At 45.1% G+C, this 63,554-nt stretch overlaps 2 protein-coding genes across 11 annotated transcripts; both read right to left on the bottom strand.

Moving 5' to 3' along the window:
* Positions 1–7,027: 7,027 nt before the first annotated feature.
* Positions 7,028–41,489, bottom strand: METTL2A (methyltransferase 2A, tRNA N3-cytidine). 10 transcript variants are annotated; one of them, XR_013344606.1, is made up of 11 exons: positions 41,355–41,489; positions 39,345–39,436; positions 33,096–33,475; positions 30,928–30,977; positions 28,203–28,263; positions 26,451–26,590; positions 23,117–23,223; positions 22,835–22,900; positions 9,987–10,251; positions 8,619–9,190; positions 7,028–7,644 (listed from the first exon to the last, which is right to left on the bottom strand). XR_013344606.1 is itself a non-coding variant. In XM_077806051.1 (10 exons), exons 1-9 carry the CDS (start codon positions 41,471–41,473, stop codon positions 20,231–20,233), a joined length of 1,188 nt encoding a protein of 395 aa, XP_077662177.1. In that variant the 5' UTR covers positions 41,474–41,489; the 3' UTR covers positions 7,028–7,644; positions 20,227–20,230. The 10 variants fall into 10 exon arrangements, 7 of the variants coding, with proteins under 7 accessions (XP_077662177.1, XP_077662179.1, XP_077662181.1 ...); XR_013344604.1 differs by lacking the exons at positions 8,619–9,190; positions 9,987–10,251 and adding exons at positions 16,943–17,005; positions 20,227–20,403 and having other exon boundaries at positions 7,602–7,644; XR_013344605.1 differs by having other exon boundaries at positions 8,619–10,251.
* Positions 41,490–42,736: 1,247 nt separating this feature from the next.
* Positions 42,737–57,846, bottom strand: EFCAB3 (EF-hand calcium binding domain 3). Its single transcript, XM_077806286.1, has 9 exons — positions 57,832–57,846; positions 56,078–56,151; positions 52,870–53,013; positions 50,923–50,994; positions 50,058–50,184; positions 48,443–48,654; positions 46,213–46,397; positions 44,707–44,829; positions 42,737–43,225 (listed from the first exon to the last, which is right to left on the bottom strand). Exons 2-9 carry the CDS (start codon positions 56,091–56,093, stop codon positions 42,932–42,934), a joined length of 1,173 nt encoding a protein of 390 aa, XP_077662412.1. The 5' UTR covers positions 56,094–56,151; positions 57,832–57,846; the 3' UTR covers positions 42,737–42,931.
* Between the last annotated feature and the right edge of the window lie 5,708 nt (positions 57,847–63,554).

Raw genomic sequence — 63,554 nt, 5'->3', positions numbered from 1 at the left:
TTTAAGGCTGAATCAGCTTTCTGAAAAGCAAACAAATGGGGGGGGGGGGGAGGTTTCAGAAAGGAAGTGGCCATGCCTGTCCAAGTGGAGGCAGGCGTGGATTAAGGACGGGAAAGGAAGTTGCTGGGGCTTTGGATAAAAGATTTGCCTTCCAAAATCATAATGTAATGGAAAAGGTATTCTAGTCAGTATGTCTGCATGTCAAAGGAGAATCAGTCACTGAAATCAGACTTGTTTTACTGCAAATAGAGTAAAGAGAAATGTACAGTCAAACAGGAATCTCTGCCAGTTTGGCAAATCTGACGATATAGAGTAGGACTAAGGGCATGATAGATCCCATTTGAATGCACAAGAAAAGGCAGGGACCTGCAGCACTGTAAAGAAATTTCTAATATTTTATTTAAAAATGGTTAATTTAACAGAGGTTAAAATCGGTAAGTTGAGGAAGGGAGGGGGGAAACTTGCTCTGCAAATCACTTTGAAAATGTCTGGCTTTTCTCGTAAACTGCATTTCCTGTGCTTTAACCTATTTTGCAGCAGGAGATCCAATCTGAGGAAGTAGCAGCAAAATTTCACCTCCCACCAAGAGATGCACCATGGGGACATAAACAGTGACAGGGATCTCTAAAAACTATTTTGAAAGTTCTTTTCTACAAAGAGACTTCTGTAGTACTTATGTTTCTCAAGCCATCCACATTATTGGAACTAATGACCACAGTTCAGTGACACTTGGAGTTAACGTTTAGTTATATAAATAAACTTCATTTGAAAAGTTAAAATCAGCAAGAGAGAATTGTATCAATAAGCAGGCCAACTCCAGCAGGATCCAATAACCTCTCTATAAAGCTATTTAGTTATACCAGCAGCCTTGAGTCATGTAGTGGGATGGATGTGGTCACTTCAGTATGGTTTTGCTCGTTCCTTTGATGAGATTTAGGATATTGCTCTTCTTCCACGTGCTGCTTTTCCTCAGTTGTGGCGCCTCTTACGGTTCAGTGTCTTCATATTGCTTGTTCAACATGTGGAGCCCCTGGGGGAATCATAGAATATCAGGGTTGGAAGGGACCCCAGAAGGTCATCTAGTCCAACCCCCTGCTTGAAGCAGGACCAATTCCCAGTTAAATCATCCCAGCCAGGGCTTTGTCAAGCCTGACCTTAAAAACTTCCAAGGAAGGAGATTCCACCACCTCCCTAGGCAACGCATTCCAGTGTTTCACCACCCTCTTAGTGAAAAAGTTTTTCCTAATATCCAATCTAAACCTCCCCCACTGCAACTTGAGACCATTACTCCTCGTTCTGTCATCTGCTACCATTGAGAACAGTCTAGAGCCATCCTCTTTGGAACCCCCTTTCAGGTAGTTGAAAGCAGCTATCAAATCCCCCCTCATTCTTCTCTTCTGCAGGCTAAACAATCCCAGCTCCCTCAGCCTCTCCTCATAAGTCATGTATTCTAGACCCCTAATCATTTTTGTTGCCCTTCGCTGGACTCTCTCCAATTTATCCACATCCTTCTTGTAGTGTGGGGCCCAAAACTGGACACAGTACTCCAGGTGAGGCCTCACCAATGTCGAATAGAGGGGAACGATCACGTCCCTCGATCTGCTCGCTATGCCCCTACTTATACATCCCAAAATGCCATTGGCCTTCTTGGCAACAAGGGCACACTGCTGACTCATATCCAGCTTCTCATCCACTGTCACCCCTAGGTCCTTTTCCGCAGAACTGCTGCCTAGCCATTCGGTCCCTAGTCTGTAGCGGTGCATTGGATTCTTCCATCCTAAGTGCAGGATCCTGCACTTATCCTTATTGAACCTCATCAGATTTCTTTTAGCCCAATCCTCCAATTTGTCTAGGTCCTTCTGTATCCTATCCCTCCCCTCCAGCGTATCTACCACTCCTCCCAGTTTAGTATCATCCGCAAATTTGCTGAGAGTGCAATCCACACCATCCTCCAGATCATTTATGAAGATATTGAACAAAACCGGCCCCAGGACCGACCCTTGGGGCACTCCACTTGATACCGGCTGCCAACTAGACATGGAGCCATTGATCACTACCTGTTGAGCCCGACAATCTAGCCAGCTTTCTACCCACCTTATAGTGCATTCATCCAGCCCATACTTCCTTAACTTGCTGACAAGAATACTGTGGGAGACCGTGTCAAAAGCTTTGCTAAAGTCAAGAAACAATACATCCACTGCTTTTCCTTCATCCACAGAACCAGTAATCTCATCATAAAAGGCGATTAGATTAGTCAGGCATGACCTTCCCTTGGTGAATCCATGCTGGCTGTTCCTGATCACTTTCCTCTCATGCAAGTGCTTCAGGATTGATTCTTTGAGGACCTGTTCCATGATTTTTCCAGGGACTGAGGTGAGGCTGACTGGCCTGTAGTTCCCAGGATCCTCCTTCTTCCCTTTTTTAAAGATTGGCACTACATTAGCCTTTTTCCAGTCATCCGGGACTTCCCCGGTTCGCCACGAGTTTTCAAAGATAATGGCCAATGGCTCTGCAATCACAGCCGCCAATTCCTTCAGCACTCCCGGATGCAACTCGTCCGGCCCCATGGACTTGTGCACGTCCAGCTTTTCTAAATAGTCCCTAACCACCTCTATCTCCACAGAGGGCTGGCCATCTCTTCCCCATTTTGTGATGCCCAGCGCAGCAGTCTGGGAGCTGACCTTGTTAGTGAAAACAGAGGCAAAAAAAGCATTGAGTACATTAGCTTTTTCTACATCCTCTGTCACTAGGTTGCCTCCCTCATTCAGTAAGGGGCCCACACTTTCCTTGGCTTTCTTCTTGTTGCCAACATACCTGAAGAAACCCTTCTTGTTACTCTTAACATCTCTTGCTAGCTGCAGCTCCAGGTGCGATTTGGCCCTCCTGATATCATTCCTACATGCCCGAGCAATATTTTTATACTCTTCCCTGGTCATATGTCCAACCTTCCACTTCTTGTAAGCTTCTTTTTTATGTTTAAGATCCGCTAGGATTTCACCATTAAGCCAAGCTGGTCGCCTGCCATATTTACTATTCTTTCGACTCATTGGGATGGTTTGTCCCTGTAACCTCAACAGGGATTCCTTGAAATACAGCCAGCTCTCCTGGACTCCTTTCCCCTTCAAGTTAGTCCCCCAGGGGATCCTGGCCATCCGTTCCCTGAGGGAGTCGAAGTCTGCTTTCCTGAAGTCCAGGGTCCGTATCCTGCTGCTTACCTTTCTTCCCTGCGTCAGGATCCTGAACTCAACCAACTCATGGTCACTGCCTCCCAGATTCCCATCCACTTTTGCTTCCCCCACTAATTCTACCCGGTTTGTGAGCAGCAGGTCAAGAAAAGCGCCCCCCCCAGTTGGCTCCTCTAGCACTTGCGCCAGGAAATTGTCCCCTACGCTTTCCAAAAACTTCCTGGATTGTCTATGCACCGCTGTACTGCTCTCCCAGCAGATATCAGGAAAATTAAAGTCACCCATGAGAATTAGGGCATGCGATCTAGTAGCTTCCGTGAGCTGCCGGAAGAAAGCCTCATCTACCTCATCCCCCTGGTCCGGTGGTCTATAGCAGACTCCCACCACTACATCACTCTTGTTGCACACACTTCTAAACTTAATCCAGAGACACTCAGGTTTTTCTACAGTTTCATACCGGAGCTCTGAGCAGTCATACTGCTCCCTTACATACAGTGCTACTCCCCCACCTTTTCTGCCCTGCCTGTCCTTCCTGAACAGTTTATAACCATCCATGACAGTACTCCAGTCATGTGAGTTATCCCACCAAGTCTCTGTTATTCCGATCACGTCATAGTTCCTTGACATCACCAGGACCTCCACCACCAGGAAGAGTGAGGGATGCGACAAGCTGCACTTTCATTCTATACTAAAAAGAAAAAGAGTACTTGTGGCACCTTAGAGACTAACCAATTTATTTGAGCATGAGCTTTCGTGAGCTACAGCTCACTTCATCGGATGCATACCGTGGAATTCGTGAGCTAAAGCTCATGCTCAAATAAATTGGTTAGTCTCTAAGGTGCCACAAGTACTCCTTTTCTTTTTGCGAATACAGACTAACACGGCTGTTACTCTGAAACCTGTTCTATACTAAGAGTACTTAGCTCTATGGGTGTGATCCACAAAGGTACTTAGTTCCATTAGGCACCACTATGATCCACAAAACTCCTGCTTGGCTGTTGTCCTGAACCTGTAGGCGCCTCAACTCACTCAGCCCCTAAGTTTTTGCAGTAAAAGGAACCTAGGCGCTCATGTTTCTGGCTCTGGGCATGTGCACTCCTGCTTCACGCTAGTTGCCCAGACGGCTATCTCCTGCTTAAGCCCCAGTGCAATTCACAAAGCAGGGAAGATAGGCATTTTGCCATCTAAGTCATATGCAGGGACCCAATGTGGTAGGTGTGCCCAGAAGCTACCTCAGGTGAGCTCACACAAAACAAGAGGAAGGAGCTCCTTTCTAACCTTTAGCCTAGTGTACTCACCTTGTAGGTGGGAGACCCCTCGTTCAAGTCCTCGCTCTTCCTGAGAGGGAGAAGGAATCTGAACAGTCTGCAGACCCTCTCAGGTGAGTGCTCCAACTGCTACACTGTAGAGTCATTCTAACTATTTCTCAGCCACAATTAATATTTAATTATTCAATTTTTCATTAAACGGGAACAATTTCAATAGGAGGAGGGATTGAGGAAGCCTCACATCAGAATATCCCATTGCCTGGCAGTTAGGGCATTCATCTGAGAAGTGGCAAAGCCCTGTTCAAATTCCTTCTCCCCCTCAAAAGAAAGGGGGGTACCCTAGCCACAGGCTAAGGGTTATAAGGCAAGGACTCCCTCCTAGTTTTGTATCTACCTCTGAGAGGGGGCATGGCTTAGCACATCCCCTTCTGGTCAGCATCTCCCGTTGGCTAGCTTAGGTATCTCCCTGTATAACATGCTGGCTTGTGGCTCACAGTCTAAGGGTATGTCTACACTACAAAATTAGGTCAATCTTACAGAAGTCAATTTTTAGAAATCGATTTTATACAGTCAATTGCATATGTCCACGCTAAGTGCATTAAGTCGGCACAGTGTGTCCATAGTACTGTGGCTACCGTCGACTTTTGGAGCGTTGCACTGTGGGTAGCTATCCCACAGTTACACTGCAGTCTCCGCTGCCCATTTGAATTCTGGGTAGAAATCCCAATGCCTGATGGGGCAAAAACATTGTCGCGGGTGGTTTTGGGTACATGTTGTCAGTTGCCCCTCCCTCCGTGAAAGCAACGGCAAACAATCGTTTTGCACCTTTTTTCTATGCAGATGCCATACTGCTGTCAGCAGAGAGTGCAGTAGGACTGCTAACCGTCATCGTCATCATTCACCGCTTCCGCTGCAACTCTGCTCTGCTGCTCTTGTCTCAATAGCGAATTTCTCCATGTTTTCTGTCATGTGCTCCCGGGTACTTGTGTTCTTCCTCAGGAAATGTGCGCGGTGCTAACCGTTGTCCTCCACCGCTTCTGCTGCAACTCTGCTCTCCTGGTGCCATGAATCCACCTCACAGGTCCTCTCGTTGTTCTATATAAATATCTATTCTCGTGGCATCCATCGTCATCTACCGCTTCCGCTGCAACTCTGCTCTCCTGCAAATGCCATACCACGGCAAGCATGTAGCCCGCTCAGCTCACTGCTGCTGTTGTGAGCACTGCAAACACCTCACACATTATCTTGCAGTATGTGCAGAACCTGCAAAAGCAGGCAAGGAGGCGACGACAGTGCGATCACGATAGTGATGAGGACATGGACACAGACTTCTCTCAAAGCATGGACCCTGGCAATTTGGACATCATAGTGGTAATTGGGCAGGTTCATGCCGTGGAACGCCGATTCTGGGCCTGGGAAACAAGCACAGACTGGTGGGACCACATAGTGTTGCAGGTCTGGGATGATTCCCAGTGGCTGCAAAACTTTCACATGTGTAAGGGCACTTTCATGGAACTTTGTGACTTGCTTTCCCCTGCCCTGAAGCACAAGAATACCAAGATGACAGCAGCCCTCACAGTTGATAAGCGAGTGGCGATAGCCCTCTGGAAGCTTGCAACGCCAGACAGCTACCAGTCAGTCGGGAATCAATTTGGAATGGGCAAATCTACTGTGGGGGCTGCTGTGATCTAAGTAGCCAATGCAATCACTGAGCTGCTGCTATCAAGGGTAGTGACTCTGGGAAATGTGCAGGTCATAGTGGATGGCTTTGCTTCAATGGGGTTCCCTAACTGTGGTGGGGCAATAGACGGAATGCATATTCCTCTCCTGGGACCAGACCACCTTGGCAGCCAGTACGTAAAGTGCAAGGGGTACTTTTCAATGGTGCTGCAAGCACTGGTGGATCACAAGGGACATTTCACCGACATCAACATGGGATGGCCGGGAAAGGTGCATGACGCTCACATCTTCAGGAACTCTGGTCTGTTTGAACAGCTGCAGGGAGGGACTTACTTCCCAGACCAGAAAATTACCATTGGGGATGTTGAAAAGCCTATAGTTATCCTTGGGGACCAGCCTACCCCTTCATGCCATGGCTCATGAAGCTATACACAGGTACCCTGGACAGTAGTAAGGAGAAGTTCAACTATAGGCTGAGCAAGTGCAGAATGGTGGTAGAATGTGCATTTGGACGTTTAAAAGCTTGCTTGCGCAGTTTACTGACCAGGTTAGACCTCAGTGAAACCAATATTCCCATTGTTATTGCTGCTTGCTGTGCACTCCACAATATCTGTGAGAGTAAGGGGGAGATGTTTATGGTGGGGTGGGAGGTTGAGGCAAATTGTCTGGCGGCCGATTACGCACAGCCAGACACCAGGGCGATTAGAAGAGCACAGCTGGGTGCCCTCCGCATCAGAGAACCTTTGAAAACCAGTTTCATGACTGGCCAGGCTACGGTATGACAGTTCTCTTTGTTTCTCCTTGATGAAAACCCGCCCCCTTGGTTGACTCTACTTCCCTGTAAGCCAACCGACCTCCCCCCTTTGATCACCAATTTCAGAGGCAATAATGTCATTATTGTTTCAAAATCATGCATTCTTTATTAATTCATCACACAAATAGGGGGAAAACTCGCAAGGTAAACCGGGAGAGATGGGAGAGGAGGGAAGCACCGGGTGGGGTGGTGGATGAGGGGAGGAGGGAAGGACAAGGCCACACTACAGTTCAAAACTTATTGAATGCCAGCCTTCTGCTGCTTGGGCAATCCTCTGGGGGTGGAGTGGCGGGGTGGCCCTAGCCTCCCCGCCCCGCGTTGTCGGTCGTCTGGGTGAGGAGGACATGGAACTTAGGGAGGAGGGCAGGCAGTTATACAGGGGCTGCAGCGGCGGTCTGTGCTCCTGCTGCCTTTTCTGCAGCTCCACCAGACGACTGAGCATGTCAGTTTGCTCCCCCATTAGACTCAGCATTGCATCCGCTCTCCTTTCATCACGCTCCTCCCTCCTCTCATCGCGTTCATTTAACGCTTTCCTGGTCTCTGCCATTGTTTGCTTCCATGCATTCTGCTGAGCTCTTTCAGTGCGGGAGGACTGCATGAGCTCTGAGAACATTTCATCACGAGTGCGTTTTTTCGCCTTCTAATCTGCGCTAGCCTCTGGGACGGAGATGATGGGGGAGCGTAGAAACATTTGGAGCTGCAGGAAGGAAAAAAAGGGAGAGTAGTATTTTAAAAGATACATTTTAGAGAACAAAGGGAAGAGTATTTCACACTGAATCAAGCAATTCACATTACACAGCACATGTGCTTTTGGTACAAGGTCGCATTTTCCTTCTTTTTTGAGTGCCTGCCGGTTTGGTGTGAGACATCACACGTGCTTGGCTGGGCAACAGAATTCGGCTTGCAGGCAACCATGGTAAGGCAAAGGGTTTCAGCTTCTTCAGCCTTCGTAACACAGGGGAACAGTTTCAAACAGCAGCGCCCTCCTTTCCCATACCAAGCAAAGCCCATTGGGTTGGCCATTTAAAAGGAGGGACTGTGCCTTTAGGGTGAATGTGCAGCACAACCCCTCCCCCCCAATTCTCTGGGATGATTGCTTCACCACCACCCCCCCCACACACCGCGTGGCTAGTATCAGGGAAGATCACTGTCAGCCAAACGCGAACAGCTCAGCATGAACGGGTCTCCCCTCACCGTGTGGCTAACAGTGGGGATGATTTCTTTTCAGCCAAAGGCAAACAGTCCAGCAGGAACGGGCACCTCTGAATGTCCCCTTAAACAAATTTCCCATATTTGAACCAGGTGACCATGAATGATATTACTCTCCTGAGGCTAACACAAAGAGATAAAGAACAGATGTTGCTTGAATGCCACCAAAGCCTGGGCCCTTCGCTGCAATCCTTTGTTCTGCAATGATTCCAGACTACTTGCTACTGGCTTGGCATGGTAAAAGTGTCCTACCGTGGAGGACGGAATAAAGCTGACCTCCCCAGAAACCTTCTGCAAAGGCTTTTAGAGTCTCTGTAGGATTTCCGCTCCATCCTCAGACACGTTAACAGACTTTTCCAGTAGCTATACTGGCCACAAATGCATCCCAAGTCTTCAGAGAAAATTAATTATTAAACACGCTTGCTTTTAAACCCTGTATTATATTTACAAAGGTACACTCACCAGAGGTCCCTTCTCTGGCTTCATGGTCCGGGAGCCTGCCTTGGGAGGGTTAGGAGGGTATTGGCTTCAGGGTGATGAACAGTTCCTGGCTGCCGGGTAGAAGGGATTCTCGGCTTGTCTGCTGTGTGCTATCCTCAACCTCCTCCTCCTCATCCACAAAATCCTCATCCCTGTTGCGTGAGACTCCCCCTTGCAGGTGTCCATGGACAGTGGTGGGGTAGTGGTAGGGGCGCTCATCATAGAAGCGGCATGTATGAGGCTCTGACCTGGAGCAACCGTCTGCATCCTTTATTTTTTGGTAGGCTTGCCTCAGCTCCTTAAGTTTCATGCGGCACTGCTGTGTGTCCCTGTTGTAGCCTGTGTCCATCATGTCCTTGGAGATTTTGGCAAATATATTGGCATTTTCTCTTTTGGAACAGAGTTCTGCCTGCACAGATTCTGCTCCCCATACAGCGATCAGATCCAGTATCTCCCTTTCGGTCCATGCTGGACCTCTTTTGTGATTCTGGGACTCCATGGTCACCTGTGCTGATGAGCTCTGCATGATCACCTGTGCTGATCAGCTCGCCACGCTGGCCAAACAGGAAATGAAATTCAAAAGTTCCCGGGGCTTTTCCTGTCTACCTGGCCAGTGCATCTGAGTTGAGAGTGCTGTCCAGAGTGGTCATAATGGAGCACTCTGGGATAGCTCCCGGAGGCCAATACCGTCAAATTGCATCCACACTACCCCAAATTCGACCCAGCGAGGTCGATTTTAGCTCAACTCCCCTCACCGGGGAGGAGTACAGAAATTGATTTTACAAAACAGGCTTGGTCGTGTGGACGGGTGCAGGGTTAAATCGACCTAACGGTGCTAAATTCGACCTAAACTCATAGTGTAGACCAGGGCTAAGATGCCTCTCTCTCCCCTTTCACTGTATAGGAGTCTGGGCACCTAACTCAGGCTCTGTGGATTGCAGGGCTGTTCCTGTGATTTTCTAGGTGCCTGAAAGTTAGGCATGGCAATGCTCAGCATCACACTGTCTCAGTCCCTTTGCAGATCTGGGCCCAACTCTGTTTCATGGAGGCCAGCAACTGCCCTGCTCTTCTAGCAGGGTTCAGAACCAGCTTACCAAGGAACGTGGTCCATACTCCATCGGTTGGATTCTTTAAACCCAGTCTGGATGTTTTTCTAAAAGATTATGTTGTAGATCAACCACAAGTTACTGGGCTCAGAGCAGGCACCGAGTGAAATTCTGTGGCCTGTGTTATGCACAAGGCCAGACAAGATGAATAGGTGGTGAGCTGTGATTACCACCCAATTGACTAAGAATTGCACACATCCTATTCTTGTGACTGTATGTCCCCACACTCCCTATCCCCACTTACCTGTTCATCTCATCTGCTAATGTCTTGTCTGTTAGACTGGAGCAAGATGAAACTCTTTGGGGAAAGGGATTGTCCTTTTCTGTGTGTTTGTACAGCACCTGGCACAATTGGGCCACAACCATCCTTTCCTGGCCACAAGATTTCATCTTTTCCTTCTCTGATGCAGATGAAACCATGGCTATCCATGTCTTCGCCAACTCCAGACTAGTCCATAGCAGCACACTCTAGTTGGGGGCTTCTCTTGCAGGACACACGGAAGCTTTAGCTAGTGCAGAATGAAAAGGAGTACTTGTGGCACCTTTTCTTTTTGCGAATACAGACTAACACAGCTGCTACTCTGAAACTAGTGCAGAATAAGGCATGACACATTTTAGATAGGGTGGATGGATAAATGCATACGACACCCATGGTTCTTGCTCTGCACTGACTCCGAAACACTTACAAGTGTAATTCAGGCTGTTGATTACTATCTGTAAAACCCTCAGTGCTCTGACACTAAGGAATTTTACATCAGAATTCCCACCCATACAGCTGAAGTAGGTAGCTCAGATGGGAATTTTTTGAATACAATTATCTAATGTGGATACAGCCTACATCTCAGTTATATCAGACACCCTCTCTCTACACTTTATCACAGCACTTGCCTTCAGTATAATGCTTCATCAGTGCTACTCATCCCAGTGGTCATTTGCTTGTATGTGATAACCTCACCCTCCATCCTTGCTCTGTTTAGGTGTTAGAGTTTCTGCCTTAGAAAGCTTACAACTTCACTCTGTATCTTAGTACATCACTCTGCCCACCCATCCTGTTTGGGCCTTTCAGGTGCTACTGTAAAATAAACGTTTAATAAGACTGTGGGTCCTAGGGTAAGACCTTGTGGTAGCAGGTGCCTGAACATTCTCACTGATGGGCAATCCGCAATGGCATTTGCTGCTGCTGGAAAACTGCCAGCTCTGGACTGAGCGTAGAGCTGGTGGGGAATTTTTCAACAAAACTTTTTTTTTTTTTTTAAATCAGAAATCCAATTAATCAACACCAAACTTTTTTAGGGGAAAGGGCTGGTTTCAACAGATTTCTTAAACTAAAAATTTTATTTTGGAAAAATCTGTCAAAATTGTTGCCTTTTGACTTTTTTAAATGAATATTTTCAGTTTTCTGGTTCTAAAGGACTTTTTGTTTAGAATTAAGCTAAAATTAGTAGAAAGTAAAAAAAATGGTAAAAACGGTTGAAATCGAAATGAAATGTTTCAAAATGATCAAAACAAAAATATTCTGATGGACCCAAACTGATTTTTTTTTCCCAGATTTTCAGCTGGCAACAAGTTTTGAGATTTCAGCTTTTCATCTGGATTTGGGATGGGAAAATGTTTTGAGATCTCAAACGGTTTTACAGGACAGGAAAACCGTTTCCCATCCAGCTCCTAACTGCATGTGAGGCAAAACTCAACTTTTTGTTTTTAACGAACTGTAGAGGTTGGCTAGTCCCCCAGTTCTGGTCTTTATAAAGAAGCTGGTTTTGATGGTTTGGGGGAAGGTGGACAAAAACTGAGTGGTGAGAGAGAGACAGAATATATACTCCTTAATTTGGATAAATGTATTTTCTTGATGATGTAAAGGCTGGATAGTATAGCAATAGGAAATTTATCAATGTGTGTAATAACTACATGTCCTCACTCAAGAGGATAAGTAAGCCCTTCTACACCATCTTTTTCTCTGCCAGAATCCTCTCTTTTGCAGCATCCATCTCTCAAGATGATCTCTTCCAAATATTGCTCTTGCCTCCTTTTGATCTTCCCCAATGGCAATCACTGTATTCTTCGATGAGCCTTCTGTGACATCAGTACTATTCTTTATATATGGCACTTGTTACATGTTTCAGAAGAACCGTCCATCTGTCTGCTCGCTTTGATGGTCCATCCTTCAGAGCCATATCCCTCTCCTTGAGTTTGGCTTAGTAGGCACTCATGGAGTCCTCCCCAAATACTTTTCCATTCATGCATTTTGAACATGAAGCAATAGGATTAGCCATAGGGTAGATTTCAGAGTAGCAGCCGTGTTAGTCTGTGTCTGCAAAAAGAACAGGAGTACTTGTGGCACCTTAGAGACTAACAAATTTATTTGAGCATAAGCTTTCATGGGCTACAGCCCACTTCATCCGATGCATGCAGTGGAAAATACAGTAGGATGATTTTATATACACAGGGAACATGAAACAATGGGTGTTACCATACACACTGTAACGAGAGTGATCAGGTAAGGTGAGCTATTACCAAAAAGGAGAGAAAAAAAACCTTTTGTAGTGATAATCAAGGTGGGCCATTTCCAGCAGTTGACAAGAACGTGTGAGGAACAGTAGGGGGGAAAAATAAACATGGGGAAATAGTTTTACTTTGTGTAATGACACATCCACTCCCAGTCTTTATTCAAGCCTAATTTAATGACGTCCGGTTTGCAAATTAATTCCAATTCAGCAGTCTCTCGTTGGAGACTTTTTACCTCAAGGTCACAGCTTTGAATCCAACCTAGGTTAATGGCAACCAAAATTTGTTAAAACGTGATGGCTGTGCGGAGGTCCATGTGAAATGCGTTTGTTGGCTCACATCATACTGCCAACTGAAAGTGGTCAAAAATCATGAGTCAGGCTGTCAGAAATCATGAGATTAAATAATAAAATAATAATAATAATACATTTTGAATTCTTTTTCTTCTGTTTATGAGCTTTTCAGAGGCACTCACTTCATTTTTTTCAATCCTTTCTCCACAACCATGAGGTCTAGAAACTTACTTTTTTAACAAAAAACACAGATTTTTCCAGTAATAATATGATTCCAGCAGCTGGGCTTTTGAGTATTGCAAAACTCATGATTAAATTGTGAGATTTGGCAACGCTGCTCTCAGTGTAGAGCCTAGTGGGAAAATGGCCAAATCACAAAAAAAACAAAGAAAAAATCCCAGTACCACAATTGGCACTAAGTAGCACTCTTTCAGGGTGTCTCAGGAGACTAGATAGGTTACAGAAACTAAATTCACCTGACTCCCCTATGAGGGATTCCCCAGTTCAGAACCAAGGCCCATCAGTGGGACAGTGTAGGAGACATTTTTATGCTGCTACCCATATTATGCCTGTCCTGTGGATAAAGAGAAGACTTCTGCCTCTGGACTATGAGTCCAGCACATGATTCACAAAAAAATAATATGCCACCACCTGACTTCCTCCAGAGGCCACTGAGAGAGCGTCTACCCTCATACACAATGGAGATTCTTAATTATGTTGTTCCCTCCCCTTCACCTGTTTACACAGACACGGACATACAGCTCCAGTTACCCAATGTACAGTCACTAAACTTTTCTCTGATCCAAGCAAGCACTTGTTCTACCAGGATGGCAGAGACAAGAGATATGAACATAACATGGTGACTGCATCTTCTTTCCATTTACTCATCTGCACAGACATTTAAAGTGATCTAATTGCCCTTTATGTGAAAGAAAGCCTCTCATTCAATATTAGGTTCCCAGACCACCCAACAGGATATTATTCTCTCCAGAGCCAGTGTGTGACCTTGGGCAAATCACTTAACATCTCTGTGCCTAAATTCCCTCATCTGTGAAACGGGTATAATAATACCCTACTACGTTACAGGGTGTGGGAAGGCTAAAATAAACAAATTGCGTTTTACGTTCTTAGACCTTTGGGCAGAAGCTACTGTGTATGTGGGAAGTTAAATCATCATATTGTAAAGCTGGGGTTCCTGCATGTATGGGTGGATGTGTTTATAAAGACTTATTTAGGTAGCAAAGAAGTCAAGTACTCAAAAGCTAGGAATTACCAGATCTACAGTTGCCCATGCAACCTTAATCTACCCCTTTATGCATCCATCCTATGCACTGAATGAGGCAGGGGTTCTGTGGAAAAATAGCAAGTGATCATGTAATTAAAGACTGTATCATGATGCACACACCCATGTGCTGCCCCTCGAGAGAGAGAGAGAGAGAGAGAGACACACAGAGAGAGGGGGGCCTGGCTGCTGTTGTCTTGTGCTGGATCCATGGGCTGTTGGGAGAATCTGGCCCAGTTCTTTCTCCCTCTGTCCAAGAATTGGGGGAGTTCCAGCCCCATATGATGCCCCTGGGGGCAGGTTAAAGGGCCAATGGGGCCTTGTGGTGGATCTGGACATTTACTGGGGGAAGCCTGCCTCCTCCCCCTTTTCCACTACAGCTGCTCCAACAGCTCCCTGGTGTTCCCCATGCAGCCTGTGCTGCTGCTTCAGCGGAGGCATGAGCCCAGACTCGGAATGCTCCATGATTTTGGTAGGCTGCCAGAGTTTTCCAAAGGCCCACAAGTGAGAGACTGGAAATGATGGTTTTGAACATTTTAGGTCTTGGCCAAAGCTGAGGTGGAATTTCATGGGCCAAAGAAAAGGCATGCCCATGGCTTAAGAGCACCTCCTACTGAATATCAAAGACCTGCTGTGGGATCCCTTCTCAAAGAAAAGGTTGCAAGAATCCGTTGTAGTGGAAAGTTAAGCAGCCTAAATATAGGGAAGTCACTACCAGCTCCCCTCTCCCCCGGTACTGGATGAAATCAGAACTGCTCAGTTGTATGGCACATGCCCTATATTGATATTAGTTAGCGGAGATTCTCCTTTAGGTTATGTAGTAGTGGAACTCTGGGTTTGGAGGAGGCGGATGAGAGTTTTTTCTCTCCTTTTCACCAGGGTGGGTGTAATATGCACCATAGTGAGTCTTGCTGTTCCAAGGGCAGCAGATGTGTTGGAATAGGCCTTCATTTCCAGGCAATGGTAGCACTCTCTGCAATCAGGACGTCTTTTCAACCACACCCACTTTGAGTTGGTCCATTTGTTGTCAAGGACCAGTAAGTGTCACCTATTAGTTTTGCAGACTATAAAACGTCATTGAAATGATACATTCAATTTTACAATGTAGCTTCTGGGGTGGAGGTAAAAGGGGAAGACAGGCATGGGCTACATGGCCCAGTACACTGAGTTTCTCTCCATCTCTCCAACCAAGGGGCTTCAGAACCAACATGTTTAGAATGTTTTTAAGCTAACATGATGCTGCTAACCACCTACCCAACCTAGCTTTTAATTCCCTAAGACAGTGGTTCTCAACCAGGGGCCTAGGGCCCCCTGGGGGGCCACGAGCAGGTTTCAGGTGGTCCGCCAAGCAGGGCCAGTGTTAGACTCACTGGGGCTCAGGGCAGAAAGCTGAAGCCCCACCACATGGGGCTGAAGCCCGGGTCCCTGGGCCCTGCCACCCGCGGCTCAAGCCGAAGCCTGAGCAATTTAGCTTTATGGGGGCCCCTGTGCTGTGGGGCCCCAGGCAACTGCCCTGCTTGCTACCCCTTAACACCAGCCCTGGCTTTTATATGCAGAAAACCAGTTGTTGTGGCACAGATGGGCCGAGGAATTTTTATAGCATGGGGGGGGGGGGGGGGGGGCTCAGAAAGAGAAAGGTTGAGAACCCCTGCTCTAAGACATTAGTGACAGTAAGTTTAATGATCTTATCTCCATACATCATAAAACCATCATGGAATTCAGTCTGATCAGCGTTCTCTGCTCTGTAGGGCCTGGACTGGAACAGCCTAAGAACTACACACAATAACCTAGTGATCCTCCCACAACTCCTTTTTGGGTCAGGACCCCTACGATTACAACACTGTGAAATCTCAGATTTAAATAGCTGAAATCATGAAATTTACTATTCTAAAAATCCTATGACCATGAAATTGACCAAAACAGACTGTGAATTTGGTAGGGCCCTATCCATTGGTCTGTAGTAGACCTGGTTCAAATAAAGGCCATTAAGCCTGTTGCTTTCAAGAACATAACAGCCGCCATACTGGGTCAGACCAAAGATCCATCTAGCCCAATATCCTGTCTTCTGACAGCGGCCAATTGCCAAGTGCCCCAGAGGGAACGAACGGAACAGGTAATCATCAAGTGATCCATCCCATCACTCATTCCCAGCTTCTGGCAAACAGAGGCTAGGGACACCATCCCTGCCCATCCTGGCTAATAGCCATTGATGGACCAGTAACATCTAAAACAAAATCATGTTTAACCAGTACTTTTTTATTCCAAGTTCCTGTTTAAACGCTAAAACAGAACAAACAAGATTAAAAAAAATACAGCTACATTCATGGCTGCATGCTTACATGGTTGCAAGTTTTTGCATGAAGCTTGAGTTAAAACCAGACAGATGTGGTAAGAGCCTTTTAGCTAGTAGAATAATCATAAGAAACTTCATTTTATATCTTTTAAAAGAGTGTGAACTGTTTTTATGGGATCCATCAGCTTTAAATGAATAATTTATAACGAAAGAAATAGCCTTCCTTATGTTACAACAAACCCTTGGGTGATTAATAAGGAATTTTTCTAATTACTTTAATTTCCCCCAATTATACTGTTTGTTTACTTCAGTAAATAACTCTCCTTCAAGGGAGATAAAACTATCCCTAGACGAACAGCTCCCTCTGGGGATTGGGGGGAAGGGACTGCAGGAAACTGGCTCAGGTGCCAGTAGGCTCTGGAAAGGTGACATTTAAGCAAAGGCAGGGTTGGTTAGACGAGAGGCAGAGGGATGTCATGCTGGAGAATTACAGGATTCTTCTTTCCTAAACCTGACTTGATCTCCTGGATGAGATGAGGGAAAGAGACAAGCATCACCAGGACTCAGAGGAAAAGGAGCTCCTGTGAGCAATGATGCAATCGTTACCTTAAAAGCAGACATTTATACTTCCAGTCTCAGTTGCAAGCAGACACTTTTGTCTAGGTATTGTCCATTCCCCTGTAAGCTCCTCAGGGCAGAGACCTGTCTTATTCAATGACTGTAAAGCACTAACTGTATAAATATTAAAACCTCTTCCAAGTCCAGTAGCCAATTTTTTTTAAAGGCTAATACTGAGGAAATACTGAGAGATTGAAGTGTTCTCCTACCTATATGCCATCATGTGTCAGCAATGCCCCTCTGCCATGTACATTGGCCAAACCGGAGCGTCTCTACATAAAAGAATAAAAGGGACACAAATCTGACATCAGAAATCATAACATTCAAAAACTGGTAAGAGAACACTTCAACCTCTCTGGCCACTCAGTAAAAGATTTAAGGGTGGCAATTTTGCAACAGAAAAGCTTCAAAAACAGACTCCAAGGAGAAACTTCTGAGCTTGAATTAATATGCAAACTAAATACCATTAACTTGGGTTTGAAGAGAGACTGGGAGTGGCTGGGTCATTACACATATTGAATCTATTTCCTTAAGTATCCTCATACCTTCTTGTCAACTGTCTAAATGGGCCACCTTGATTATCACTGCAAAAGTTTTTTTCTCCTGCTGATAATAGCTCATCTTAACTAATCAGCCTCTCACAGTTTGTATGGTAACTTCCAACTTATCTGTATGTGTATATATATCTTACTATATGTTCCATTCTATGCATCCGATGAAGTGGGCTGTAGCCTACGAAAGCTTATGCTTTAATAAATTTGTTAGTCTCTAAGGTGCCACAAGTACTCCTGTTCTTTTTGCTGATACAGACTAACATGGCTTCTACTCTGAAACACTGAGGAGTTCTCTCGGGGCTATAGCTTAGCAATGCGGCCATCCCATGGCAAGGGGCAATCCCTCCGCTTTAAAGGAGATCTGTAAAGGAAAGGGACAATTGGATTTGTGTTTTTTTCTGCTACTTAGAACATCTGTAGGCTTGGAAGGATTAGATCTTTATCAGTAAACACTAGCAAATGATTTCACTGTACACACACAGACAAAAAAATATTTCCATCAATAATAACTGAAATTTAGAGATAGACAAAGAAAAATGCTGCTTGAGAACTTAAGAGTTTGACTTAAGGGTTTTTACTTTGTATATTTTGATATGCGAGGTGGACAATTTGTGTTTTAACAGTTATAAAGCTTTAACTTTTTGAATCTCAACACCTGTGGTCATTAAATTGCTATAGTCTTACCCCCTATAGTTTCCCACAACTGTGAAAACTGATAAAAATGCATAAAATTCAATATCAATATCCATCTAAATCATAAACATTCAAAATTGAATTCTGCCAAGCCTAAATATCTGTGAAGGAAAGATGCCTTCTCCATAGGTTTTTTGCCTTAGAAATAGGCATTTTTAGTCTGGTCTTCTCCTCCTCCATCCATGTGGTTTGAAAGTTCTCTCAACCCTGAACAGAAGGAGCAGGATTGTAGCACCTTTAACAAGAGATTTTCTTCCAGCTGTTCTCTCAAGCATTAACCAGGTATTTCCAAAGAACTGTTTTGGAGTCTGACTTTAAAACACAAAAATAGCATCAGCTTGCACAGCAGTCAAAGGGAGGCTCCAAGGGACTTGTTGGGTCACCTTTGCACCTGTATTCAGCCCTGGAACACATCACCCGACGGAGTTAGGAATGACAATTGCAGAGGGACAGGCTGGCTGTGTGGTGGCAGTGTCACGAATCAACAGGGCCGGCTCCTAAACATGACGATGGTGGCAGGAGATGTCATCACGATGCCTGTAGGCTCTCCCAGCACCAGTCAAGCCAATGGACCCAGTCCTGTCTCAATGACAAAGCTCCCATTGACTTCTAAGGGACCAGGAGCAAATTCTTCTCTTTCTACTTCCTCTTTCACCCTTCCAGGCATAGGTTCTTGTTATGTCTTTGTCAGTGAGATGAAACAGCCCCTAACGAGCTGACATCTCCTTCCTGTGTAGGTACTCTTAGCCCATGATCATCTCACCATCAAAATATATGCACTGTGAGCGGAATGGTGTGTGAGGTGCACCAGATTGCATAGGCACAGCCCTGGCTCCTCTCCCCGCAGCAATGTCAGCCAAAACTAGTCATTAGGAAGGTGTCAGGCTGGATTCTCTCCAACAGAGATCCTGAGAGGGGTAGGCACTAGGGGAAGGTAGATGGAGAGGAGGAGGGTCACAAGCCAGCAGCTACTTGGAAGCATCCCAAATCCCCTCTAGTCCCTCCCCTCGCCAATGCCATTTCCCCCCCTCAAACCTGGTCATCTTCGTCCGATTCTGATAATTAAACATAGGCTTGATGGAATTTCCCCCACCTTCTCCACTCTATACACGTGAAAATCCACAATCAGAAATGATTGTCTGTTCTGGTCTATACTTTGACACCTATCTCAGCATGCTATTTTTGCCCCGTGCTTGACTGAATTGAACCTGGATATCTTCATAGAATAAAATATCAGGGTTGGAAAGGCCCCTCAGGATGTCATCTAGTCCACCCCCCTGCTCAAAGCAGGATCAATCCCAAATTTTGTCCTAGATCCCTAAATGGCCCCCTCAAGGATTGAACTCACAACCCTGGGGTTAGCAAGCCAATGCTCAAACCACTGAGCTATCCCTCCCCCCGCAGATCAGCTGCAGTACAGCACACGAGCTTGCTTGGAAAGGCTTAAGTAGTGGTGTAAACCGTGGCTGGAAAAGTTTACTGTAAATCAGTTCTTTATAACTGTAACATAGGCTGTAACCTCGCACTCTATTTAAATCAGATTCCACAGAGTAAAAATAAACTAGCTCCCAAAGGCGTGGAACACCAGGACAGCTTTTGAACCCTGTGATAGGCTTCCACTAAGTTAACTACTAGACACCGTCCACCACATCGAGTCAGTTGATTACCTTACGTAGGATGGAAGGTGATCCTCTCTATGTGAGCCTGCATGAGTAGCACAGGGCTGGAATGGATCTGCACTCACTAGCCAGTCTGACTTTTAAAACTGTTAGGGCAACCCATGTGACTTTGATTTTCAACATCTAGAGCAGCGAGTGACAAAAAGGTGATGGGGCAAGAGGATCTGGGTGGATAGAGTAGATGGTTGAAATGAACCCCACTGTGCTGCAAACTGCAAAACCTGAAGATAAGGTCCAAACTCCTGTTCCTTTTCATGTAGACACTCGGAAGACAGAGAACTCGTTACTCATTTTGCTCGGGCTCAACAAGAGATAGTGAGTGTCCATTTCTTAGGTAAATTGTTAGTCACCATTAATTTAAAAAACAAAGACTAGTAACTAGATATTGTTGTGGAGTTGTCCTGAGCCTAGCTCCACCTTGCACACAAAGCATGTGAACTTACGACTAGTCTGGTCGTTTCAGAAGGCGCCAGAATTCAGCATGATATGGCAGGTCTGCTCAGTGCCACATGCTTCCCAGGAGGAGAGTCCCAGCAAGTCCAAATACAGCACATGTGATAGACACACCTTGCTAATGAACGCGCCCATTCTCCTTGTGTCCTGCAGGGAAGGGCTTGCGGTATTTACACTGGATCCACACTCGATGCATCGTCACTTGCTTCCCTCGATTCACCTGTAGGCGCCGATCGACCATATTCTGGACTTTTTCCAACCCAGCCGTGGTGAAAAGAGCATCCAGTTCATCTAGGAGGAGTGGGGAGGAGGCGGTTAAGACAGCAGAAGCATTAATTTGATCAACGCTTGCTTGTAGGTTAAACTGCTCTAAGTGGGAGCCAAAAGATTCCTTTGAATGTTCAAGGAAGTTCTGGAAAAATCCAGTGCTTTTGATTCCACAGTCAAATGGAAGGACCATATGATAGCCGGCTTTGAATGTGTCGTGACCTCTACCTTGTCTGCCAACCCTTGTGGTCATCTCATGGCAAGAGTTAACAGCGATCTTGGGGTACATGTTCTGCTCTGCTCTACTGAGGGGGAAGAGAAGTGCTTGGATGATCGGCATCACAGAGAGCAAAGGGGAGGAGGAAGGGAAGACAGCAGCAACCCTAGAATGAAGAGGTGGGCATTGTCCATGCATGAATGCCTGAGGGGACGAACTTTCCAAGATTAGGGATAGTTGAGACAGGAATGTGTTTTTCAAGGGGCTTGATCAAGATGCTAAGCACCCTCAAATCCTGAAGTCTCTGGGAATGGAGGACACGCAGTACCCTACAGGATCAGGCCTACGCTGTAAAGCTCTAGGGTTAAGCTTACAGTCCTGTATGTCTGATATATAGGACCCTACCAAATTCACGGTCCATTTTGGTCAATTTCATGGTCATAAGATTTTTTACATAGTAAATGTCATGATTTCAGCTATTTAAATCTGAAATTTCATAGTGTTGTAATTGTAGGGGTCCTGACCCAAAAAGGAGTTGTGGGAGGGTCGGAAGGTTAGTGTGTGTGTGTGTGGGGGGGGGGGGGGGGGGGGGGCGTGGCGGCGGCGTGTTGGTTCTTCTACCCTTACTTCTGTGCTGCGGCTGGTCACAGCTGCCCTCAGAGCTGGCCAGCTGGAGAGCGCGGCTGCTGGCCGGGAGCCCAGCTCTGAAGGCAGAGTCGCCGCCAGCAGCAGCGCACAAGTCAGGATGGGGTGTGGTGTTGCCACCCTTACTTCTGCGCTGCTGCCTGCAGAGCTGGGCCCGCAGTCAGCAGACACCACCACTCCCAAGCTCTGAAGGCAGCAGCGCAGACCGCAAGGTTGGCATGGTCTGGCATTGCCAACCTTACTTCTACTCTGCTGTGGGCAGGGCACTGCCTTCAGAGCTGCCACCGCTCTCCGGCCACCCAGTTCTGAAGGCAGTGCAGAAGTAAGGGTGGCAATACCGTGACCTCCCCACAAAATAACCTTGCGACTCCCCTATAACTCCCTTTTGGGTCAGGACCCCTGTCTGCCCTATGAAATCAGTACAGTACAGTACGGTACAGGGTAAAAGCACCCAAAAGACCAGATTTCACAGGGAGAGACCAAATTTCATGGCCCGTGACATGTATTTCATGGCTGTGAATTTGGTAGGGCCCTACTGATATGGGTTGTGGTCATTAATCCAAAAACATCCCAGAAAAGCCACATCAAGAGTGGATGATCAAGACACCACATGCCCTCCAGGCCAGAACAATGCTATAGCCAAGTAGTCCAAACACAAGCGATAGGCTGCATGATGCATTTTGTACCAGGGTGCCCCGACGCACTGGCTGCATGTAAAGCCAGAGACCTAGTCGTGCTGGGGAGAGATCCAGTGTAACTGCAGCTCTGGGAGCATGTGATTTTACAGTGTTTCTGTAGCAAAGGGCTAACAAGTCCCAGCTTGTGCTCTTTTATCCCATACCTGCCATGCTGCAACCTTTGCCAGACAGCCATTTTCTTCCTTTTGAAACATCCATTTTAGAATTATTTAGCTGTAACCGATATGTCCTGTGCAGTGAACTGAACAGCTCGTTGCAGTAGTATCACTGTCCTACATCCACTGATCATTTTAGACCTGACTAAGGATTACCAGCAGTAGGATAGAGGTGCCCGATATCACTAACTTGACTGGGGGTTTGGAGGGCAGGGGTGACTGGTGGAGAAGAGTACAAGCCCCATGATGCAGCAACGAGTTGTTCTGCTGAGGCTACCCCAGCCCAGCAGCCAGAGTAGTCTTTAGTGCCCCCACATTGGGGGAGGCAGAAGGCAAGATCTTCAGAGTGCTGGCCCCTCTGGCTCCACCCCTATGTAACCTCTCCCGTGCAACAGTATCCAGGGAACGCCCCTCCCCACACCTCCTCAAATTCTGCTCCCTGCCCCTCTTCCCCCCCACCTCTCAGTGCAGCAAGCACACTAGTTCCATTGCAAGAGGGCCCCCTGCATGTGAGGCAGCTAGGGAAGGATTCTCTGCTACATGAAGGAATGCACTAAGCCATATTTCACAATGATCTACAGGCCCAGTTCTCCATGCTACTGATAAACCTCTATCGTTTCAGCCCGGTCCAGGGAGGGTACATCTGAGTCAGCTGTTCGCCTCTGGGGGTTTGCAGAAATTCCCCGCACAAAGGAATGAGGAAGGTGAGAAGGTCAGGAATACAATATCTAATCTTCTACCTTGCGTAAAGAAGTAAACTCTGGTCCCATCGCCTCTCACGTAGAAGTTATCGGACAGACATCGACCTGGGGGCAAGAGTTGTTCGGACAGTATTATCCACTTAACTTATTTTAAATCAGCCAATCAGCTGCACAAGAAGGCAAATGGCAATCCCCACCCCCTACTGCACACTGTGCTGAAGGGGAAGTTATCAGCCTGTCTCCTAGACATGGCAGCCTCCCCTGCAGACACTCTCACATACCTGATGTGTCAAGGGTTTGAGCACGGGAAGGAGGAAATACCTTTCTTAAATCGAAGCTGCGCCAGGTCATAACGACCATAATCTCGTAACAGAATCATTCCTCCTGGTTTCAGAAGCCGGCTCAGTCCGTTAATGACGCACTGCATCCTGGGAAAAGGGCAAATTAGGAAAATTCAACAGCTGTCAAAATTATGCTTGCTTCCTTCATCCCTCAGAACATTAGAATGAGTTGAGCTTACCAAAGAGACAGAGTTCCTTTATGTTTAGGCTTTTATTTACAAAATATGACTTGAGTGAAAAATTCTCATTCTAAACAGCTCAGTTGATTTAAGGTTTTTAAAAGGGCGGGTTTATAGTGGAGAATATGAAGATTGCTGTGGTTTTGTCAGGAGTTGTGCTGATAAACTGGATTGTGTCTATACACGTGGACTTGTAGGCTATAACTTTGTTTATCTGAAAAGGTTTTTGTAAGATGGCATCACATGAGAAGAAGTGGTCACGTGGTTTAGCACAGAATCCTCAAGTGCTATCCATGGCTCTGCATGGATTCCCTGTGAGAGTTTGGGCGGGAATCCTAGACGCTAGACAAAATCAGACTAGAACGTTTCTAACAGTGAGGGCAGTTAACCACTGGAACAATGGACATAGAGATGTAGTGGATCCTCCATCACTTGAAGTCTTAAAGGTCAAGGCTGGATGACTTTCTAAAGGATATGCTAAACAGCTCAACCACATGTCATGGGCTTGATACAGCAATTATTGGGCGAGGTGCTCTGGCCGGTGTTTTACAGGAAGTCAGATAATAATGCCCCTTCTGGCCTTAGAATCTATGAATGTACCCACGAAATTTCTGTGAGTGTCTAACCTGTGGCACCTTGGGCCGAATTTTCAGAAGTGCTAGCACCTGCAGCCACCATGGACTTCAGCTGACACTGTTGGTACTTAGCAGCTTTGAAACATGGGCCTAAGCGATCCCAAAACATAAGATACCCTGGTTCAGCTTTCCCAGGAACCCATTCCCAGGCTTGGCTGATCATATCTCCATATGCTCTGGCATGGGCTCAGCTCTATAAGATCTGGCCCAACAACCTCTCCAAGAGAGCCTGAACCATTCAAAGCGGCTTTGCCATGCTAGGTGTCAGCCATCCCCGAAGAATGTTATCCCATGGGTGCCCAATTATGAATGCACTCATTTTTGTTTGTTGTATTATCATGGTGTCTCGGAGCCCCTGTCACGGACCAGGACTCTGTTGTAGAAACACAGAACTCAAAGACAGTCCATGAGTGCCACAGAGCAGTGCCCACTAATCATAATGTGTTTATTAACCACAAGCAGCTTCTCTGTTACATATAGACAATGTAGCCACACAGTTGTCCTCATCTTCTTCTGTATGGCGATAGTGAAACAGTGAAAGCAAAGGGATGACTACAGTTGGATCTTTGGGTCTCTTATTCAGCCCAGAGCAGAGGGAGGGGGGTGGCCCTGGGAATGGCTGCAACACCTCCAGGATAAACTTGGATTGGCCAGTCATCCATGATGTTTCCGACAGTTTGCACCATACCACAGTTGCATTTCAGCAATTCCTTACTTTCCATCTATGGAATAATTATGGCACATCTTCCACGTCAGGTGTGGATATGGTTTATAGCTGTCCATATGCACCGTAGGGAGGAGAAAACTGGCACTTGCACAGTTGGTTTGTCCATTAGATTTTTGTTTGGTACATCTGCAGCCACCCCGGCTTCAGACCATCGTCTGCCACGAGGTTATGGCATGAGACTAGAAGGATTTTCTTAATTTTAGTCGGTGGCAAGGCAGGTGTTCTAGGTCAGGGTAGAGTGGTAGTGGGGTATTTGCCATGATCTTTATGTACTCTATAACTGTCGCAGCGCCTCATTGGATATTTGCTCGCTCAATGTTAGCTAGTCCCGATAGCCATGGATGTGGTGTTGATGTGAGGGTGCCACTAATTATGCGAAGAACGGCGTTAATTTCAGTGTCCACTAAAATGGTGTGTGGGATTCCGCTCCAAACTGGGGCATAGTATTCCACTGCAGAATGGACCAGGGCTAGTGTCAACATTTGGAGCATGCAGGCGTCGCTTTCCCCAGATGGTCCTGCAAGCTTCTGTATGATGTGGACTCTGGCCTTCGTTTTCCTTTTGGTTTGTTCAAGGTGGCAATGGAAGCTGGGCGCGCAGTCCAGGGTTATCCCCAAGTACCGTGGATGATGATTGTGCATCATGGTAATCCACAGAAATTGATGTTTAATGTCTTCTTGGCCTGGACATGGTTCAGATGGGAAGAAGAGACCACTGTTTTTGAGGCATTTGGCATTATGACATCGCGTTGGCTACTCAGGCGTCCAGATTTGTCACCTCAGACAAGGTTCTTGAACACTAACCACACAATGAACAGTAGGTAATTATTTAAGTACATACTGGTTTGTAAATTGCATTTACCTTCACACCATGTTACTATCTGGTAAGTATTCCCATTTTAAAAAGCATTACTATAATCTGTACTATGTCGTGGAGTCAGCAGTCCCTTCCATGATTGTACTTTCCAGGCCAAACTATGGGAAGCCCTGCATGGGGACATTCAGCAGCACATGCTGTGCTAGTCACACCCATAGAAAGAAAGCCAAAAGAGTCACAGGGTTGGTATGTGACCAGAGATCAGAATAAGAAATCCTCTTTGTGCTCCTACTGTTACCAGGAGTCTCTCTGTCCTGCCATGAGATGCACTACATACAACTGATGTATTCTGAATATAGGTAAGATATCTTGCTCTCCACCTCCTGTGAGGTAGGTAAATATTATACTACACCTATTTTTATAGATGAGCAAAGTGAGCACAGAGTTAATGGGGACACTGCCCATAAATTCTGTGCTCACTTTGCTCATCTGTAAAAATGACACTGCCCGGTGAGTTTAGGACCAAAATGCAGGCATGTAAATAAAATGAAGTTTCATGTAGCCTACTATTAATAGAAGCCATTTCAGGAGCAAAAAAAAGAAGCCCATGGGAATAGTTTACTTGGATTCAGACATTCCCTGGTAGCATTTGCAGCTCAGACTTTGGGGCACTGCTCTAAGGTGGCAAATCCATAAAGTGAAATTGACCCTACTGCTTGTTCATTGTCCAAGTGGAATGAAATGCACAAAGTATATAAAGAGCACAGGGTGATGAGTACATTAGGTTAAATTTAGAGTTTCAGTAACACAGGTAAGGATTATTTCACTACAGAAGTTTTAACCTGACAATATCACTTTAATATCCCCCATGAAGGACCTTTGACTGCATTTGTCATGTGCAGCCTTTTCTCCTTTCATTACAGTGAATTGCTGGTGCTTTAGTAGAGGCTGACTTACTTCTCTGGGAGAATAGCTGATAGGACAAAGATGAGAATAATGATGTCAAGACTCTTCTCTGGCATTGGGTATGGGCTTTGGTCCTTGCACAGGTCATGAACGAAGGCAAAACAGCGGGAAGAGTCATACTCTGAATTGGTCTGCAATTAAAAGAGGAGCAACACAAGAAGATACAGACACTGTCAGACACAAATACCAATGCTACCTGGCTGCACAATCTCCATTTCACTTTCACATGGAAAAGCTGGAAGAGCCAGGGTATGTCTACACTGCAGTTGGATTAGTGCCTCCTAGCCCAGGATAGACTCACACTAGCTCTGCTCAAGGTAGAGTGCTAAAAATAACTGTGTGGACACTGCGGCACGGGCGATGGCTCGGGGTAGCCATCCATAGTCCAAGCCTGCCTGACTGGCTGGCCTGAATCATCGCCCACACCACAATGTCCACATGTTATTTTTAAGCGCACGAGTTAGAGCGGAGTCTGTGTATCCAGGCTGGGAGGTATGCCCTTTGCTGCAGTGTCGACATATCCCCAGAGACCTTGAGTCCATTTCAGAATAACCCCTGTGTGTACAGCTATTATAATTAGAATATTCGAGGGATGTCAGAAAGGGAAGTGGAGGGGAACTATGGAAAATTATTAAGTAGATACGGCAGAGTTATAAGAGAGTTCTGGACTCACTCTATTCAGTCCTTCACTACTACCAAAAAAAGCAGTGCCAGACTGTGGGACCAGCAACAGCTTTAAGGTCAAACCTCTCACAAACGATCAAGGCCAGAAATGGGTGATTTATACCATCAAGCTGGAATTCTCCCCTTTACAGCTGCACAGAGGGTCAAGGCCTAAATCTGCTCCACTGAAATCAATGGTAAAACTTGTACTGATTTCAGTAGGATAGCACTGGGCCCTTAGGTTAAACATTTCAAACCAGGATATCTAATGCCAGGCTCTCAAAACCATATTTAGATTCCTAAGCAGAAGGGGACTGTTCTACAGAGATGTGGAGCAACCCCACTCCCAGTGACATGCAGACTCTGGTCAGTTTCACTCTGTGGCTACTTGGGAAGGTGGGGAGCACCAACAGTCAGGCTGGAGCAGCTGCCCCTTGCTGCCTTCCTTCGCCCCCTCACAATCTCTCCTATCAAACTGGCTGGTCAATTTAACACTCTAGCGAAGTTTCCCAAACTCCATTCTAAACCGATTTGTTTGTTAATACCCGCTATTCCATAGCCAAAGTCAACCCTTGCCCCAAACAACAAAGTCAACATCCACCATGACATCAAGCCAGCTGCCTGTGCAGCAGCAATTAAATGCTGCTTCCAGACCTGTGGTTACATCAATGATACAAGTGAATCAAGAATAACATTAATTGATTGAGGCTGTAAGAAATAGTTTGAAAGACGTCAAAACTTCAGCAGTTACCCCATTAAACAGCATCTGGTCTGGAAAAACGATGCTGGTAACAGGAGAAGGGAAAGCAGACTTATTCTTCCAGCACCATTGTTAAACTGCCTCCCCCCCCTTTTTTTAAATTTAATCCTGTTCCCTTCCTTCCTGCAGCCTCCAATGGCCAGATCCCCTAATCTGCTTGCACTGAGAGGCAGCATCCAGTTCTAGCTAAATATCAAGCTACCAGCAGAACTGAACTAACAAAGGCAGTGCTAATTGTAGTTCTTTGCAAATGCTGCACAGGATCAGCTGCTTCCACCTAGCTGTGACTTCATCTAGAACTTATGCAATATTTAGTTTACCTGGACAAGATCCACAGCTGTGTTGGAAAAATCACAGCAATAAACAAAGAGCCCTGGATCACTGAAATGAATGCAAAAGAAACAAGAAACAGTCACGTGCCTCATATGGTTCTCAGGGTGGATAAAAACTGAACATAAAAAAACCTGGATTGTTAATTTAAATATGTTTTTATTTTTAAAAATAAGCCTATTTAAAATTAAATTTGAAATTATGACAACCTATATTAATACCTACACTTGCTATAATCTATTAAAATCATTTAAGTAAAAAATATTCAAGCAGTATATGTTTGCTGCCAAAGTTTTAAAGAAAATCAAAGCACTGAAGTGGTGGTAGTCACTGGCTAAGCACCTATAACTAAATTTTGTCGAAGTGCTAAACTATCTTTTGACAACAGCAGTTTCTTATGCAGGTGCAGAGTGAATATTTTCTTCATTTAAATTTATTCAACTATTTCAATTCAATGACTAGTTCATTCAAAGTTGAGAAATTGATTGGAAAAATAAAAAACAAAATTTTCCTGCTTTTTCAACTCCCAATCTATGAATAAAAACAAGGCGTAAGAGGATGAAAACTACTAGTTTTAAATTCCTGAAAGAAATGGTGACCAGAAACAATCAGTTCAATTCTCTACCTACACGCAATACTTCATTTGTTTAATAAATCAGTTAGTTTTAAATACTAAACATGTGTTAAGAATCTTAAGAACATGAGAATGGCCATACTGGGTCAGACCAAAAGTCCATCCAGCCCAGTATCCTGTCTATCGACAGTGGCCAATGCCAGGTGCCCCAGGGGGAGTGAACCTAGCAGGTAATCTCTCTCCTGCCATCCATCTCCACCCTCTGGCAAACAAAGGCTAGGGACACCATTCCTTACCCATCCTGGCTAATAGCCATTAATGGACTTAACCTCCATGAATTTATCTAGTTCTCTTTTAAACCCTGTTATAATCCTAGCCTTCACAACCTCCTCAGGCAAGGAGTTCCACGGGTTGACTGTGCGCTGTGTGAAGAAGAACTTCCTTTTATTTGTTTTAAACCTGCTGCCCATTAATTTAATTTGGTGGCCTCTAGTTCTTATATTATGGGAACAAGTAAATAACTTTTCCTTATTCACTTTCTCCACACCACTCGTGATTTTATATTCCACTATCATATCCCCCCCTTAGTCTCCTCTTTTCCAAGCTGAAAAGTCCTAGCCTCTTTAATCTCTCCTCATATGGGACCCGTTCCAAACCCCTAATCATTTTAGTTGCTCTTCTCTGAACCTTTTCTAATGCCAGTATATCTTTTTTGAGATGAGGAGACCACATCTGTATGCAGTATTCAAGATGTGGGCGTACCACGGATTTATATAAGGGCAATAAGATATTCTCCGTCTTATTCTCTATCCCTTTTTTAATGATTCCTAACATCCTGTTTGCTTTTTTTGACTGCTGCTGCACACTGCGTGGATGTCTTCAGGGAACTATCCACGATGACTCCAAGATCTTTTTCCTGATTATTCGTAGCTAAATTAGCCCCCATCATATTGTATATATAATTGGGGTTATTTTTTCCAATGTGCATTACTTTATATTTATCCACATTAAATTTCATTTGCCATTTTGTTGCCCAGTCACTGAGTTTTGTGAGATCTTTTTGAAGTTCTTCACAGTCTGTTTTGGTCTTAACTATCTTGAGTAGTTTAGAATCATCTGCAAACTTTGCCAACTCGCTGTTAACCCCTTTCTTTTTTCTTATGTATCTTATGTAATTTTGCCACCTCACTATTTACCTCTTTCTTTTTTCTTTTGTATCCACCATATATAAGGTAGTTGTATTTAAGCAATAAAAAAAATTTTTAAATGCTGGATTTGTGCATTTTAATTGAATTCCAATTTCCATCTAAATTAATCTTCATCTAGTCAAAAAGAAATTCACCATTTTCCAACACAATAAAAAAAATGAAAAATTACAAATCTGAATAATGTAAATTAAGCTATATAATTTCTTAAATAAATGTGTATTGAGATAGTGTATCCTCCTGGTTAGCAACAAGCAGTACCAAATTTAGTGTAAAGGCTATATTTAGTTTAGTAAATCAACGTTTTAATGGTTACCAGCCAATGAGAAGCAATCTTTCTTTAGGAAAAGAACTAAGTAGTACAAATGCAAAACAAGATTAAAATTGTTGACTTAAATCAAGGTTTCCTGCTTGCTGATTTAAATTAGGATTAAAACTGTTGATTTAAAATCAATTCAACTTGCAGAGTAAGTTTTAGGGAAGAAGTGGGTCTAATGGTTAGAGCATGCAGCTGGGAGTTAGGAGCACTGGGCTTTATCCGCATCTCTACCAATGACTTCCTGTGTGGTCTTGGTTGAGTTACTTAGCGCCTCTGTGCTTCCGTTATCCCCATCTGTACATTGATGCTTAAAGTCTTGGGGGATAGGAGGGAAAACAGAGATTGGGAAGCTTGTCTGTAGAGTGCTTTGAAAGCCACAGATGAGTGGATGTGCAGAATTTCATGACCACCAAACGCATCCTAAGGAGTCTCAGCAACCTTTTAACCTCAATTCAATCATTCAAACGTGTGTGGACAGAATTGACAAGTGGGTGTGTTTGTGTTTAGCCTCTTTTATATGCAATGGGTCTATGCATTTAAAAAAAAAAGGAGTGGAACACAACATTTCCAGTTACTAATTTTTTCTCTACAAGTAATAAATAATCAAAGCTGCTTACTTGTTGGTTTGCAAAATTGGGAAGACCGTATTTCCAGCACCACAGCCAACCTGCAGAAAAAGAGCAGCCAGTTACACACCTGTACTGTTTTCCTCACTGACTCCTGCTTTCTAGTCTGAACTTAGCAGCTGTTACAAAGCATCACCCTCGAGCCACAAAATGATGTTCCAGCAACCTACTGGGGACCAATCCCAAACAGCAACGAACACCTGCAACTCCCATTAATAAGAGATGAAGATGCTCAGCACCTTTCAGGATCAGGCCCTGCAGCCAAGCATCCACAGGAAGCCACCAAGCTAGCTACCTAATTCTACCAACAGTCTGGCAGATTGTGTGGATCACTGATATTCTTGAAAGTTGTTATAGCTGGAATTGCAAGCATAACAACCAGTATGAGTCACTCAGGCAGTCTCAAAGGCCAGGAGTTAGTCAGTTTCATTTCCATACAGAGACAATGAGGAAGGGTGGGGGAGGAGAAGGAAATTTGCTTTGCTCTCTTTTTCTTTCTGTTATAGTTGCACCCTATTATTTCAGTCTCCCTTTCTAGATGGCTCTCCTACTATCCCTAGTTATAACTGGGCCTGCGGTGCTACTGCCCCTTGCCCCTCACCTTCATTTGAAGAGAAGAGAAGCCATACAATTTAGTTCAGCGGCTTTTGTTCCTGAATGTTTAGGGACTTCTGTGGAAGGACTGAAGTAAGCAGAATGGAATGTACTATTGGATGTTTGAAATGACGGCGGGTGCAGAAAGCATACCGGTGGGATATGAGAGCAGAGATGGTATAATAGCATGGAAAGTTGCCTCTAACACGGTTTTAGGTGCTAGGATCCTGCAGAGAGCTGCAAAGCTATTTATGCTGACTCACCTCTGGGAGAACAGGGCTCCAACAGAACAGGTGGCGGGCCACTGCTGTTAAGGCAACTCTTAAACTGAACCAGCCACAGATATATGATGACTGATCATCCACAGTGACAGGTTGTGTGGGCAAACTCAGCACAAATATTTCAGCTTTAATAGTTTATTAGCCCAATGAGTTCTACAATCTGTTATAGGAATGCTGTTGATACCCCTTATGCATCACCATTTTGAGACCTCACAACTACCTGAGAATTCCTTAGCTGTACTGCAAAGATTTGTTTTGTCTGCAATATAGTTTTCAGAGTTTTATGTCACTCAAGTCAGACAGACTCAGGAGCAGAACCCAGAAGTCAGGGACAGAGGAAAGCTTCCTGAACACGGTTAACAAACCAGCTCTTTACACAACGAGAATTCATGCTGAGACCTCAGCCGTTACTTTAACATCAGATAGTAATAACTTGCATTTTGAATCTCAGAAGGCCTCAGTGTGGGACAGAGTCAGATACGGATCCCTTTGGGAACTAGTTGGTCACAAAGACCAATCTGAACCAAAACCCAACAGGTTTAATTCAGTGCAAAGTTTTCCTCTTTGTTTTTAACACCCTCCACTGAGCTGCTCCAGTCCATCTCACATCTGTGGTCCTCTCTCTATCCTCCCACACCCCACTTGTTATGGGGGTTTTTTGCTTTCCTCTGCAGCATGTGGGTGCAAATCACTTGTCAGGATTATCTGGGCATATCTCATTTAATCATTTCTCTGCCATTACAGGGGTCTTGGACAATCCTATTCTCTGCCTGTGGCACATAACAGTTTAGTCTCCTGTGGGCTGTAATACTTTGGTCTAATTTTGGTTGTTGGGTTTATTGTACAGGTGCTGAGTAATGCTAGTGGTCTGTGGAATATGGGGACGGGGGTCAAATGAGATGATCTGGTGGTCCCTACTGGCCTCAAACTCTGTGACTATGTGTATTCCTTTGCTTAGTCTCATTACTGCTGGTACAAGAGCCTTCTCCTCTGCAGCAACCTTCCTGAATCTTTCCCTCATATCAAATTTCAGCTGAAAATTAAGCTCTCTCCTTGCCTATGTTACAGCTTCTCTCCTATTATTCATTTCTGTAAAGAGCTTTGGGATAGATTTGTAAGAAAGACTGTTGGTTCTGTATGTAAAGTTGTGTTGGCTGCAGGATTTGGTGAGGCTGTACACGACAACATGTTAGTTTGAAGTCTGTCACCTTCGTGAACAAAGATTCTGACGGCAAGTTTGATTCACTTGGGAAAGATGCTGTTTCTCTCACTCACTGACGTTACCTCTAGTATACGGTAAGTGGCAGAGGATCCTGGGAAGTCACCATCACTTAGTTTCAGGTCACCCAACTTCAGTATTCCTTCTCCATCTGTGTCGAGTCTGTTGATGATATTACTACTGTCTTTCATCAAGTCCAATTGATGATGCTCTTGTGTTCTGGTTTCCAATGAACAAAGACCATTTTCACAGCTCCCCTGCCCGGTGTTTCTGGGTTTTCTGGTGCAACCATCTTTGTATGCAGAAGCCTCAGGTTGACTTAGGTTCTGGTTTGGTGCCAGTTCAGGAAATTCAGTGAATAGCCAGTGTCTGTCCTTGAAGAAGCCATTTTCATGGATTTTATAGAAATCATTCCAGTATTCATTAGCATTGAGCTCATATTCAACTGTAAACAAAGACACAGAAGAAAGGTCAACAGAAGACAAGTCAAAGTTCTTAGCTTGGAATCAGTTTAATCAAACAGGGGTCACAAGCTCCATGCTGTATTTAGCAACTTATTTAAGAATTAGGCTTATTCATCAAGGAGCATCCTGATTTGAGTCTAATTGCCTTGCATGAGGAGCGATCAGCCCTCTCCCCAGCTATGACATCACACTACCTCATTAGGAATAAAAAAGGAAGGTGTTTGTGAAAGAAGTTGTCTGTCTTTCTAGCTGGATTTTCTCTGCACTGAAATAGAAAAGGCCTATTTGTCGAGAACTGATAAAGAACCTCTGGGTCCTATTCCCTGTCACTTCCACGGACTCTCTCTGGGACCTGAGGAAAGTCATTTAGGGCCTCACCCCTGAGAAGTACTGAGCACCTACTACTGCCAGTGAAATCAATGAGAGATGAAGGTGCTTAGTATATTCTGGGATCAGGCCTTTTAGCTTCCCATCTGAAAAATGGGGTAGTACTCAGCTACCTCATAGAGGTTGTGCAAGGCTTGGGTAGTATTTGTAGCATGCTTTGAAATTGTGTGAAATTACAAACATTATTATAACTTAGTCTTACGGCCAGCACAGGACTGCTCCCAGTATTTTATTTTCCAGTGTTTTGTGCAATTTAGAGCATCAGACATTTCTGAGATTACAGACAGGAAAAGAAGACTAAGGGAAATGTCTGCTCCCCCATGCAGCCAAGAAACCTTAGTGGGGAGTGTTATCACTTGCAGATTCTAATCTCTCAGACCTCCTGGATCAATTTAATAAAATGAGTAACACAATACTGAGCAAGAGCAGGAAGAACTCCTCTCTATTGCGGATGTGGAGTGGAGGTGATTGAGTTAGTTTCTAATGGGATCAGAAATGGCCTGAAAATTTCCATGACATGACTGCACAGATTTCAGATACCTAATACCGTTCTTGGAGCTGCTTCCTCTCTTGGGAAATGGACTCAGCATGAGGAACTGATTAGCATCTTCCAAATGTGGTGAGCCTCTCTCTCAAGTGAGGTTTTGGCATGAGAAGTCCTGGCCTACTGTGCTGGGAAGAGATAACTAATTTCAGTGCCCTTATGCTGCTGATCAACTTGTAAGTGTTATGGCTGAGGGCCACAGACTCCAACTGCATTTCAACAACATGCAAGCCCTTAAACAACTTTGGACAGTGACTTGTTATTTACTGAACTCAGAAAATTCACCTACGATTATGATTACTCACCCTCTTCTACAGTTCTCACTCTATTTCTCTACCACCCACCAAGGACAGAAGGCTTAAGCAGGGGCATCCATTAAAATTGGAGTTACTCTTGAGCCAGCCTGCGACACAGAAAATTAAGCTGGAATCTCCCTAACTGTATAAGAGGGGTCTGAAGGAGGATAAAGAAAAGAAGGCTGGAAATGTCTGGGGAGAAATGCAGTCTCAGTCTAAAAGAAGGCTTCGGCAATGGAAAAAAAAATTGTTTTGGCAAAGAATTGAAAAGTCAGTTCTGGGTGTATTTTTAGCAGGATTTATCTTGAAGCACAAACTACTAAATATAAAAATAATCCCTCTAACTTTATCTTAGTTATAAGGGCCTCAAAGAGCCATGTCCTCAGATCCAAGTCAAGAGAGATTTTAACATTTGACAGGTTTAACCAAAACCTCATGCTGTGATCCAATCAGATCTCAAACTAAGCAGAGTCAAGCCTATTCAGTGTTAACACGGGAGACAAAGACCACTAAAGTTCCAGAGGAAGTGGTATTGTTGATTCAGTAGCTGGTGGCTTTCCTGAGCTCCATGGAACCAATGCCTTAATGTGGAGGCAAGGAAGTACAGTGCTAGTGGTGCCATCTTTCAGATGAGAAAACATGAGGTACTGATAAAATTCCACATGTTCATACACGTAGGGGAAGATAACCTTGGTATCTTGGCAAGGTTTCAACTTGGCGATCTACATTCTAATTACCTACATCAGTGGCTCTCAACCTTTCCACACTACTGTACCCCTTTCAGGAGTCTGATTTGTCCTGCGTATCCCCAAGCTCCACCTCACTTAAAAACTACTTGCTTACAAAATCAGCCATAAAAATACAAAAGTGTCACAGCATGCTATCACTAAAAAATTGCTGACTTTCTCATTTTTACCATATAATTATAAAATCAATTGGAATATAAATATTGTACTTACATTTCAGTATATAGTGCCATATAAATAAGTCATTGTCTGTATGAAATTTTAGTCTGTACTGACTTCGCTGGTGCTTTTTGTGTAGCCTGTTGTAAAACTCGGCAAATATATAGATGAGTTGGTGTAACCCCTGGAAGACGTCTGAATACCCCAAGGGGTACTTGTACGCCTGGTTGAGAACCTCTCACCTAAATGCCTCCCGTGATAGCCACTGCATGAGATACTATGCATTTCCTGTCCTGAAGAATAACGCAGTAGTGCTGTGCATTACTGGACAGAGGTTATTTTCTATCCCAGAGGTGTGGTGGTCCTTCTAGCAGTCCTGTATAAAGCCTTACCTACCTCAGAGGTGTTGTGGCACTTACTGTTTGTAAAACAACAAAGACCTCATATCAGTGCAGACTATTAGTAGAAGCGTAAGAACAAGAATTCAAGGACCAGCTGATAAGTATCACTCACAAAATAGATTTTACGTCCAGAAAGATCCATTATAATCATCTAATTTGACGTTTTCCCGGCATGGCCCAATGAACTTCACCCATAATTCCTGCTTCAAGATCAGGAATATTAAAAATATTCCCTTTAGTCAGAACTCTAGTATGAGACGACGTCCATGTGTGAGCTGGATTCCTGCAGATCTCTCTGCTCTTCCTTGTGAGGACAACCCCCAAAGTCCAGCCCATACTCACCCTTTCACACGAGAGGAATCTCCTGGATGAAATATGTCCCCAAACAAAAATTAATGGCCACAGAAGATGAGGAGGGAATCAGAGACTCCATGGACACAATGAATTATTGTCTCCAAAGGGAAAGAGTGGAAGCCACACTGCTTTTTCCATGCCCCAGCTAGTTAATACCCTTTCCCAGACACCCTCCCCTCTCCTTCAAAATAAATTCTGAAGGCCCACCTTTGACAAGATACTGCAGCTGTAACGACTAATATCCAGCTTTGCATTGTACTGCTCTGTAGTGTAGCTACCCATGCTTTAGATCACAAGAGCTTCAGCAGGGATTCCATTCTGTCTAGAATACCACTACGGAGTACCATGCACTGAATTATAGCAGTATATTAAGTCCCACAGAGGTGCCAGAGTTACCATCTCTCCTCTACTCTAGGAGTAAGCAAAGCTAGTGGATAGTTTTCTCGTATTCTCTAATGGCCTGATTTTCAAATGAACTCAGCATGTTGGATATCACAATTGCTGCTGCTGGGTACTGAGCACTTTTGAGAATCTAGACCCAAGCGTTTAGGAGGGTCAATCTTAGCCATAGTAAAAAGCCTGCTACTGTGAACACAATGGAATGCTACATGGAAAGGGCCTGAATAGCCCCATCCGAAATCGCATTTTTGCCTTACAGATGTAATAGACTCATGCTCCTTTAATTTTAATTAAAGAAGAAAGTCCAGCTCGATACCCAGGAGCAGCCTTCTGTAGAAATACCAACATAGACTATTCCTATTTAGCTACATCCAAGCGTGAGGTGGGATATAACAAGTAACATCAACCAAATCCCTAGTCTTGCTCTTGAGAGAAAGATATAGCAGAGGACAGCAGAGAGTAGGAGAGGAAAGGAGAGGAGTAGGAAAGGAAAGGTGCTGGGTGAACTTTAGAGCAGCTTTAACCAAAACATTAGCTGCAGAGCTATGCTTCTCCAGCTTGATTCAGATTTTATAACTACTGTGAGTTTAAGTGATGGATACGCCAATATCTCTTGCACCAAGGTCTGAGCAAGTGAAGGGAATTTGAAAGAACCAGCTTAGAACTTTAGTACCACACTGATCAGGCCTCAACTAGACTATTGTGTCCAGTTCGGGGTGCCACAATTCAGGAAAGATTTGGAGAAAGTCCAGAGAAGAGCAACAAAAATGATTAAAGGTCTACAAAGCATGATCTATGAGGGAAGATTGAATAAACCGGGTTTGTTTAGGCTGGAGAAGAGAAGACTGAGGGGGGACATAACAGTCTTCAAGCATGTAAAAGATTCTTACAAGGAGAAGGGAGAAAAATTGTTCTCGTTAATCTTTGAGGATAGGACAAGAGGCAATGGGCTTAAATTGAAGTAAGTGCAGTTTAGATGGGACATTAGGAAAAATGTCCTAACAGGGTAATTAAGCACTGGAATAAATTGCCTAGGGAGGCTGTGGAATCTCTGTCATTAGAGATTTTTAAGAGTAGGTTGGACAGACACCTGTTAGGGATGGTCTAGATCAGAGGTGGGCAAACTACGGCCCGCAGGCCACATCCGGCCCGCAGGACCGTCCTGCCCGGCCCTTGAGCTCCTGGCCGGGGAGGCTAGTCCCCGGCCCCTCCCCTGCTGTTCCCTCTCCCCCACAGCCACACCACCACTGCTCTGGCCCAAGTGGGCAGAGGTCCCAGGGGGGCATTCAGGGAGCAGGGGGTGGTTGGATGGGGTGGAGGTGGGGGGCGGTCAGGGGACGGGGAACAGGGAGGGTTGGGAGTGGAGTCCTGGGGGGCCTGTCAGAGGGCAGGGATGTGGATAGGGGTTGGGGCAGTCAGGGTACAAGGAGCAGAGGGGTTGGATGGGTTCGGGGTTCTGAGGGGGGCAGTCAGGGGGTGGGAAGTGGGAGGTGGCAGATAGGAGGAGGGGCCAGGCTGTTTGGTGAGGCACAGCCTTCCCTACCCGGCCCTCTGTACAGTTTCACAACCCCGATGTGGCCCTCGGTCCAAAAAGTTTGCCCACCCCTAGTCTAGATAGTGCTTGGTCCTGCCTTGAGTGCAGGGGACTGGACTAGAAGACCTCATGAGATCCCTTCCAATCCTATGATTTGATGCCAATCATTCAATGCATGATCTTGGATAAACTAACATTTTTCTTAGTCTCTGTTTCAACTATTACCATTAACTTAATGCAGATAAATATGGGTACCTCTAATTCTGCCTATAGCTTAACAGGAGAAAAACTGAGTTTATTTCAAAAGCAACATATCAGGATGCAAGGAACCTGAAGATTAAATGTTAGAAGTCATTAAGCTGCTAGACAGATAGACAGCCATGAAGGCAGAACAGAATCAGCCCCTTGCCCTTCTCCCAGTGGAGAAGTTTGTTTATATGATTTATGGCATTTCCTATTAATACATAAAACATCAACAAGGGAGTTCAAGGCCAAAGTGATCCTCCCAGCCAAGATCACTTAAAGTCACATCTTCTTGTCAACTGTCTAAATGGGCCATCTTGATTATCACTACAAAAGCTTTTTTCTCCTACTGATAATAGCTCATCTTAACTAATTAGCCTCTCACAGTTTGTATAGCAACTTCCAACTTATCTGTATGTATATATCTTCTTACTATAGGTTCCTTTCTATGCATCCGATGAAGTGGGCTATAGCCCACAAAAGCTTATGCTCTAATAAATTTGTTAGTCTCTAAGGTGCCACAAGTACTCCTGTTCTTTTTGCAGATACAGACTAACACAGCTGCTACTCTGAAACCTATCATTAAAGTCTAATGGGATGAGTTATGGGAAAAGTTCTAAAGGCATCTAGTGGCACATACTAAACAGACCCTGAGTCTTTAAAATCAGCAGTTTTGGAAATTTTGGGGGGGAATAAATGAAGATGAATCTTTGTTTTTGGCTAGAATAGTCAGCTATTGTATTGATACGTCAAGATTTGTAAGAAATAGAGTGACATCTAGAAGTACCTTGTTTGTCTTGTGGAACAAGCTGCCTGCTATTCTCTTGAACTTTGTTCCTTGCACTGGCTTCCTGCTCTTCAGACCATTCTACATTATCCCTGTTAGGAAAAATAAAATAAGCTACTTAGCTAGGAAGGTATCAGAAGAGTAGCCGTGTTAGTCTGGATCTGTAAAAGCGGCAAAGACTCTTGTGGCACCTTATAGACTAACAGACATTATTGCCACAGGACTCTTTGCCGCTTTAGCTAGGAAGGTTAAGATGGCGGGGGGGAGGGGAGCTGCTGGCAGTGCAACAGCATTTCAATATCTGGTAAATTAAGAACCAAAACCACTCTTAATAAGCAAACAAAGGGAGGGAATTAGACGGCTCACTGAACTGGTAATAATAGGGTTTTCATCTGTAGGTCTCCAATTCAACTCTGGGCCAGTTAGGTAGTGATCTAAAGCTGATCACATAACATGTGATGGCTGTTCAGAGGTGTATGTGAATGGTTTTGGATGTCCATCCAGTTTCAATGGACACAAATCCACACCACAAAATCACTATCACATTTGATACAAATAGGCACCCTTTATTGACAAAGCAGACAATACTCCTGTCATGTACTAAATTGCTTTAATTCATACACAGATTTAATATTGAACAATATGCATGAATACCCTAGAGATAGCACTGGATACAGGGAAACTTTCAGATGTTAAAAACATGTTGACAGTTTCAATGTGCATACACAGCTGCGCAGGCATTAAAGTAAGTGATAATTTAAAAAGAGTGAAGCAAGATGATGCAAAGGAGACAGGACAAAGAAATGTAGGGGCCTAGCAGAATTATTCAGGACCTAAAATGGGTTATTCTTTCAATACTATTTGATAGAGACAAAAGACTTAAAGAAACAGAACAGTAGATCCCTAAGAATGCCTCACTTCTGGAAACAGGAAATTGAGGATTTACATTTATGAAGCGCCTTTGAGTCACATAATCCAAAACTGGATCACCAAGTAGGGTAATCAGACAGCAAATGTAAAAAAATTGGGACGGGGGTGGAGGGTAATAGGCGCTTATATAAGAAAAAGACCCCAAAATCAGGACTGTCCCTATAAAATCAGGACATCTAGTCACCCTACCATCAAGTGAGAAGGGAGACGGGTTGTGCAGTTGGAGAGAAGGAACAGTTCCCATCGGGGTGCTTGGTTCCCCTGCGGCAGGATGGTCTGCATGGAAAGGCGGGTGGGGGCTTGGTTCCCCTGGGGCCTACGGGGGAGAACTGTGCGCACGTGGAAAGGGGGGCGGTTCTCCCAGTTCCGCAGGATGCTCCTCGAGGCTGGGGGGGTCAGGCTGCGCGTGGGGGGTGTCAGTGCCCACCAGGCTGGGGGAGGTTGCGTGTGTGTGTGGGGGGGGGGGGTGTGTTTGTGCCGCCCCCCCGGGGCTGCGTGAGTGCACAGAGGAGTGGATCATTACCCCTCAGGGCTGGGGGTTGTCAGTGCCCCTGGGGCTGGAGATCTGGTTGCGTGTGGTGAGGGGTCGGTGCCCCCCAGGCTGGGGGAGTCTGCGCAAGTGCACAGAGGGGGGATCGGTACCCCTCGGGGCTGGGGGTCGGGCTGCGCGTGGGGGGTGTCAGTGCCCACTGGGCGGAGGGAGGTTGTGCGTGGGGGGAGGCTGTGTGAGCGCACAGAGGAGTGGATCATTGCCTCTCTGGACTGGGGGTCGTTTGGTGCCTCCAGGGCCGGGGGGGTGCTGTGTGCAGGGGATGTCAGTGACCCCCAAGGGCTGGGGGAGTCTGCGCAAGTGCACAGACGGGGGGATCAGTACCCCTCGGGGCTGGGGGGGCGCTGCCGGCAGGAGGGTGTCTGCGCCCCCCGGGGCTGGGGGTCGGGCTGCGCGTGGTGGGGGTGGGTGCCCCCCGGGCAGGAGGAAGCTGCTCGCAGAAAGGGGGGGTCGTTCCCCCCAGGGCGGCTGTCTCGGCTCGGCTCGGCCCACCCCGAGGGCGGCTCTCGGGGCGGCGGGGGTCCCCTCACCAGGCGTTGTGCTGGAAGAGCCGGCTCGGGTCGGTCAGAAAGCGGCTCCCGAACGGCTGCCTCCTCCCAGGGGCCGGGGCCGCCGCCACCTCTTCCTCCGGCCCGCTGGGCGCCGCCATGACAGGCTGCGCGACCCGGAACCGGAACCTCCCGCCTGACCCCCGCTGTCCGACCGGAGAGAGAACTACCTTGGCCAGCAGGCGGCCTGGGAAGGGCGGGAACAGCGGGCCCCACCCGCCCTCGCCCCAGTTCCCGCCCGCCGCCTGCGCGCGCACGTCCGGGCCCCGGGCGGGGGATCAGCCCCACGAGCAGTGAGGTCACCGCCCACCCGTGTCATGTGTCCCACGTGGGGCAAGGGGTGCTAGGGGCCCGTCCCACCCAGAGCAGTGGGGTCACCCAGCCCCCATCGCACAGCCTTTGGTTTCAGGGAGCAAGGGCCCGGCTGCTCCTTTTTCCCCCATGTGACAGCTGCACTGACAGAGCAGGCGACATACCGTTCTCCCCCAGGAGGGCAGGCACACATTTAATTAACGCTTTGCTTTTTAACGAGCATCATCAGCCTGGACACGTGTCCTCTGGAACGGTGGCTGAAGCATGAAGGGACACGTGAATCTTTAGTGCATCTGGAACGTAAATATCTTGCAACCTCGGCTACAACAGTGTCATGCAAATGCCTGTGCTCGCTGTCAGGTGTCATTGTAAACAAGAAGCAAGCAGCATTGTCTCCTGCAGCTGTAACCAAACTTCGTTGTCTGAGCGATTGGCTGAACAAGAAGTAGGACTGAGTGGACTTGTACGCGCTAACGTTTTACATTGTTTTGTTTTTGAGTCCAGTTATGTAACAAAAAAAATCTACATTTGTAAGTTTCACTTTCATGATAAAGAGATTGCACTACAGTACTTGGAGGTGAACTGAAAAATACTGTTTCTTTTGTTTATCATTTTTACACTGCAAATATTAGTAATAAAAATAATAGAAAGTGAGCACTGTATGCTTTATTCTGTGTTGTAATTGAAATTGATATATTCAAAAATGTAGAAAAACATCCAAAACTAGTTAATAAATTTCAATTGGTATTCTATTAACAGTGAAATTAATTGCAATTAATTTTTTTAAATTGCAGTTAATTTTTTGAGTTAATCGCAATTAATTGACAGCCCTGGTCATCAGTCATTGAATCCCCTACAGCTTCCCTCCCTCTGAGGTAGGTGTGAGCCCCACTTCAGAGATGGGAAAACCAAGGAACAGAAAGTCAGTGGCAGAGCTAGGAATAGAATAGAGGAATCTTGACACCCCACCCCCAAATCTATCCTCTTGTGTAACCCCTATAGTGATATTCCTGAATTCAGTGATTGTTACAGAGAAAGAGCTGAGACCGATAGAAGAAAAACATGTTTCTCTTTTAATTCTCATTGTATTAGCCAGTATGCAAAGGGGAAACGGTTCTCTTTCCTACCCTCGGACAGTCTGACCTGTGTAAGAGCCTGAGACTGTTATAGGGGAAAAGAATGGGGTGGGGAGGATGATAGTAGTCAACAGTGATATTAAGAAAATGGAACAGCATGGCTCTTTCTTCTCATTTCCTTTCTTTTCCTTTCCTTATCCCACCCTTTACTTCGCTGTCATCAGAGCAGGCTGAGGAATGTTCTCTGCGGTACAGTTTGTTATCGTAGTGCTGAAGTTCGTTAGGTGTCACCAGCTCCTGGTGAGTGTTCCACGACCAGGAGTAGGTGGAGAAAGTGTGGTAGAAACTGTGGTTCCCTGACTCCAGCCCAATCTGGCCACCATGCAACCTCCGCCACAGTCTTAGCATCCTGTTCCTCTCCTTGAGTGCCATCCCCTGCTTGTACATTTCAGTTACCCTCTTCACCTATGGAGAAGAGATGGAGGTTGAAATAGGCTGCAGAATAGCATGGAGCCAGATCTTTACCCAAATGGAAACCAGCTACTGCAGAAGTCTCACAGATGGGAAGTGTGAGGTTGTCAAAAAAAGATCCTGGATGCCCTTTATCAAGCACTGACGGCAATTAGATGCCAGTAAATATCACCAATTTATGTAACTGAAAGATTAACTGACTTATTTATTATTATCCCTTTGGTTTCACACTTCATGCAATTCTTTGAAATTACTAAGAAGTAATACAGATCCTTAGTTAAAATCCTTTCACCAGAAAGTTAATTGTATGGGTTACACCTTGTAACTACACTGGAACTTCAGTGTAACTACAGTCACTGTATTATAAAGGGTTGTGCATATACCCCAGTTCTTACAATATTTCTAAGGTCCCCATCCCCTTGCTTCTGTATCTAAGTGGTAATATCTAAATGTATTTGTACTTGCTGCTCCTAACTCTTGCATATGCCTCTGGGAGAGGAGGAATTGTTGCCAGGAGACAATCAGGGTGGAACAGGGGTATGGAGAACCAGCAACCCAGTAATTTGTACTATCTGAGTTACTGATAATCATTCATTTCTGTAGCACCTTTTGTCTCAAAGGGCTTCAAAGCACCACTGAAATGCAGCCACCTTTGGGGGTAGAGGGCAGCAATCAGTCTGAAAAGTTGCGAACAATTTGAGGGGAGGGAAGTCAAATAGACTGAGTCAGCTCCTCTAACTGTTACAGAAAATAGCAGATGGAATCTTTAATGTCCATGCAGAGCAGTGAGGACCTCAGGGCCAGAGTGTCCAATCTGAGTACTTAAAATTAAGTCCCTATAAAAGTGGTCTGATTTTCAGAGATGCTGAGCACCTCGCATGTCCAGCAATTTCAGTGGGAGAGGATTTGCTTACATCAGGTCTGAATTTGTTCCATATACTAAGCAGCTTTATATTTCAACAAGCAAAACTCCAGAGAGACATTGCTTATTCTCTGTCTGGAAGGAGTCAGATTGACAGCACTGGGAGCTGAAGTCCTTTCTCTATAGCTTGGGCAGTATGGCAATGCAAACATCCGAATGCTGCCCCTCACTCGTGTCTCAGCCCTACCTTGACAGGATGGCTGCTAGGTGAAAGGGTAGTATTAGGTGGCCACAGCCATCTCCTTTGACCTCCAAAAAGGAGAACAATGAGGCCAGCTGGGATGGATGCTGGTTCATGTGATGTGGCCCCACTTCACCAGGACTGAACTCTTTTTATAAAGGCCACAAAATAGCCATCTTTTCATCGCTAGCAACCCAGTCGGCATCCAAACTAGTGCCCTGGTGATGAAAGGGACCCCATAGGCCCTTCCTTCCTAATGCCTTCTGTTTGATTGGCGAGGATCTGATGGAGTGTAAAACTGGTTATCTCCTAAAATACCAGAGACAAAGGAGGGAGGAATTCTTTGGAAGGGGTGGTAGACTTCATACTCACATCTAGTCGTATCTCACGCAGGTCTTCTATAGTCAAATGGTGTTGCCTCTCCATCAAGTGAGGGCTGAGACTAAGGGCGTTTTTCCGGTCTCTGAAGGAAGCAGGAGGTTTGAACGCAGTTCCCTGATTGAAAAAGACAGAAAGAGAGGCTTTACCAATGGTCCATCAAGACAGGCCTCTTGCTTCAGGCAGTGGCTGTGACCTACTGCTTTCAGGGACACAAAACCTTCTCTACTGCACCTGGCCAATTGTTTAGTGTATCACATTTGGGGAAATCCCTTCCTGCAGCAGCCAGGCTGAAGTATGAGATCTGATTAGCTCTAGCTCAGCAATGCAAGGGTACCAGAGCATATGTACAAGGCAAAATTCTCCTCTCAGTTACACTGGTGTAAATCCAGACTAAATCCATTGAAGTCAATGGGGTTACTAGTCTAGATTTACACTGCAATATACAAGAGCAGGGTTTGGCCCTATCTACTTCCAGTACTGCTATGCTCCAGTACTGTCCCCAAGAGGAGGGAGCACAGCCTGCTGCTTGGAAAAGATCTTTCAGTGTTGTCATGCACAGCCATGATTTCCCATCAGCTGTCCACATGTCTCAGGGTGTGTGTTGCAGAGGATAACAGAGAAAGTAGACATCCTCAGTAAGTGTCTTGTGTGGTCTGGGTCACTTGATCATATCTTGAGATTGGGAAGTGAGAAACCAAGGCTGTTTTGTGGGACGGACAGCCGGCTGTTCTCTTCTGCATTCGTGGCAGGGTTCATTCCTTTAATCATCCCATCAAGACAACCCATCAGGTTATCACATATTCTTTATATCTGTGGCAGATGGGAACATGGGGGAATTCAGACAGACTCTCCTGCCTCAAATCTTTTAGGACAGGAATCAAACCCACACCCTTTTCAGCCAGCCTAATATGTTTAAGAGAAATCAAGGGTATTTGCTTCCCTGTAAAAGTGTATCCTGTCTTACCTGGAATAGTCACCCAGAGGTATCAGGCTTTCTGGGCTGCAAAGGGGAGAGCTATTCTATCCATTATACCTCTGGTGAATGCCAGATATACAAACCACCAGAATTCCCCACTTTATCTAATCTCGAACATATATACAGCCACAGTATGCCAGCTGCACCAACTGCAGGGTAAACTACACAGTACTCATAGATTAATTTCAAGAACATTTCTGGGAACAATTTTCTGTTGGCCGTATTCAGTGATGACTCTAAAAAGGTCTAAAAGGAAGTTAAGTTTGTGTAATTTACACTTCCTTCCGTCACCCTCAATGTGTATATTACATCACCTTAGACAACTCCAGGCTTACGCAGAGTCATGCCCCATTGACATCATTGAATTTGACCCACTTAGTCCAAGGGAATGTAAGTGTTGAAAGGATGTGTGCTAACCCCACACATTTCAATGGGGAAGAGTCTACAGCAGAACAACTCAGACTTGACTTGCCCTTGTGCGTCATCTGTTATTACATAGATTAACTGCTTCCTTATCTTACCTCGCGCAGCCAGTTTCTTTTACGGAAAAAGTGGTTTTCAAACGATGATATAGGCTCTTTCCTTCTCTGCATCTCCAGCTTCTGTAAGTCTTTTTTTGGCTTCGGTACTGTCATTCCATCCCGGTTGGGAAGCAATGGGAAGATGGGTACCTGAGCATAAGGACTGTCGGAGGGGACAGTGCTTGCTAGCAAAGGGGCAAAGAAAACAACGGATATCACTTATTGGACACAGTACCCACCATCTGTTTTCTAGCCTTTGGCTCTTCCCATTCTATGACCAATCCAACCAAGGCAGGACTACACACATTCTGAGATCTCCCCTATTCACTTTTTCTCCTTTTTTTGTACCTTACTTTCCGTAAAACACATTGAAAATATGAGCCAGTAGCCTCTGATTTTGGGTGCCCAACTTTACAGATCTAGTACCTAATTTTCAGAAGTGTTGAGCCTCCACTATTCCAGCTGTAGGCAAAGAGTTGTGGGTGCTCAGGACCTCTGAATAATCAACCCACAAGCATCTAAAGTTGGGAAACCATAAATGGAGACATCCAAATTAGAGGCCACCTCTGAAAGTCTTAGCCATAGGTCCTAAGAACTGGAGATGGACTCCTTGGTAGCCCATGAGCTATTATACACTGAGCAGCCACCAAGAAGAACTAAGCAGTTATTTAAGGTTCCTTTGGGCTAAGTGGTGTGTTGGAATTATTGTTTACCCAGGATATTATCATGAATTCCTTTATTAAATCCAGAGGTTGAAAGGTATTTATACAACTGCTCTAAACATGCCTACAAAGCCTGAATAATAAGCAATTTACTACATCCAAACAGTAACAAAACATTTATAAGCATTTGATCAAGATACTTACAAATGGGCTAAACACCCAAGGGTACTTAGACGCATATTGGTTCGCTCCGATGTGGGCAGGTAGTATTAGCAACGAACCCTTAAAGAGTTTACTTTTTTGTACCCTTTAACAAATGAGTGATGTCATTGCCAATTACTGACTTCAGGTAAAAGCCAACTGGAGACAGTTCACCCTTATTTCCAGTCTTAATCCAGACAAGATTACAACCTCCTTTCTCCCCAAGGCCTTTCCTCCTTATCTCTTCCCCTCCTTCTTGCTGACACACAGGTTTTCCTTTGTATCTGGGTTAACATAGGCCCTGGTTTTTGAGATAACACTGGTGTGTGCGGTGGGAAGGGCCATGTTGGCTCTTTTTGAAACAGATTCTCTTTGTCTTATTAAAACCAGTCACCAGTACTGGTCAGAAGCCTTTTTAGAGACTTCCCCTTATCTCATTAGTTATCCTTTGAACCAGACGGCCTCCCTACTTCATTCCTACAGGCCTTATAACTCTTTACTTTCAAGGCCTTTCTTTACAACCCATATTTCTTTAACCAAACTTAAGCTAACTTTAATTCTCCCATTTTATGTTTATTCTACATGGTGACCATTCTGATAATGCATGTGTCAACGATTTCATTCCTCATGTAAGAAAGGAGATCTACACAATTTATTGTGAGTGACTTCCCATTTTGGTGCCATCAATGGGTGGCATCTGGGAGAGACTATTTTTTTTTTTTATCAATCAAGAAAGAAGCAAATCTAAAGAGCCCAGAGGCATACTCAAGCCCCACTGAAGGGGTAACTACGTTCAAGGTGCCCTGTGCAGCTCAGAGAACAGATGATCATATTTTGATCATTTGAAAGGTGTCAGTCTGGTGATTCACAGGGGTGGAGCTTATTTTGTGGGTGGAGCCTGGAAGAGTTTCCCCCCCCCCATTTGATTTCTCATTGAATAAGTGATCTGGAACTGGCAAATCTGGGTTCTAGTCCTGGCTTGGAGGCATCCCAAATCAGTGGCCACTTCTATAAATCTGAAGTGATTTGCCCAAGATCACCCAATGAGTCTGTGGCACAGCTGGGAAGAGAACCCAGGAGTCCTGCACTTTCACTACAAGATTATGCTTCCTCCTGTCACTCATGTCTTTGTGCAGTCCCCAGAGGAGTCCAAGCAGTGTCTATTTTGCGTGGATGCAGGTAGCAAAAAAATGTTTGCTAACCTAGGCCCTGATCCAAAGCCCAAAAGTCCAATAGGGAGAGGGGACTTAGGATGCTGCAGTGAATAGCAGTGACCCCCAAATGGGCCTTCTGCCTCTTTGGGAATTTCAGTGGAGGTGCCACTCAGACACACAAACACAAATGGCTGAGCCACGTGCAGTTCTTACCCCTGAGGGTTTCCACATAGGCTTCCAGCTCTTTGTCATTCATCACTGAGATGCGGGCAGCACCTGCAAAGGCAGACATAGGAGTGACTTTGCCTCTCTGAGGAGTCGGGGCTTTTTTGAGCGTGTGGAGTCCCTTCCCATGATCCATTAAGTTGCCAGCATCTATCCAGGCCCGCTTGCCAGTGGACGCCAGGAACTTCTGCCGGTAGTAACTAGAAGACAAAAGATGGCGCAGTGTCACCAAACACTCTGCACACAGGACAGCTATAACCAGTGAACAGCCCTTTTCGCCTTCTTTAAAGGGGGCTAGCAAAGGGGAATGGAGCTTGTGTCCTTTTCCTGCTTTATGTTGCATAGAGGAGGCTGGGGAGGATTTGAAACTTTTTTTTTCCTATTTTTAATTTTTTTTTAACTTTAGCATAAATTCAGCTCTTACATCTCCTTGGAGACTCTCTGGACAGCTAGAGAACTGGTCGGATTGTGGTACCTGCAATATCTAGAAACAGAATCCTGATTCACCATGAGAAGGAAGGGATTTCTACTCAGATAGATTAACGCTCTTTGGATCCCATTGGGATACCCTGGTGCAGGCTGAATAGCACTGTACCCTGCTGATTTCTGTTAAGACTGCTCATGGCGGAAGAGACGGTTCATTGAGAGGAAGAGTAACCGAGTCTAGCGCCCTTGTTTTTCCAAAGCATCTTAAAACACTTGGGAGAAGGGCTCTCTGTCTTAAGGATTCAGCTCCCCGCCCTGCTGATAAGGGCAGAGAAAGCTCTGAGACCATACCTCCAAGTCCTCCAACCAGACCCGCACAGGCAAGACTTGAAAACCGTACTCCTAAAGGGTGAAAAAATCCTTTCTAGGCCTTCTCTACCCATCATAAGGAAGCAAACAGCAGCACCTCTTTTTCTTTGCAGGTCACCTTTAAAGATAGGTTGCCGATCCTGATTTAGCCCGGAGGTCGGCCCCCGCTACCCACAGCTTTCCTTCACACAGCCTGCAGCCATCCTCATCTTTCATACCCTGGAAAGGTGTAGCTTGCCAAGGAGAATCCGGCAGACAACGCTCCAGCTTGATGCAAGCAGCCAGACTGGGAGGCTTAGGCACTGTTCTGGAGGTAAGGTCATAAGGGCTACGTAGAGAAGAGGGATATGCTTTTTGGTGTGTGCCATACGGCAGATAGAACAGGTGTGTTTTTGTTCTCCAGGGGCAGCGGGGGGAGGTATGAAATATATCTACAGGGCCCTGTTTTGTCCTCATTTATATGGCTGTCCTTGCCTACACAGGTACACTGCTCACTTATGTGCCTAAAGAACTGGGGCCAGATTTACAAAGGTATTTAGGTACGGAAAGATGCAGATAACCACTACTGTAAATTCCACTAGGTGCCTAAGTGAGTTAGAGGCCTAATTCCCATTGACTTCCAATCAAGTTAGGGACCTAACTCACCTAGGTGCTTTTGTTAACCCCATTAGGTGCCTAGCTGCATTTTTAGGTGCCTAAATACTTTTGTAAGTCTGGCCCTGGGCCCGCTGTTTGAGTCTGCCGAGCCTATGAAATGGAGATCTCCTTTCCCCTCTTTGGAGACCTTGCTAGAGCTTTTAGCACTCACCTGACTATTTCAAGCATGGCCTTCTTTGGCAGAGCCGACATTTCCACCAGCTTTGACAGGACCTCAAAGAACAGGATTCCTGAGGCGTCGACGGAATCAAGGTCCTCCATGCTGCCTTTCTCGGGGGCTGGGGAGGAGATGCATGTCAATCAGAGTGCCCACCCCACCAACCCATCTCCTTCAGAGACCCCAGTCAGCACCAGGACCCTCCAACAACATTTTGTCTGAGCAAGTATGGTGTATGCGTGTGTGGGAGCATGTCTCCTGCCTGGTGCACTGGGGCAAGTGCTAGCTACACCTGTAGCAAGGGGTACTTCTCACGGCCCTCTCCCATCGCCCAAGGAAGCATAGTATCTCCAGATAATGCTGCTCCCCTGCGCTTTGGAAGAGGCAGATTTGGTCCTGGTATTCCAGCCAGAGAGACTCAGATTGAGTATGTGGAGCACAGCCTGGCTATCTGAACCCTGCTCATAGGCCCCAGGGTCCCTGGGCTCCCCGTCATCACTCCCCTTTCCTGGTGATTCCTCCTCATGAGCCAGGCTACCTTGGGGAGTTCTGCCAGTGCCTGCACCCTTCTCTGTGCCCACAGGCCCCTCAGCATGGAGCTCAGCAGCTGCCTCCTCCCCTGAGCTGGATGGTCAAGGCTTTGTACAGCTGTTTCGAATGGGGGCCTGCTGTGCGCGAGCTCGTTCTTTGTGGGACCCCAGATGCTGATGTCTGAGTCCACATCACGTGAACTCCCAATCGCCCCAAGGTTCAGGAAACACCAATGCCTCTATGCAAGTGGGATTTTCTGGCCACACACTAACATCGCCGGGGGGACCGTGGCCAATCCCATTGGCTGGGCCCGGTTCACCGCACTCACCTATAGCCTGGATGAAGCGCTTGTTGTCGCTGATAATGGTCAGAAAATCAGAGAAGTTCACCTTCCCATCTCCTGCAAGGTAAACAGCATTTCCCACTGATCAAGCACCTTTCACCCCAGGGACAGGGTAGTGATGGGCCTACTCCAGGCCAGGTTGGCTACAACCACCTTCCCCTGAGTGCTGGTGGAGAAGGGGCTCTGTTGCTAAGATCCACGCTAGACAAGTGCATAATAATACCTCCCTCACTCGGTTGGTTGTCATCAGCATGGGTCTGTCTAAGTTCTGAGGCCATGCTGCTCAAGAGAGCCTGTGTCAGAGAGTGATAGCTAGGTCCCTACCAAATTTACAACCATGAAAAACATGTCACGGACCATGAAATCCGGTCTCCCCCCCATGAAATCTGACTTCTGCACTGCTGCTGGCAGCGGATCTGCCTTCAGAGCTGGGCTCCCGGCCAGCAGCCGCCGCTCTGCAGCTGGCCGGCTCTGAAGGCAGCGCTGCAGCCAGCAGCAGCGCAGAAGTAAGTGTAGCAGTACTGCAACCCCCCCCCCACAATAATCTTGTGAAACCCACCCACCCACAACCCCTTTTGGGGGCAGGATCCCTATAATTACAACACTGTGAAATTTCAGATTTAAATAGCTGAAATTATGAAATTTACTATTTTTAAAATCCTATGACCGTGAAACTGACCAAAATGGACCGTGAATTTGGTAGGGCCCATAGTGATAGCTGTATGGCTGGCCTGCTTCTGACCTGTGTGCATGGGAGGGGGGAGGGCTGTGCGAGGGTAGGACTACAAGAGAAGAAAACCTTAGTGAATCCCAGTTTGAAACCAAAGGGGCCAATACATTTTGGGCCCAAATGTGGCTTTAAGCCACTGGCTGCATTGGAAAGGGCTGAGGAGGGTATGAGGGTATGTATGAGTCTGTGTTGTCACAGAGAGGACACAGGGGGACTTGCTTTGGATGCTTGCTGAGGGAGGTGTCCTTTAGCTTGGCTGGCAGAGGGGCAGTTCTGGGAGCAGAAAGACTGGGGTTCTAGTCTGGGCTCCTTGTGTGTGTGTGAGTGATGTGTGCTAATGTCAGGGCAGCCCAAGGAAGAATTCTTGTGGACTCAGCCAGGATTCCTCTTGAGGGAGCAGCCACAGCTGCAGGGCAAACTCCCATCACCCATTCACATGGTGCCCTTCACAGAGCTGCCTAATGAAGAGGCGAGCATAGTCCCATCCTCCCTTGGCCCCTACCCCTTTGAATCAGCATGTTGTCAGTCTCGTGCACTCCCTGCCCATCCTGGAGCTAGCCCTGTGCACAGCTGCCCCCACCTGCCCACCACTTTGCCCATTTCCCCTGCAAGAGCCCTGCTTTCACACTGAGGTGGTCTCTCACTTTGTAACAGACCGGGCCCTCCACTGCTCCAGCTGGAGTTAGCAAAAACCTCTGCCAGACAGCAAGCGATGGACCCCCTCATCCCAATGCCCAGGGCCCAGGGGGCAGAGGTCAGGATGTTGTGGCACCTTTAACTCTCTCAGCTCCTGGTTTTCGAGGCTTTGAGATCTCACCCTTGATGTAGCCTTAATGTGCTTTCTTTGTACTCCCTACAGGAGTCACGTTCTGTAACCAGGTGCAGGAGATGATGAGTTAAAGGCACGCGGAAGAGCTGGTGCAAGTTCCCAGCTTGTCACAGACTCGCTGGGTTGCCTCTGGCAAATCACCAAATGCCGACCTAATCCTTCCTTCCTCTTACCCTCTATCTTGCCTATTTAGACTGTAAACTCCACAGGGCAGGGACTGCTTCATGTGACATGTAGGAAGAGTGTCTAGCACCACACCCTGCTCTCCCCCAGTGCCAGGAGTTTCAAGGGTGCACAACACCACACACTCACAAACACAGACCCTTGGAATGTACCACTGTGGGCTAAACCAGGGATGATTGTGTACACTCACCATCCATATCAGCATATGACAGCTCATCGTAGGCCTCTTGTTTGGTTAAACTAATCCCCAGCTTCTTTGCAGTCGTCTCCAAGCCTTCTAGGTCAATACTGCCATCTACGTCCCTACCGAAGAAACTATAGGCCTGGTGGAAAGCTGTGGGCATGTAGGGAAAGTACCACCAGTTACGTCAGGTGGGATGTACGAACTTCATGTACTATGCTCTTTGGAAACCAAGGGACATAATGCCTAGGGTTGTTTTTTTTTTATGCCAACACAAAGATTCTACCCAGGTCAATGAAACAATATGGTAAGAGAATCATGAAACCAGAGGAAAGGCAGGAGGATCTTGTGGTTATGGGACTCATGTGACCTGGGTTCAGCTCCTGGCTCTGCCACAGGTTTCCTGTGTGAATTCAGGCAAGTCACTTATTCCCCCTGTGCCTTAGTCCCCTATCTGCAAAAGAGGGAGTGACACTTCCTTTTAGGGCTGTCGATTAATCACAGTTAACTCACACAATTAATTAAAAAAATTAAAATTACAAAATTAAAATTAAAATTAAAAAATTATTCACGATTAATTGCAGTTTTAATCACTCTGTTAAACAATAGAATACCAATTGAAATTTATTAAATAGTTTTAGATGTTTTTCTACGTTTTCAAATATATTGATTTCAATTACAACACAGAATACAAAGTATATAGTGTTCACTTTATATTTTTTTATTACAAATATTTGCTCTGGGAAAATGACAAACAAAAGAAATAATATTTTTAAATTCACCTCATACAAGTACTGTAGTGCAATCTCTGCAACTTACAAATGCAGATTTTTTGTTACATAACTGCATTAAAACCCAAAACAATATAAAACTTTAGAGCCTACAAGTCCACTCAGTCCTACTTCTTGTTCAGCCAACTGCTAAGACAAACAAGTTTGTTTTACATTTATGGGAGATAATGCTGCCCGCTTCTAATTTACAATGTCACCTGAAACTGAGAACAGGCATTCACGTGGCACTTTTGTAGCTGGAATTGCAAAGTATTTACTTGCCAGATATGCTAAACATTTGTATGCCCCTTCATGCTTAGGCCACCATTCCAGAGGACATGCTTCCATGGTGATGACGCTCATTAAAAAAATAATGCATTAATTAAATTGGTGACTGAACTCCGTGGGGGAGAATTGTATGTCTCCTGCTCTGTTTTACCCACATTCTGCCATATATTCCATGTTATAGCAGTCTCAGATGATGTTCATTTTAAGAACACTTTCACTGCAGATTTGACAAAACTTAAAGAAAGCACCAATGTGAGATTTCTAAAGATAGCTACAGCACTCGACCCAAGGTTTAAGAATCTGAAGTACCTTCCAAAATCTGAGAGGGACGAGGTATGCAGCATGCTTTCAAAAGTCTTAAAAGAGCAACACTCTGATGCGGAAACTACAGATCCTGAACCACTAAAAAAGAAAATCAACCTTCTGCTGGTGGCATCGGACTCAGATGATGAAAATGAACATGCGTCGGTGCGCACTGCTTTGGATCATTATCGAGCAGAACCCGTCATCAGCATGGACACATGTCCTCTGGAATGGTGGTTGAAGCATGAAGGGACATATGAATCTTTAGCGCATCTGGCATGTAAAAATCTTGCGATGCTGGCTACAACAGTGCCATGCGAATGCTTGTTCTCACTTTCAGGTGACACTGTAAATAAGAAGGGGGCAGCATTATGTCCTGAAAGTGTAAACAAACTTGTTTGTCTGAGTGATTGACTGAACAAGAAGTAGGACTGAGTAGATTTGTAGGCTCTAAAGTTTTACATTGCATTAAAAAATAAAACCATTTTTTTTGTACATAATTCTACATTTCTAAGTTGCACTTTCACAATAAAGAGATTGCACTACAGAATTTGTATGAGGTGAATTGAAAAATATTGTTTCTTTTGTTTTTTTACAGTGCAAGTGAGCACTGTACACTTTGTATTCTGTGTTGTCATTGAAATCAATATATTTGAAAATGTAAAAAACATCCAAAAATATTTAAATAAATGGTATTCTATTATTGTTTAACAGTGCGATTAATCATGCAATTCATCACAATTACTTTTTTAAATTGCACGATTAATCACAATGAATTTTTTTAATCGCTTGACAGCCCTATTTCCTTTGTCTGTCTGGTCAGCTGAGATTGTAAGGTGTTTGGGCCAGGGATTGGGTATGTACAATGTCCAGAGGGACCTAGACAAATTGGAGGACTGGGCCAAAAGAAATCTGATGAGGTTCAATAAGGATAAGTGCAGAGTCCTGCACTTAGGACGGAAGAACCCAATGCATAGCTACAGACTAGGGACTGAATGGCTAGGCAGCAGTTCTGCGGAAAAGGACCTAGGGGTGACAGTGGACGAGAAGCTGGATATGAGTCAGCAGTGTGCCCTTGTTGCCAAGAAGGCCAATGGCATTTTGGGATGTATAAGTAGGGGCACAGCGAGCAGATCAAGGGACGTGATCGTTCCCCTCTATTCGACATTGATGAGGCCTCATCTGGAGTACTGTGTCCAGTTTTGGGCCCCACACTACAAGAAGGATGTGGATTGGAGAGATTCCAGCGAAGGGCAACAAAAATGATTAGGGGTCTGGAACACATGACTTATGAGGAGAGGCTGAGGGAACTGGGATTGTTTAGTCTGCAGAAGAGAAGAATGAGAGGGGATTTGATAGCTGCTTTCAACTACCTGAGAGGTGGTTCCAGAGAGGATGGTTCTAGACTATTCTCAGTGGTAGAAGAGGACAGGACAAGGAGTAATGGTCTCAAGTTTCAGTGGGGGAGGTTTAGGTTGGATATTAGGAAAACCTTCTTCACTAGGAGGGTGGTGAAACACTGGAATGCATTACCTAGGGAGGTGGTAGAATCTCCTTCCTTAGAAGTTTTTAAGGTCAGGCTTGACAAAGCCCTGGCTGGATGATTTAATTGGGGATTGGTCCTGCTTTGAGCAGGGGGTTGGACTAGATGACCTCCTGAGGTCCCTTCCAACCCTGATATTCTATGATTCTATGATTCCAGCACAAGGGGGCCCTGACCTCAGGTGGGGGCTGTCCCCACAGTTGCTACTGTAGTAGAAAAAATAAAGATCTAACAAGCTAAAAAATAAACCTTGAACAGTCTTTTTGTCAACCTGCCTTTCAAAGTGAAAGACAGATAACTGGGGCATTGTTACCTTCTAGCTGGTCCATGGTCAGGTTCTTCGCTGCTTTGCACTTATTCCTGCCTAGGAGGATGCCAGATAACTCCCTGCCATACAACATTCAAGAAGAAAGAAGGACAATTAAAAGATGCAAACCAACATTCCTCTGCAGATATGCAGCTCCTGTTGATGGAAGAGCAGCTGAGCGCATGGATTCAGGGCAGGATATGATGCAGGAGGCCACATGGGTCTTTCAGCTACACTGGTGCAACCACACTGACTTCAGAGGGGTTGCATTCATGGAACAGAGAAGAGTTTATTATCTGATTCTGCTCTCACATCAGTTGTACACAGATGTGAATACCACTAAGATGCTGTAGGGTCACTCTGGAGACACTGCTAGGGTCTGATTCTGCCCTCTTATGCAATCCCTTTAACTTCCTCAGGGCTGCATAAAGACTTTGGCATTTACGGGCTGAGATCCCCAAAGGGCTGAGTTCCCCACAGTTCCCACTGACTTCCACAGGAGATGTGGGTGCTCAGCACCTGGGAAAAACCAAGCCATTCATCTTTAACTCTGCCACTGCTGGGCACCCACCCAGTGAGCCTGCTCCCTCTCCTCCCCTGGAAAGCAATGGGGAGAAATCACCAGTAGTGAGGTAGCTGATCTGGGGGTCCCAGCTTTTGCCAAGTTACAGCGTTAGAAAGAATAAAATCCCAGGATCACACGATACCTGTGAGGAAGATGGCTGCCTAGTCCCGGACCTCCGCATGTCAATTAATCTCTAATCATTACTTTCCTAGCAAACTGGCAATAAGTTTCTGTCATAAAAGGTTAAATTAAACCCCTGGATAAACTTCAAGCTGCTAAAGACGGACCCCAATGAATAAATGAGGAGCAGTTAAAGACCTCAGCCTGCATCACCCAAACAGCTGAAGGGGGATTAGAAGGCCATAGCAGAACCTAGCCCAGGATATTGTGACACTGAAAGAATTCCTCACAGGCCGCCTGGATTCAATCTCCAAAGATATCCGAGGGCTCTCTAAAGATGTGTGTGATGCAAAATCCCAAAATGGCTCACTTGGAAAATTAGCTGCCAAAGGCTGCCCTTGAACCAGTGAAATTAAAGAAGAAATGGCCTCCTTCTTAAAGCTTGGACTAGACAAACTGGAAGAAACCCAGGATGACTTAGAAAAGAGAACTTGAAGAAACAAACTTCGCCTGTTGGTCATTGCTGAGGGTCTGGAGAAGGCGGATATTATCAGATTTCTTCAGAAACTGCTCCCTGACCTATTTAAAATCCACCCTCAGCTTCCCCCATATCGTTGAAAGGGCTCATCGAATGCCTGGTATTAGATGGTGGGAATCTGACAAGCCCAAGCCCATCATCTTCAAGCCGCTGAAGTTCAATGGTAAACAACCATTAATGAATGCTGCTAGAAAAGCTGAAACCCTTATGTACAAAGGCCACAAAATCTCTTTTCCCTGACTTCTCAGCTGAGCTTAGCAAAAAGAGGGCTGCATTCCATAAAGCAAATCCTGAGGGGGACCAACGTCAGATACAGGATCAAGTACCCATTCACCTTCCCCATGGATTCAGCATGCACCGCCAGATTTTGCCAAACCCCTTCTGAAGCTTGGCAGATACTTCAAAGACTGAGATCAGATTTGACCAACAAATAGCAGAATGGGTTTTTTTTTAAACCAATACAAAGCAAACCTCAACAAGTTTAAAAATAAGTTTGTTTTTCTAGGTATCCCTGTAGACATGTTAATAGTCACTTACACAAACTTCCAATTCCTAGCAAATAACCAGGTAGGCTGAACTCTTCAGTTGATCTCCTTTAAAACTGAGCAATAACAAATGTATCGCATCGCAAGGCGCAGAGTAACCGTTTTAACACTGTGAACACTAAGCTGGGGGATATAGCACCATCTACTGGCTGAAGTATTATCTGCACTAATCATCACAGCTTGCACTGCTGGACAGAATCTCTTCACTAGCTTTTCCTCTGATGGGTTGTGTTAGGGTAACCACAAGTCCCTTGTGGAACAGTCAATATTCACGACATGTAAAACAGACTATAACCTAACCTTAAATAGCACTAGTTATTCAATTTGCGCAGGGCATTTGACATACTATGAATATGAAACTTTTTTTATGTTGTATTTTTCGTATTTAGATTTTGTACTAATTTGTATTTGATTTACCAAACCAATTGTAAATTTCTTGTGATGAGTCTGCATATACATATGCATACATAACTATACATCAAAACTTCTGTAGGTAGGAATACATTATACATGTTCTTAGACTACCCAATGGTATTGACAGGGTAAGATTTGACTTAAAATATGCATTTAGAGATGTTTAGGATATTATTAGATAATATAGGGAGGGGAGGAGAGATAGAACTGAAGCCATCAGGATCTGAACTTGCCCATTCTGGCTTATTTTAAGTCTTACTTTTTTTTGTTTTCTGTTCCAAAGTATATTTGTAAGGCACATGATATTTAACTACAGATCTTTTTGTACCCACCTTAATTCATAAAAGTATTAACTTTTCAATGTATACAGTCTTGGTTTGATTCTGAAGGAAGAAACATTCTTCCTGAAGATGTTTCAACTCAAAAAAGTTAATTCTAGGAAGTATTTACAATCCAAGTGAAGATAATTCTGAATTTTTCAAAGACATTGCAGACATTCTTTTTAATAAAAAAGACACTCCTGTAATACTGGGAGGCAATTGGAATACTATGCTAGACATGTCTGGACAAATCCAAATACATGAGACCCAGCACTCAAAGCACAATAGAACAACCCTCGTTACCAACGAATGAACTTGATTTAAAAGGTGTTTGGAGACTAAGACACTCCACGGAGCGTGAATATACGTATTTCTCTGCAGTACATTCTTCTTACTCCAGAACTGAATTCTTGTTGTGTCTTCAGAACTGATTCCAGCATGCCTGGAAGCACTATTGATAATTTCAGATCAGGCTCCAATTATACTTACCATAGATGCTGGTTACACCTCATTAAAGTCTTCGCTGGAAGCTGAACACACTGCTACTAAAAGATGCAAAATTTAATTGCACAGTTGATTCTGTCATCTCTCACTTCATACAAGAAAATAAGCACTCGGTTACCTCAGTTACATCTTTTGGGAAGCTCTGCAAGCTACTGTAAGAGGTGAGTGCGTAAGATAGGCCTCCCAAAAGAAGAGAGAACGACTCAAGTTACTAGACTTTTCAGCCACGGAAATAGATGAGTTGGAGAAAACACACAAGATGGACCCAAATAATGAAAACCTCCTACATTATCAATGCCAAATATAAATATAATGAATGCTTATCCAGCCAAGTTCAATTTACACTCAACAGGGTCAAACAAAGATATTCTGAATGGGAAGATAACGCAGGTAAGCCACTTGCCAGAAGATTTAAGATGGAACTAGCCAACAACAATATTTCTTCCTTATTACAAGAAGACAGGAGGGCCATCCTGGAACCAACAGATGTAAATAATCAATGTACGCAATTCTATCAAGCTTTCTAGAAATCAAACAATCAATCTGACTCTAATCAATTGGATCATTTAATTGAAGATCTGCCTTTTAATACCCTAACTTCAGAACAAGCGTTGTTTACAGACAAAGCTTTCTCAACACAAGAAATTGAACAGGCTACAAAAAACAAACTCCAGCAAGGCCCCCCAGCTTTCTGGCAGATTTCTACAAAACATTCTGTAATCAGCTTTCTTCTATTCTTTCAGAGGTCTTCACTGAAACATTCCAAAAGAGAACCATGTTTCACAACATGAGAACTGCTTTAATTACTTTAATATTAAAGAAGAACAAGGATGGTAGCAACAGTGTCAACTTCTGTCCCATATCTCTATTCAACACAGATTGCAAACTAACTGCAAAAATTTTAGCAGCCGCATCCTATCAATTACACACTCAGATCAGTGTAGTTTCATGAAAGGAAGCCTGGCTGCTGAGAATATGAGAAAAATCGCTCAATTGATCCAGCAAGCTCTGCTGTCAGATGTTCCCTCCACAGCCCTATCTCTAGATGCAGAGAAGGCCGTTGATAGGGTTGAATAGCCTTATGTAATGGATGTCCTAAGAAAACAAAACAAAAATTGGATTTGCATCAATATCCTGAATTGTCTGAGTGTATTATACAACTCTTCCCTCGCTGCACTATCAACTAATAGAATTATTTCTCCCATATTTCAACTAGAAAGAGGGACACAACAAGGCTGTCCCCTCTTGCCTCTCCCTTTTAATCTCTCTCTTGAACCACTGGCAATGTACACACTGAAGGTGTGACTATAAACAGGAAAGAATACAAAATCAGTTTATATGCAGATGACAGTTTTGTACTATTGAAGAATCCATCCTCATTAATCTCATCATTATAGAGTATAGCTTACATTTCTGGAGAGCTCTGGTTTTTGCATTAACTGGAATAAATCACAAGCAACGAATGTATCCAAAAGACCAGATCCTTCTCAGACTCAGCATTTTCCATTTCCAATATGCAAGGAAATAACTTACTTAGGTGTTTTGTCCTAATCTTTCCAAAATTGTTTCTATAAATATGGACTACATATAAAAACAACTGTCCAAGGATGTAGAAAGGTGGTGTCTCCTCCCTGTATCCTTACTGGGGAAAATAGAAATAGCCAGAATGAATATCTGCCCAAGATTGATTTTATATCATTAGCCTGTTGCCTTTCAAGGTCTTTCCCTCCCTCACTCTTTGCTCAAATAAATAGGCTAATCATGCAATTTATATGAGATAAAAATCAGCCTCACTTGTCACACAAGACCCTTAAAAATACTGGACAACGGGAGGTTGGGGGTTGCTAGATCTGTGTCTGTATTATCTAGCATTCCAAATGCGTCCTATTTTAAGGTGGTTCCCCTCCAGTTGCTCTGCATACACACCGGCCTGGTTTGAGATAGAAAAAAGCTTAGCTATGTCATTTGGTTCCCTCTCTTCTTTTATATGCCTTAAGAGGCTACCCACACCCTTAAGGAAAAGTCCAATCTTTGCATCTACATGGGGCACCCGGCAATGCACTAAGATGATTACAACATCCGATCTTACTAATTCTCTTCTCGTACCACTACAGGATAACACATGCATCAGGATCAAGGCCAACTCCATGCTTATTGGATATCAGGAAAAACTTTTTCACTAGGAGGGTGGTGAACCACTGGAATGCGTTACCTATGGAGGTCGTGGAATCTCCTTCCTTAGAGGTTTTTAAGGCCCGGCTTGACAAAGCCCTGGCTGGGATGATTTAGTTGGGGTTGGTCCTGCTTTGAGCAGGGGGTTGGACTAGGTGACCTCCTGAGGTCCCTTCCAACCCTGATATTCTATGATTCTATGATTAAGACAATTTGGATAGAAAAAGAATTAACAGAAATTAAAGATGTAATACAAGATGATAGACTGGCCTCCTTCAATTCTACATGTAACAAATATCCTCTATTACTGCCTCACACGTCCTTCTTTCAGCAGCTATTTTCAAGGATTCATGCAGGTAGAGGGGACAATTGGTCCATTTCAACTCTTTCACCTCTAGAAGAGGATGATAACAAATATGGAAACAAAAGTCATTTTGTAGGAATTACTTAGATGGCGTAATGCTTTACAGTACCCTCTCAATCTCAGTCTCAAAGGAAAATGGGAAAAAGAACGTATCCTCCCAGGTTTCCGTTGTGAGAATAAAGGCTATCTGGGTTAATGTGCAAGATACTTCAAGTTCTTTATCCTTGTGATTCTTCCAGAACAAGACATTAAACAGGTGCGACTGGACTCCAGAACATGTGTTTAAGGCAATGCACAGCGAATACTGGATATGCAAACAGCCACGTGCCAACCTTTTGCATATTTTCTAGACCTGTCCAGAAATGCACATGTTCTGGAACACCATATTCAGTACTCTCTCAAAAACTTTGTGTGTGCTCTCTTTCCTTCTCCAAGCCTATGTGTTTGAGGGGTGATGAATGAGTTCGTGTTACCAGTAAGAAGTGGATTGCAGTCACTATTTTAGTGGCCAAAAGAGTTATTTTGAGAATTCCTCCTTCATTTACAGACTGGCTTAGTGATCTCCCTACTACTGCATTGATGGGAAAAGTGACTCTGCCTAATAGAAACACTTGGAAAAGGTATGAGGCTGTGGTCACACATGAAACAATTGCATACGTTTGCAGCTGAGTATATATTAGTTCCTGTTACTCAGAGGTTATGGTATCATTTATCTAATTAGTCACTTTACTAACTGATGCCCTCCATGACCTGTATGGGGTCAGCTTCCCCGCCCCCGCGGTTTTGCAAATAATGAAGGTTGAATTTTGTTACTGAGAGGTTATTTCTACCTGGTGCATGTCATTCTATACGTTTCATTTAGTTATGTGTTTATATTTTCTATACAAACAAGAAGAAAAAAAGGAAAGACAGAAACTCAGTTACACACACACAGTATTACAGCCACAGGGGGGCATGGGAGAGTCCAGCAGAGCCAGCTCCTTCAGCTGGAAAAAAGGGTAATTAATGCTGATTACTGCACCAAGCATGCTGGGTGTTTTACTGGCAGGAGTGAAGGCAGGGATCCTGCTCAGAGGACCTGACAATCCATGGTGATGGCAGCCCAGACACCTCCACACTCACCCGCTGGTCTTTTTCGGCAGGGGTTTCAACATCATCTTCTTCGGCAGGGACTTCAGTGTCATATTGGTTTCAGAGACCAGGCCAAAGGTCGTCTGAGGTTTCTCTGGGGTGTAACACAAACAGGTAGAGAGCGTCAGAGGCTCCCTCCCACTTTAAACCTCCTTTGATCCCAGAGCTTGGGACCGGAGACAGCTTTAAGGAGGAGGGTAGCAAGAGGAAGGCCACTATACAGACTCAGGAAGGAACCCCTGAGTGATGTGCTGCTATGCAAGCACTTAGCTGCTTTGTGCCTCCATTTCCCCATCTGTACAATGGGGATAATGGCACTCTCCTCCCTCCCGAGGGGGGTCATGAGGGAAAATATATTAATGCCTGGGAGGCACTCAGATTCTACGGGCAATGGGGATAGACAAGGGGTAGGGGAACTAAGAGCTAGTTTCCCTGTTCTTTCCTGGCTATCTCACCTCATGGATCAGGGCCGTCAGCTCTGTGACTTGCATCCAGAATCATGACACTCCTCCAAGTTTAAGCAGCCCTGGGCTTGAGGCATTCCGAGCTCTCCAGAGCCTTGACTTACCCCCCATGAGATACCGATCTCACTGGGGCTTCTGCCAAGCAGCTAAACCTGCCATGACACACCTGAAATTGTGGCCTCAGTACTGCCCCACCCTGACAGTCTAGTGTCCTAAGTCCCCATTGTTGTGCAAGAGGTAGTGTAAAAAAGGTTAAACGATGGTTTACAAAGCACAATCAACTTTGGGATGCCCTGGACGTGGCAATTGCCACAAGCTTCATTCAACTCACCGGCTCCCAACCCAG

The sequence above is a fragment of the Eretmochelys imbricata genome, chromosome 27, assembly GCF_965152235.1.
Source record: "Eretmochelys imbricata isolate rEreImb1 chromosome 27, rEreImb1.hap1, whole genome shotgun sequence".
Classification (NCBI taxonomy): domain Eukaryota; kingdom Metazoa; phylum Chordata; order Testudines; family Cheloniidae; genus Eretmochelys; species Eretmochelys imbricata.
This window is presented reverse-complemented; position numbering and strand designations above follow the sequence as displayed.

Coding starts and splice junctions, on each gene's coding strand:
- METTL2A (XM_077806051.1), bottom strand. CDS start 41,473: ATGGCGGCGCCCAGCGGGCCGGAGGAAGAGGTGGCGGCGGCCCCGGCC. Junction 39,437..41,354: donor CTCTTCCAGCACAACGCCTG/GTGAGGGGACCC, acceptor TTTTCCTAACAG/GGATAATGTAGAATGGTCTG. Junction 33,476..39,344: donor TGTTCCACAAGACAAACAAG/GTACTTCTAGAT, acceptor CTTTGTTTACAG/TTGAATATGAGCTCAATGCT.
- EFCAB3 (XM_077806286.1), bottom strand. Junction 50,185..50,922: donor GCGCTTCATCCAGGCTATAG/GTGAGTGCGGTG, acceptor TCTCCTCCCCAG/CCCCCGAGAAAGGCAGCATG. Junction 46,398..48,442: donor CTATGTGGAAACCCTCAGGG/GTAAGAACTGCA, acceptor CCCCTTTGCTAG/CAAGCACTGTCCCCTCCGAC.